The following is a 72089-nucleotide window of genomic DNA, read 5'->3' as shown; positions in this document are numbered from 1 at the left end:
CGGCTGCACTCCGTACGGACCTGAAAACTCAATTACCCTGTACAAGAATATCGAAAAAACCATACGGGTTGACGGATCTGCAACCCACTCACCACCCACCACCACTCCCTTCCACCCTCTCCATCCCCCCACTCTCCTCCCACCTCCCACCCTGTCAAATCATCTCACCTTGCCCCTCTCACCACGTGTGCGTCTCCCCCCCCCCACCCCTCCCTCCCTCCCCGTGCGTCTCCCAACAGATGGGATCCGAATCTCCGGATGACGCCTGAGCAGGCGCTGGCTCACAGCTGGCTACAAACCACCACCACCACCCGGGCCACCACCATCCGGGCCACCACCACCAGCAGGGCCACTCCCACCACCATCGGGCCACCACCACCATCCAGGCCACCACCACCATCCAGGCCACCACCACCATCCAGGCCACAACCATCAGCAAGGCCACCACCACCATCCAGGCCACAACCACCAGCAAGGCCACCACCACCATCCAGGCCACCACCACCATCCAGGCCACCACCACCATCCAGGCCACAACCACCATCCAGGCCACCACCACCATCCAGGCCACAACCACCATCCAGGCCACAACCACCAGCGAGGCCACCACCACCACCCCCACCATCACCAGCTGGGGCGACACCACCATCAGCAGCAGTGGAGGCACCACTCCTGTGCAGGGCTCTGCAGCTGCTGAGCCACGGTGAGTCTCTCTCTGTGTACCTCGCCTGGTACGCAGGAGGTCGTGGGTTCGATCCCGACCCTGATGAGACGTTAACTACCTCGCCTGGTACGCAGGAGGTCGTGGGTTCGATCCCGACCCTGATGTGATGTTAACTACCTCGCCTGGTACACAGGAGGTCGTGGGTTCGATCCCGACCCTGATGAGACGTTAACTACCTCGCCTGGTACGCAGGAGGTCGTGGGTTCGATCCCGACCCTGATGTGATGTTAACTACCTCGCCTGGTACGCAGGAGGTCGTGGGTTCGATCCCGACCCTGATGAGATGTTAACTACCTCGCCTGGTACACAGGAGGTCGTGGGTTCGATCCCGACCCTGATGTGATGTTAACTACCTCGCCTGGTACACAGGAGGTCGTGGGTTCGATCCCGACCCTGATGTGATGTTAACTACCTCGCCTGGTACACAGGAGGTCGTGGGTTCGATCCCGACCCTGATGAGAAGTTAACTACCTCGCCTGGTACACAGGAGGTCGTGGGTTCGATCCCGACCCTGATGAGACGTTAACTACCTCGCCTGGTACGCAGGAGGTCGTGGGTTCGATCCCGACCCTGATGAGATGTTGACTACCTCGCCTGGTACGCAGGAGGTCGTGGGTTCGATCCCGACCCTGATGTGATGTTAACTACCTCGCCTGGTACGCAGGAGGTCGTGGGTTCGATCCCGACCCTGATGAGATGTTAACTACCTCGCCTGGTACACAGGAGTTCGTGGGTTCGATCCCGACCCTGATGAGACGTTAACTACCTCGCCTGGTACGCAGGAGGTCGTGGGTTCGATCCCGACCCTGATGAGACGTTAACTACCTCGCCTGGTACGCAAGACGTCGTGGGTTCGATCCCGACCCTGATGAGACGTTAACTACCTCGCCTGGTACGCAGGAGGTCGTGGGTTCGATCCCGACCCTGATGAGATGTTGACTACCTCGCCTGGTACGCAGGAGGTCGTGGGTTCGATCCCGACCCTGATGAGACGTTAACTACCTCGCCTGGTACGCAGGAGGTCGTGGGTTCGATCCCGACCCTGATGAGATGTTAACTACCTCGCCTGGTACACAGGAGGTCGTGGGTTCGATCCCGACCCTGATGAGACGTTAACTACCTCGCCTGGTACGCAGGAGGTCATGGGTTTGATCCCGACCCTGATGTGATGTTAACTACCTCGCCTGGTACACAGGAGGTCGTGGGTTCGATCCCGACCCTGATGAGACGTTAACTACCTCGCCTGGTACGCAGGAGGTCGTGGGTTCGATCCCGACCCTGATGTGATGTTAACTACCTCGCCTGGTACACAGGAAGTCGTGGATTCGATCCCGACCCTGATGAGATGTTAACTAGCTCGCCTGGTACGCAGGAGGTCGTGGGTTCGATCCCGACCCTGATGAGACGTTAACTACCTCGCCTGGTACGCAGGAGGTCGTGGGTTCGATCCCGACCCTGATGTGATGTTAACTACCTCGCCTGGTACACAGGAGGTCGTGGGTTCGATCCCGACCCTGATGAGACGTTAACTACCTCGCCTGGTACGCAGGAGGTCGTGGGTTCGATCCCGACCCTGATGTGATGTTAACTACCTCGCCTGGTACACAGGAGGTCGTGGGTTTGATCCCGACCCTGATGAGACGTTAACTACCTCGCCTGGTACGCAGGAGGTCGTGGGTCTCTGTGGGTCTATGGGTCTCTGCGGGTCTATGGGTCTCTGTGCGTCTATGGGTCTCTGCGCGTCTATTGGTCTCTGCGGGTCTATGGGTCTCTGTGGGTCTATGGGTCTCTGTGGGTCTATGGGTCTCTGCGGGTCTATGGGTCTCTGCGGGTCTATGGGTCTCTGCGGGTCTATGGGTCTCTGTGGGTCTATGGGTCTCTGTGCGTCTATGGGTCTCTGTGGGTCTATGGGTCTCTGTGGGTCTATGGGTCTCTGTGGGTCTATGGGTCTCTGCGGGTCTATGGGTCTCTGTGGGTCTATGGGTCTCTGTGGGTCTATGGGTCTCTGTGGGTCTATGGGTCTCTGTGGGTCTATGGGTCTCTGTGGGTCTATGGGTCTCTGTGGGTCTATGGGTCTCTGCGGGTCTATGGGTCTCTGTGGGTCTATGGGTCTCTGTGGGTCTATGGGTCTCTGTGGGTCTATGGGTCTCTGTGGGTCTATGGGTCTCTGCGGGTCTATGGGTCTCTGTGGGTCTATGGGTCTCTGTGGGTCTATGGGTCTCTGTGGGTCTATGGGTCTCTGTGGGTCTGTGAGTCTCTGTGGGTCTATGGGTCTCTGTGGGTCTATGGGTCTCTGTGGGTCTATGGGTCTCTGTGGGTCTATGGGTCTCTGTGGGTCTATGGGTCTCTGTGGGTATATAGGTCTCTGTGGGTCTATGGGTCTCTGTGCGTCTATGGGTCTCTGTGGGTCTATGGGTCTCTGCGGGTCTATGGGTCTCTGCGGGTCTATGGGTCTCTGTGGGTCTATGGGTCTCTGTGGGTCTATGGGTCTCTGTGGGTCTATGGGTCTCTGCGGGTCTATGGGTCTCTGTGCGTCTATGGGTCTCTGCGGGTCTATGGGTCTCTGTGCGTCTATTTGTCTCTGTGCGTCTATGGGTCTCTGTGCGTCTATGGGTCTCTGCGGGTCTATGGGTCTCTGTGCGTCTATGGGTCTCTGTGGGTCTATGGGTCTCTGTGCGTCTATGGGTCTCTGTGGGTCTATGGGTCTCTGTGCGTCTATGGGTATCTGGGGGTCTATGGGTCTCTGCGGGTCTATGGGTCTCTGCGGGTCTATGGGTCTCTGTGGGTCTATGGGTCTCTGTGGGTCTATGGGTCTCTGTGGGTCTATGGGTCTCTGTGGGTCTATGGGTCTCTGCGGGTCTATGGGTCTCTGTGCGTCTATGGGTCTCTGCGCGTCTATTGGTCTCTGCGGGTCTATGGGTCTCTGTGGGTCTATGGGTCTCTGTGGGTCTATGGGTCTCTGCGGGTCTATGGGTCTCTGCGGGTCTATGGGTCTCTGCGGGTCTATGGGTCTCTGTGGGTCTATGGGTCTCTGTGCGTCTATGGGTCTCTGTGGGTCTATGGGTCTCTGTGGGTCTATGGGTCTCTGTGGGTCTATGGGTCTCTGCGGGTCTATGGGTCTCTGTGGGTCTATGGGTCTCTGTGGGTCTATGGGTCTCTGTGGGTCTATGGGTCTCTGTGGGTCTATGGGTCTCTGTGGGTCTATGGGTCTCTGTGGGTCTATGGGTCTCTGCGGGTCTATGGGTCTCTGTGGGTCTATGGGTCTCTGTGGGTCTATGGGTCTCTGTGGGTCTATGGGTCTCTGTGGGTCTATGGGTCTCTGCGGGTCTATGGGTCTCTGTGGGTCTATGGGTCTCTGCGGGTCTATGGGTCTCTGCGGGTCTATGGGTCTCTGCGGGTCTATGGGTCTCTGCGGGTCTATGGGTCTCTGCGGGTCTATGGGTCTCTGCGGGTCTTTGGGTCTCTGCGGGTCTTTGGGTCTCTGCGGGTCTATGGGTCTCTGCGGGTCTATGGGTCTCTGCGGGTCTATGGGTCTCTGTGGGTCTATGGGTCTCTGCGGGTCTATGGGTCTCTGTGGGTCTATGGGTCTCTGTGGGTCTATGGGTCTCTGTGGGTCTATTGCTCTCTGCGGGTCTATGGGTCTCTGTGCGTCTATGGGTCTCTGTGGGTCTATGGGTCTCTGCGGGTCTATGGGTCTCTGCGGGTCTATGGGTCTCTGCGGGTCTATGGGTCTCTATGGGTCTATGGGTCTCTGTGGGTCTATGGGTCTCTGCGGGTCTATGGGTCTCTATGGGTCTATGGGTCTCTGTGCGTCTATGGGTCTCTGTGGGTCCATGGGTCTCTGCGGGTCTATGGGTCTCTATGGGTCTATGGGTCTCTGTGCGTCTATGGGTCTCTGCGGGTCTATGGGTCTCTGCGGTTCTGTATGGGTCTCTATGAGTATGGGTCTCTGTGGGTCTGATTATGACGATAATGATGACAATGACGATGAGGATGACGACGACGATGACGACGACGATGATGACGATGACGACGATGACGACGATGATGACGATGATGATGACGATGACGACGATGACGACGATGACGACGATGATGATGACAATGACGATGATGACGACGATGACGACGATGATGACGACGATGACGACGATGATGACGATGATGACGATGATGATGACGATGATGACGACGATGATGACGATGATGACGATGATGACGACGATGACGACGATGATGACGATGGTGACGATGATGACGACGATGACGACGATGATGATGATGACGCGCTGCTGCCTCTCTCTCCACATAGCGGAGCCGGAGAAGAAGCTCCCATCGTCGTCATCATCGTCACCGCTCAGCCAGACCTTTGGAGAGACGACGGAGGTGGTGGAGACGCAGGAGAGGGAGCGAGGCGTCCTGGCGCGTGTGGGCAAGGCGCTACGCTCACTCCGCTCAGTCCGCTCGCTCCTCAGACGCCTGGTGCTCTTTGGTGGGCGGCCCACGGCAGAGTAGCGGAGTGGAGCCACACTCACCACCCACACTCACCACACTCACTACACTCACTCACTACACACACTCACCACTCACACTCACCACCCACACTCACTACACTCACACTCACTACACACACTCACCACCCACACTCACCACTCGCACTCACTACACTCACACTCACTACACACACACACCACACACACTCACCACCCACACTCACCACTCACACTCACTACACTCACTCACTACACACACTCACCACCCACACTCACCACCCACACTCACTACACTCACCACTCACACTCACTACACACACACACCACACACACTCACCACACACAACTCACCACTCACACTCACACACACACTCACCACACTCACCACACACACTCACTCACCACACACTCACCACACTCACACTCACCACCCACACTCACAACACACACACACCACACACACTCACCACACACACTCACCACACTCACCACCCACACTCACCACTCACACTCACCACACACACTCACCACACTCACCACACACACTCACTCACCACACACTCACCACACACACTCACCACCCACACTCACCACCCACACTCACTACACTCACCACTCACTACACACACACACCACACACACTCACCACCCACACTCACTACACTCACTCACCACACACACTCACCACCCACACTCACTACACTCACCACTCACACTCACCACACTCACTCACTACACACACACTACCACACACACTCACCACCCACACTCACCACTCACACTCACTACACTCACTCACTACACACACTCACCACCCACACTCACCACCCACACTCACTACACTCACCACTCACACTCACTACACACACACACCACACACACTCACCACACACACTCACCACTCACACTCACCACACACACTCACCACACTCACCACACACACTCACTCACCACACACTCACCACACTCACACTCACCACCCACACTCACTACACACACACACCACACACACTCACCACACACACTCACCACACTCACCACCCACACTCACCACTCACACTCACCACACACACTCACCACACTCACCACACACACTCACTCACCACACACTCACCACACACACTCACCACCCACACTCACCACCCACACTCACTACACTCACCACTCACTACACACACACACCACACACACTCACCACCCACACTCACTACACTCACTCACCACACACACTCACCACCCACACTCACTACACTCACCACTCACACTCACCACACTCACTCACTACACTCACTCACTAACACACACACCACACACACTCACCACCCACACTCACCACTCACACTCACCACCCACACTCACCACTCACACTCACTACACACACTCACCACTCACACTCACCACTCACACTCACCACACACACTCACCACACTCACCACACACACTCACTCACTCACCACACTCATCACCCACACTCACCACCCACACTCACCACCCACACTAACCACCCACACTCACCACCCACACTCACCACCCACACTCACCACCCACACTCACCACCCACACTCACCACCCACACTCACCACCCACACTCACCACACACACTCACCACTCACACTCACCACCCACACTCACCACGCACACTCACCACCCACACTCACCACCCACACTCACCACCCACACTCACCACCCACACTCACCACCCACACTCACCACACTCACCACCCACACTCACCACCCACACTCACCACACTCACTCACCACCCTCACTCACCCCACTCACCACCCACTCACCACCCACACTCACCACACTCACCACCCACACTCACCACCCACACTCACCACCCACACTCACCACACTCACCAGCCACACTCACCATCCACACTCACCACCCACACTCACCACCCACACTCACCATCCACACTCACCACCCACACTCACCACACTCACCACCCACTCACCACCCACACTCACCACACTCACCACCCACACTCACCACCCACACTCACCACCCACACTCACCAGCCACACTCACCACCCACACTCACCACCCACACTCACCACCCACACTCAACACACTCACTCACCACCCTCACTCACCACACTCACCACCCACTCACCACCCACTCACCACCCACACTCACCACACTCACCACCCACTCACCACCCACACTCACCACACTCACCACCCACACTCACCACCCACATTCACCACCCACACTCACCACACTCACCAGCCACACTCACCACCCACACTCACCACACTCACCACCCACTCACCACCCACACTCACCACACTCACCACCCACACTCACCACACTCACTCACCACCCACACTCACCACCCACACTCACCACACTCACCACCCACACTCACCACCCACACTCACCACACTCACTCACCACCCACACTCACTACACTCACTCACTACACTCACTCACTACACACACTCACCACCCACACTCACCACCCACACTCACCACACTCACTCACTACACACACTCACCACACACACTCACCACCCACACTCACCACTCACACTCACCACCCACACTCACCACCCACACTCACCACTCACACTCACCACTCACCACCCACAGTCACCACCCACACTCACCACCCACTCACCACACTCACCACCCACACTCACCTCCCACACTCATCATCCACTCACCACCCACACTCACCATCCACACTCACCATCCACACTCACCACTCACACTCACCACTCACCACCCACACTCACCACCCACTCACCATACTCACCACCCACACTCACCACCAACACTCACCACCCACACTCACCATCCACACTCACCACCCACACTCACCATCCACACTCACCACCCACACTCACCACCCACACTCACCACACTCACCACCCACACTCACCACCCACACTCACCACCCACACTCACCACCCACACTCACCACCCACACACACTCACCACCCACACTCACTACACTCACCACCCACACTCACCACCCACACTCACCACCGACACTCACCACCCACACTCACCACCCACACTCACCACCCACACTCACCACCCACACTCACCACACACACTCACCACCCACACTCACTACACTCACTCACCACCCACACTCACCAGCCACACTCACCACACTCACCACCCACTCACCACTCACACTCATCACACACACCACCCACACTCACCACACTCACCACACACACTCACCACCCACACTCACCACACTCACCACACTCACCACCCACACTCACCACCCACACTCACCACACTCACCACGCACACTAACCACACACATTCACCACTCACACTCACCACCCACACTCACCACACACACTCACCACACCACCCACATTCACCACACCACCCACACTCACCACACTCACCACACTCACCACTCACACTCACCACCCACACTCACCACACTCACTACACACACTCACCACACACACTCACACTCACCACACTCACCACCCACACTCACCACCCACACTCACCACACTCACCACACACGCTCACCACACACACTCACCACACTCACCACCCACACTCACCACCCACACCACCCACACTCACCACACTCACTACACACACTCACCACACACGCTCACCACACACACTCACACTCACCACTCACCACCCACACTCACCACCCACACCACCCACACTCACCACCCTCACCACCCACACTCACCACCCACACTCACCACCCACACTCACCACCCACACTCACTAGCCACACTCACCACCCACACTCACCACCCACACTCACCAGCCACACTCACCAGCCACACTCACCAGCCACACTCACCACCCACACTCACCACCCACACTCACCACTCACACTCACCACACACACTCACCACACTCACTCACCACCCACACTCACCACCCACACTCACCACACACACTCACCACTCACACTCACCACCCACACTCACCACCCACACTAACCACCCACACTCACCACACACACTCACCACTCACACTCACCACCCACACTCACCACTCACACTCACCACCTACACTCACCACACTCACTCACCACCCACACTCACCACCCACACTCACCACTCACACTTACCACACTCACTCACCACTCACACTCACTCACCACTCACACTCACCACACTCACTCACCACCCACACTCACCACCCACACTCACCACCAACACTCACCACCCACACTCACCACCCACACTCACCACACTCACCACCCACACTCACCACCCACACTCATCAGACACACTCACCACCCACACTCACCACCCACACTCACCACACTCACTCACCACACTCATTCACCACACTCACCACCCACTCTCACCACCCACACTCACCACACTCACTCACCACACTCACTCACCACACTCACCACCCACTCACCACCCACACTCACCACACTCACCAGCCACACTCACCACCCACACTCACCACACTCACCACCCACTCACCACCCACACTCACCACACTCACCACCCACACTCACCACCCACACTCACACTCACCACCCACACTCACCACACTCACCACCCACACTCACCACCTACACTCACCACCCACACTCACCACACTCACCACCCACACTCACCACACACACTCACCACCCACACTCACCACACACACTCACCACCCACACTCACCACCCACACTCACCACACTCACCACCCACACTCACCACCCACACTCACCACCCACACTCACCACCCACACTCACCACCCACACTCACCACCCACACTCCACACTCACCCACACCACCCACACTCACCACCCACACTCACCACCCACACTCACCACCCACACTCACCACCCACACTCACCACCGACACTCACTCACCCACACCACCCACACTCACCACCCACACTCACCACCCACACTCACCACACACTCACCACTCACACTCACCACCCACACTCACCACACACACCACCCACACTCACCACCCACACACTCACCACCCACACTCACCACCCACACTCACCACCCACACTCACCACACTCACTCACCACCCACACTCACCACACACTCACCACTCACACACCACCCACACTCACTCACCCACACCACCCACACTCACCACCCACACTCACCACCCACACTCACCACACACACTCACCACTCACACTCACCACCCACACTCACTCACCACACTCACTCACCACCCACACCACCCACACTCACCACCCACACTCACCACCCACACTCACTCACCACACTCACCATTCACACTCACCACCAACACTCACCACCCACACTCACCATCCACACTCACCATCCACACTCACCACCTACACTCACCACACTCACTCTCCACCCACACTCACCACCCACTCACCACCCACACTCACCAGCCACACTCACCACCCACACTCACCATTCACACTCACCACACTCACCACCCACACTCACCACCTACACTCACCACACTCACCACCCACACTCACCACCCACACTCACCACCTACACTCACCACACTCACCACCAACACTCACCACCCACACTCACCACCCACTCACCACCCACACTCACCAGCCACACTCACCACCCACACTCACCATTCACACTCACCACCCTCACCACACACACTCACCACCCACAATCACCACACTCACCACCCACACTCACCACACTCACCACCCACACTCACCACCCACACTCACCACCCACACTCACCACCCACACTCACCACCCACACTCACCACCCACACTAACCACCCACCCACACTCACCATTCACACTCACCACCAACACTCACCACCCACACTCACCACCCACTCACCACCCACACTCACCAGCCACACTCACCACCCACACTCACCATTCACACTCACCACCCTCACCACACACACTCACCACACTCACCACCCACACTCACCACACTCACCACCCACACTCACCACCCACACTCACCACCCACACTAACCACCCACCCACACTCACCACCCACACCCCCTACACTCACCCCACCACACCCACCACCCACACTCACCACACCACACTCACCACCCACACTCACCACACTCACTGACCACACACACTCACCACACCAAACTCACCACACTCACCACACCACCCCACCACACTCACCACACCACACTCACCACCCACACTCACGATACTCACTCACCACCCACACTCACGACACACACTCACCACCCACACTCACCAGCCACACTCACCAATCACACTCACCACCCACACTCACCACACCACACTCACCACACTCACCACACCACCCCACCACACTCACCACCCACACTCACCACCCACTCACCACCCACACTCACCACCCACACTCACCACCCACACTCACCATTCACACTCACCACCCTCACCACACACACTCACCACCCACTCACCACACCACACCACACTCACCACACCACACTCACCACACTCACCACACTCACCACCCAATGGACTAGAGCCTGCCTAGCCACGTGCCCGTGTGAAGAGTTAGGATCGAGATAAGATAAAGTTATAATGTAATAATGTGTACATATACATCTAGACCATTGTTTGTTTATCGATTGTTGTTGCTAATAAATAAGCGGACTCAACAGAACGTTGCAATTGTGTCCGTGACCTCCTCCTGCACCTAGCCTGGCACAGCAGTCAACCCATGGCACCTGCTGGGTCTGTCCCGTGACCTCCTCCTGCACCTAGCCTGGCACAGCAGTCAACCCATGGCACCTGTTGGGTCTGTCCCGTGACCTCCTCCTCCTGCACCTAGCCTGGCACAGCAGTCAACCCATGGCACCTGCTGGGTCTGTCACCTGACCTCCTCCTCCTGCACCTAGCCTGGCACAGCAGTCAACCCATGGCACCTGCTGGGTCTGTCACCTGACCTCCTCCTCCTGCACCTAGCCTGGCACAGCAGTCAACCCATGGCACCTGCTGGGTCTGTCACCTGACCTCCTCCTGCACCTAGCCTGGCACAGCAGTCAACCCGTGGCACCTGCTGGGTCTGTCACGTGGCCTCCTCCTGCACCTAGCCTGGCACAGCAGTCAACCCATGGCACCTGCTGGATCTGTCACGTGACCTCCTCCTCCTGCACCTAGCCTGGCACAGCAGTCAACCCATGGCACCTGCTGGGTCTGTCCCGTGACCTCCTCCTCCTGCACTTAGCCTGGCACAGCAGTCAACCCATGGCACCTGCTGGGTCTGTCACGTGACCTCCTCCACTTGCACCTAGCCTGGCACAGCAGTCAACCCATGGCACCTGCTGGGTCTGTCCCGTGACCTCCTCCTGCACCTAGCCTGGCACAGCAGTCAACCCATGGCACCTGCTGGGTCTGTCACGTGACCTCCTCCACTTGCACCTAGCCTGGCACAGCAGTCAACCCATGGCACCTGCTGGGTCTGTCCCGTGACCTCCTCCTGCACCTAGCCTAGTGATACATAGAGACCCTTAGCGACCCACAGAGACACAGAGACCCATAGAGACACACACACACAGATACATAGAGACCCACAGACACCCAGAGAGGCATACACAGAGACCCATAGAGATACATAGAGACCGATAGAAACACACAGAGATCCAGGGATACACAGAGACCCATAGAAACACACAGATACCCATAATGATACATAGAGACCCATAGAGATACATGGAGACCGATAGAGACACACAGATATCCAGGGAAACGCAGAGACCCATAGAGACCCAGAGTGTTACATAGAGACCCAAAAAGATATATAGAGACACAGAGACCCATAGTAATGCATAGAGACTCATAGAGATACATAGAAACCCATATAAATACACAGATAATCGTAAAGACAAAGACCCATAGAAATACATAGATACCCATAGAGACACACAGATCCATATATATACATAGAGACCCACAGACACCCAGAGAGACACACACAGAGAGCCACAAAGATACTAAACTAAATGATTTAAATGTTACCAGGTAAGGAGCTATGTAGCGCTGGCTATTACAGATGATAGAAGCTCAACTAAGTGGTTGATAACATCATCATCATCATCGTGTGGAAATGTAGAGACACCCACAGAGTCTCAGACTCACCACACAGAGACCCACACACTCACCACAGAGACTCACACACTCACCAAAGAAACCACACTCACCACACAGAGACCCACAGACCCATTACACAGAGATCCAAAAACTCACCTCACACAGAGACCCACAGACTCACCAGAGACCCACAGACTCACCACACAGAGACCCACAGACTCACCACACAGAGACCCACAGACTCACCACACAGACCCACACACTCACCTCACACAGAGACCCGCAGACTCACCACACAGACTCACCACACACAGACTCACCACACAGAGACCCACAGACTCACCACACATAGACCCACAGACTCACCACACAGACTCACCACCCACAGACTCGCCACACACAGACACCCACAGACTCACCACACAGAGACTCACCACACACAGACTCACCACACAGAGACCCACAGACTCACCTCACAGAGACCCACAGACTCACAATACAGACTCACCACACAGACTCACCACCCACAGACTCACCACACACAGACACCCACAGACTCACCACACAGAGACTCACCACACAGAGACCCACAGACTCACCTCACAGAGACCCACAGACTCACCACACAGACTCACCACCCACAGACTCACCAGACACCGACACCCACAGACTCACCACACAGAGACTCACCACACACAGACTCACCACACAGAGACCCACAGACTCACCACAGAGACCCACAGACTCACCACACAGAGACCCACAGACACACCACACAGACTCACCACACAGACTCACCACACAGACTCACCACACACAGACACCCACAGACTCACCACACAGAGACTCACCACACACAGACTCACTACACAGATACTCACCACACACAGACTCACCACACAGAGACACACAGACTCACCACACAGAGACCCACAGACTCACCACACAGAGACCCGTAGACTCACCACACAGAGACCCACAGACCCATCACACAGAGATCCACAAACTCACCACACACAGACACCGACAGACTCACCTCACAGAGACCCACAGACTCACCACACAGAGACCCAAAGACACCTCACACAGAGACCCACAGACTCACCACACAGAGACCCACAGACTCACCTCACACAGAGACCCACATACTCACCACACAGAGACCCACAGACTCACCACACAGAGACCCACAGATTCACCACACAGAGACCCACAGACTCACCACACAGAGACCCATAGACTCACACACAGAGACCAACAGACTCACCACACACAGACCCACAGACTCACCACACAGAGACCCACAGACTCACCACACAGAGACCCACAGACTCACCTCACACCGAGACCCACAGACTCACCACACAGAGACCCACAGACTCACCTCACACCGAGACCCACAAACTCACCTCACACAGAGACCCACAAACTCACCTCACACAGAGACCCACAAACTCACCTCACACAGACACCCACAGACTCACACAGAGACCCACAGACTCACCACACAGAGACCCACAGACTCACCACACCGAGACCCACAGACTCACACAGAGACACACAAACTCACCTCACACAGAGACCCACAGACTCACCACACACAGACACCCACAGACTCACCTCACACAGACTCACCACACACAGACACACACAGAGACCCACAGACTCACCTCACAGAGATCCACAAACTCACCTCACACACACACAGAGACCCACAGACTCACCACACAGACTCACCACTCAGACTCACCACACACAGACACCCACAGACTCAACTCACACAGACTCACCAGACATAGACACACACAGAGACCCACAGACTCACCACACACAGAGACCCACAAACTCACCTCACACAGAGACCCACAGACTCACCTCACACAGAGACCCACAGACTCACCACACAAAGACCCACAGACTCACCACACAGAGACCCACAGACTCACCACACAGAGACCCACAGACTCACCTCACACAGAGACCCACAGACTCACCACACAGAGACCCACAGACTCACCTCACACAGAGCCCCACAGACTCACCATAGAGACCCACAGACTCACCACACAGAGACCCACAGACTCACCACACCGACTCACCTCACACAGAGACCCACAGACTCTCAACACACTTAGACCCATAGACTCATCACACACAGAGACACACAGACTCACCACACAGAGACCAACAGACTCACCACACATAGACCCATAGACTCACCTCACACAGAGACCCACAAACTCACCACACAGACAAACTCACCTCACACAGACTCACCAAACAGAGACCCACAGACTCACCACACAGAGACCCACAGACTCACCACACAGAGACCCACAGACTCACCAAACAGAGACCCATAGACTCACACACAGAGACCCACAGACTCACCACAAACAGACCCACAGACTCACCACACAGAGACCAACAGACTCACCACACAGAGACCCACAGACTCACCACACACAGAGACCCACAAACTCACCTCACACAGAGACCCACAAACTCACCTCACACAAAGACCCACAGACTCACCAAACAGAGACCCACAGACTCACCACACCGAGACCAACAGACTCACACAGAGACACACAAACTCACCTCACACAGAGACCCACAGACTCACCTCACACAGACTCACCACACACAGACACACACAGATACCCACAGACTCACCACACAGACTCACCACTCAGACTCACCACACACAGACACCCACAGACTCACCTCACACAGACTCACCACACACAGACACACCACACACAGACACACACAGATACCCACAGACTCACCACACACAGAGACCCACAGACTCACCTCACACAGAGCCCCGTGGAGACATCTTCAGGCTGAGTCGACCTCGAGGAGGCCCAGACAGGCTTCAGATTTTTCCCGCCAACGCCGCCATTCGCCCCGACCGGAAGCGGAAGTAGAATCTGGGGGTGGAGGTGGGGGCCCAAAGAGGGGCGGGAGGCGACTTCCGGGGGGCGTGGTCACGCGCTTTGACGTCACTCGGAGGGGCGTGGCTAAAGGGGGCGTGGTCACGCCACTCGCACTGATACGTCACCGGTGACGTCGCAATCGCCACGTGCTTCCTCAGAGTTGTTGACGCGCGTGAAGGAGACGGCAGCTTCTGACACTTGCAGCTGCTGCAGCTTCGTCATCGTCGCCTTTCGAACGACTTCTGCTGAAGCCATCCGAGCGAAACGTTTGACGAGGTGAGTTTTGTGGGTTTGTGGTGAGTGTTGTGGGCTTGTGGTGAGTGTTGTGGGTTCGTGGTGAGTGTGTGGGTCCGTGTTGTGGGTTCGTGGTGAGTGTGTGGGTCCGTGTTGTGGGTTCGTGGTGAGTGTGTGGGTCCGTGTTGTGGGTTCGTGGTGAGTGTGTGGGTCTGTGTTGTGGGTTTTGTGGTGAGTGTTGTGGGCTTGTGGTGAGTGTTGTGGATTCGTGGTGAGTGTGTGGGTCCGTGTTGTGGGTTCGTGGTGAGTGTGTGGGTCTGTGTTGTGGGTTCGTGGTGAGTATGTGGTGAGTTTTGTGGGTTCGTGGTGAGTGTGTGGGTTTGTGGTGAGTGTGTGGTGAGTGTTGTGGGTTTGTGGTGAGTGTGTGGGTCCGTGTTGTGGGTGCATGGTGAGTTTTGTGGGTTCGTGGTGAGTGTGTGGTGAGTGTTGTGGGTTTGTGGTGAGTGTGTGGGTCTGTGTTGTGGGTGCATGGTGAGTTTTGTGCGTTCGTGGTGAGAATGTGGGTTCGTGGTGAGTGTGTGGTGAGTGTGTGGGTCCGTTTTGTGGGTTCGAGGTGAGTGTGTGGGTCCGTGTTGTGGGTGCGTGGTGAGTGTGTGGGTCCGTGTTGTGGGTTCGTGGTGAGTGTGTGGGTCCGTGTTGTGGGTGCGTGGTGAGTGTGTGGGTCCGTGTTGTGGGTGCGTGGTGAGTGTGTGGGTCCGTGTTGTGGGTTCGTGGTGAGTGTGTGGGTGCGTGTTGTGGGATCGTGGTGAGTGTGTGTGTCCGTGTTGTGGGTGCGTGGTGAGTGTGTGGTGAGTGTTGTGGGTGCGTGGTGAGTGTTTGGGTCCGTGTTGTGGGTGCGTGGTGAGTGTGTGGGTCCGTGTTGTGGGTTCGTGGTGAGATTGTGGGTCTGTGCTGTGGGTGCGTGGTGAGTGTGTGGGTCTGTGTTGTGGGTGCGTGGTGAGTGTGTGGGTCCGTGTTGTGGGTGCGTGGTGAGTGTGTGGGTCCGTGTTGTGGGTTCGTGATGAGTGTGTGGGTCCGTGTTGTGGGTTCGTGGTGAGTGTGTGGGTCCGTGTTGTGGGTGCGTGGTGAGTGTGTGGGTCCGTGTTGTGGGTTCGTGGTGAGTGTGTGGGTCCGTGTTGTGGGTTCGTGGTGAGTGTGTGGGTCCGTGTTGTGGGTTCGTGGTGAGTGTGTGGGTCCGTGTTGTGGGTTCGTGGTGAGTGTGTGGGTCCGTGTTGTGGGTGCGTGGTGAGTGTGTGGGTCCGTGTTGTGGGTGCGTGGTGAGTGTGTGGGTCCGTGTTGTGGGTCCGTGGTGAGTGTGTGGGTCCGTGTTGTGGGTGCGTGGTGAGTGTGTGGGTCCGTGTTGTGGGTGCGTAGTGAGTGTGTGGGTCCGTGTTGTGGGTGCGTGGTGAGTGTGTGGGTCCGTGTTGTGGGTGCGTGGTGAGTGTGTGGGTCCGTGTTGTGGGTTCGTGGTGAGTGTGTGGGTCTGTGGTGAGGATGTGGGTTCGTGGTGAGTGTGTGGGTCCGTGTTGTGGGTGCGTGGTGAGTGTGTGGGTCCGTGTTGTGAGCTCGTGGTGAGGATGGGGGTTCGTGTTGTGACTCTCTACACCATCTCCACCCCCCTTCCCCCCCTCCCACAGCTTTCCACACAGAGACCTTGGAGACTGCTACGTGAGAGAAGCCACTCTGAGCATCAACGCCATGGAGGTACGCATGGGCCCCTACTCTCGACTTACGAACACCACCCACACTCACAAACACCACCCACACTTACGAACACCACCATCCCGTATGAACACCACCAGCACTAAACTGGCCCTGGGCCTCCCCCAGGTCGACTCAGCCTTAAATGAGTACCTGGTGCGGTGTGTAAACATCGCCACTGGGGAGACAAAGGCGGTCGGGCGTGGTGCTGGCCACCCACCCCCTCGTGTGCCGTGCCGGCCTTCATAGGTGCTACTCGCTAACAGCACTTGCCCCTACAGTCTGTTAAGGCTACACGGGGGATCTTCATCTTTGTCTTTGTGCGTGCAGACGAGCCAAGCTGGAGCGAGGAGGAGGGAGGGAGTCTCTGGCAACACGTGGAGCGCGCTGTCCGCAGCCGGCACCGGCCCCATCCGTAGCAAATCGCCTCGAGGTGAGAACAGCAGTGAGAGCAAACGTGGCCACGGTGAATGGGGGGGGGGGGGGAAGTCACTACCGCCATGTTGCATGGGGGACTTCACGGCGGCCATGTTGCATGGGGTACATCACTACGGCCATGTTGCATGGGGGACGTCACTATGGCCATGTTACGTGGGGGATTTCACGGCGGCCATGATGCATGGGGGTCTTTAGGGCGGCCATGTTGCATGAGGGATGTCATGATAGCCATGTTGCATGGGGGATGTCACGGCAGCCATGTTGCATGGGGGACTTCATTGCGGCCATGTTGCAAGGAGGATTTTATTGCGGCCATGTTGCATGGGGGATGTCATTGCGGCCATGTTGCATGGGGGAATTCATGGTGGCCTTGTTGCATGGGGGATGTCATGATAGCCATGTTGCATGGGGGATGTCACGGCAGCCATGTTGCATGGGGGACTTCATTGCGGCCATGTTGCAAGGAGGATTTTATTGCGGCCATGTTGCATGGGGGATGTCACGGCAGCCATATTGCACGGGGGTTGTCATGGCGGCCATGTTGCATGGGGGATGTCACGGCAGCCATATTGCACGGGGGTTGTCATGGCGGCCATGTTGCATGGGGGATGTCATGGCGGCCATGTTGCATGGGTATTTGGCTGCTGCTATATATTTGCACGTGGTGAAGATGACGATTTCAGCCACTTGGGTGGAGCCTTACCTGCCAAGATAAATAAATATATAGTTTAATCTAGATTTGAAGTTTTCATGACTGCAGGGATCCATTCTTTCGGCAAAGCCATTCCTGTACCGAAATAACAAAAGAGTTTATATAGTTTAGTTTTAGTATGGGTCTCTGTGGGTCTTCATGGTTCGATATGAACATGGATCTCTGTGGGTCTCTATGGATCTATGAGTATAGGTCTCTATGGTTCTATATGGGTATGGGTCTCTATGGTTCTATATGAGTATGGGTCTCTATGGTTCTATATGAGTATGGGTCTCTATGGTTCTATATGAGTATGGGTCTCTATGGTTCTATATGAGTATGGGTCTCTATGGTTCTATATGAGTATGGGTCTCTATGGATCTATATGAGTATGGGTCTCTATGGTTCTATATGAGTATGGGTCTCTATGGTTCTATATGAGTATGGGTCTCTATGGTTCTATATGAGTATGGGTCTCTATGGTTCTATATGAGTATGGGTCTCTGTGGTTCTATATGAGTATGGGTCTCTGTGGTTCTATATGAGTATGGGTCTCTATGGTTCTATATGAGTATGGGTCTCTGTGGTTCTATATGAGTATGGGTCTCTATGGTTCTATATGAGTATGGGTCTCTGGTTCTATATGAGTATGGGTCTCTATGGTTCTATATGAGTATGATTCTCTATTGACCTATATGAGTATCGGTCTCTATGGTCCTATATGAGTTTGGGTTTCTGTGGGTCTCTGTGGGTCTGAGTGGAGTGATGAGTCTCCACGTGATGATGACGATGTAGCTCTAGCGGGGGCCTTACCTGGCATGTAAACAAAACAGAAATAGTTCAAAGTTTAAGTTGTTGTTGTTGTCACGTGTGCAGCGATCCTGGATCTCTTTGGGCCTCATCTGAGTCATCGCCAAAAGCTGGAGCTGGCGGCCATGGAACAAGTCTGGTTCTTCACTGTCGACGACAGCAACGACGATGGCTACGACGACGAAAACGACAACTACATGCATGTGAGTCTCACAGAGACACCCATAGAGGCCCACAGAGACCCACTCCCATTGAGACCCACAGAGACACCCACAGAGACCCACTCCCATTGAGACCCACAGAGACACCCTTAGAGACCCACAGAGACCCACAGAGACACCCATTGAGTCTCACAGAGACACCCACAGAGACCCACTCCCATTGAGACCCACAGAGACACCCATAGAGACCCACAGAGACCCACTCCCATTGAGACCCACAGAGACACCCTTAGAGACCCACAGAGACCCACAGAGACACCCACAGAGACCCACTCCCATTGAGACCCACAGAGACCCACTCCCATTGAGACCCACAGAGACACCCATAGAGACCCACAGAGACCCACTACCATTGAGACCCACAGAGACCCACTCCCATTGAGACCCACAGAGACACCCATAGAGACCCACAGAGACCCACAAAGACCCACTCCCATTGAGACCCACAGAGACACCCATAGAGACCCACAGAGACCCACTCCCATTGAGACCCACAGAGACACCCATAGAGACCCACAGAGACATCCATAGAGACCCACAGAGACCCACTCCCATTGAGACCCACAGAGACACCCTTAGAGACCCACAGAGACCCACAGAGACACCCACAGAGACACCCACAGAGACCCACAGAGACCCACTCCCATTGAGACCCACAGAGACACCCATAGAGACCCACAGAGACCCACTCCCATTGAGACCCACAGAGACACCCATAGAGACCCACAGAGACCCACAAAGACCCACTCCCATTGAGACCCACAGAGACACCCATAGAGACCCACAGAGACCCACTCCCATTGAGACCCACAGAGACACCCATAGAGACCCACAGAGACATCCATAGAGACCCACAGAGACCCACTCCCATTGAGACCCACAGAGACACCCTTAGAGACCCACAGAGACCCACAGAGACACCCACAGAGACCCACAGAGACCCACTCCCATTGAGACCCACAGAGACACCCATAGAGACCCACAGAGACCCACTCCCATTGAGACCCACAGAGACACCCATAGAGACCCACAGAGACCCACAAAGACCCACTCCCATTGAGACCCACAGAGACCCACAGAGACCCAAAGAGACACCCACAGAGACCCACAGAGACCCACTCCCATTGAGACCCACAGAGGCACCCAAAGAGACACCATTAGACACCCACAGAGGTTTTTATTGGGTTAGAAGGCATGATTATAAACGTGTAATCTCGATTTAAAGCTTTCATGACTGCATGGATTCATATTCTTGGTTCTTTCGGTAAAGTCACGTAGAAGGGAAATAATACAATTATAAAATTTATAAAAATAAAACATAATAGGACAAAATTCTCACTGAAAATGTTATCCTATTGTGTTTTCTTTTTATTATTTTATTATTTCCCTTCTACGTGACTTTACCGAAAGAACCAAGAATATAAATGTGTAATCATTAAACCGGCCACCACCACCAAACAAAGTCAGTTAAGGTTTTGTGTTGCGAGTTTCTGGGGTTCTCTGTGGGTGCCTAATGATCTGTGTGGGTCTTTATTGTTCTGGGTGTATGTGGGTCTCTGTGGATCTCTCAGGATCTGGGTCTCTGTGTATGTGTTAAAGTTATTTCGCACCATATGTAGCAAACTTTGGCTAATCCACTCACAACGACGTCAGCCACGGTGGCCAGGAGATGTTAACTCCCTCGCCTTGTATACAGGAGGTCGTGGGATTCGATACCGACCCTGACGCCTGCTGCTGTATATTTGGAGTTTGCGTCTCTATCTCTCTACCCGTGGTTGCATGGATTTTTCTCTGGCTCCTCCGTTTTTGATGGCCAGGTCGCTCTTGAAAAAGAAGAGCTACATAGTAGGTCAGTGGTGGGGCCTTTAACAGCGTAGCAATAGGCTGTAGCCGTTCTGGAAATACTACACCAGAGAGTCTACACCAGAGACAGCAGCCTTCTTTAGGGCCTAGTCTCAATATCTGTGTCTCGCCACCAGTGTCTCGCCACCAGTGTCTCGCCACCAGTGTCTCGCCACCAGTGTCTCGCCACCAGTGTCTCGCCACCAGTGTCTCGCCACCAGTGTCTCGCCACCAGTGTCTCGCCACCAGTGTCTCGCCACCAGTGTCTCGCCACCAGTGTCTCGCCACCAGTGTCTCGCCACCAGTGTCTCGCCACCAGTGTCTCGCCACCAGTGTCTCGCCACCAGTGTCTCGCCACCAGTGTCTCGCCACCAGTGTCTCGCCACCAGTGTCTCGCCACCAGGGTCTCGCCACCAGGGTCTCGCCACCAGGGTCTCGCCACCAGGGTCTCGCCACCAGGGTCTCGCCACCAGTGTCTCGCCACCAGTGTCTCGCCACCAGTGTCTCGCCACCAGTGTCTCGCCACCAGTGTCTCGCCACCAGTGTCTCGCCACCAGTGTCTCGCCACCAGTGTCTCGCCACCAGTGTCTCGCCACCAGTGTCTCGCCACCAGTGTCTCGCCACCAGTGTCTCGCCACCAGTGTCTCGCCACCAGTGTCTCGCCACCAGGGTCTCGCCACCAGGGTCTCGCCACCAGGGTCTCGCCACCAGGGTCTCGCCACCAGTGTCTCGCCACCAGTGTCTCGCCACCAGTGTCTCGCCACCAGTGTCTCGCCACCAGTGTCTCGCCACCAGTGTCTCGCCACCAGTGTCTCGCCACCAGTGTCTCGCCACCAGTGTCTCGCCACCAGTGTCTCGCCACCAGTGTCTCGCCACCAGTGTCTCGCCACCAGTGTCTCGCCACCAGTGTCTCGCCACCAGTGTCTCGCCACCAGTGTCTCGCCACCAGTGTCTCGCCACCAGTGTCTCGCCACCAGTGTCTCGCCACCAGTGTCTCGCCACCAGTGTCTCGCCACCAGTGTCTCGCCACCAGTGTCTCTCTACCCAGTCTTAGATGGATGAACGCAAAAAGGCGAACAACACCCCAAGTTTTAACGGCATTCGGTATTCTTGGGTCTTTCGGTAAAGTCACGTAGATAGGTTTAAAGAAAATAATAAAAAAAACAGTTAGACGACCGCTTGCGTTGCGATCGAAACGTCGTAGTTTTCTGTTATTTTTATTCTTTTCTTTGAACCTGTCTACGTGACTTTACCGAAAGACCCAGGAATATTAATTCCTGCAGTCATGAAAGCTTCGAGTGAAGCATTCGGTGAGTTTAACGAAACATTTAAACATTTCGATTTAAAGCTTTCGTGACTGCAGGGATTCATCTTCTTGGTTCTTTCGGTAAAGTCACGTAGAATGGAAATAATAAAATAATAAAAATAAAACATAATAAAATAATTCTCAAGACGTTTCGGCCACAACGCAAGTAGCCGTCCTCAGGTGGAGAACAGGTCCGTCATTCAGACTCTGTCTACTCGACAGACCTGTTCTCCACCTGAGGACGGCTACTTGCGTTGTGGCCGAAACGTCGTGAGAATTATTTCATTATGTTTTATTTTTATTATTTTATTATTTCCATTCTACGTGACTTTACCGAAAGAACCCAGAAGACTTTCTGTTATTTTTCATTATTTTCTTTGAACCAATCTACGTGACTTTACCGAAAGACCCAAAAATATTAATTCCTGCAGTCATCACGAAAGCTTCAAGTGAAGCATTCGGCGAGTTTAACGAAACATTTAAACATTCGCGCGATCTAACACCCAAGCGAAAAGAAACCTCCGTGGTGGAAAATGGCGGCCGTGGAAAATGGCGGCCGTGGAAAATGGCGGTTGTGGATAATGGCGGTCGTGGAAAATGGCGGCCGTGGAAGCCCCGACTGCCGCTGCTGCTGCCACCATTGAGCGTCAGGCGCTCCGATCGCGACGACTGACGACCGGTCCGTACCTCCTCCTCCGCCTCCCCAGGTCCGCAAGGAGCAGCTCCACTACCGCTACGAGGTGCAGAAGCTGATCGGCAAGGGAAGCCAGGGACTGGTGCTGCAGTGCCTCGACCACAAAACCAAAACGCTTGTGGCCGTCAAGATGATGTCGCTGCCCTTGTGGTGAGTCCGCGGTGGCCCCCGCTCTCGGACACTAATCATCAAACGATTGGAGGCACCGCCGTGAACACTGCCACTGACTATGGACTCGCTGACAAAATACTAACTGCCGTAAGACTTCTGCTAACTATAAATTAACAAAATCTTACTGCCATAAAACTGCTGCTGAATACGAACTAACAAAATACTAACTGCCGTACAACTTCTGCTAACTGTAAACTAACAAAATACGGACATAAACCTGCTGCTGAATACGAACTAACAAAATACTAACTGCCATAAAACTGCTGCTCACTACAAACTAACAAAATCTTACTGCCATAAACCTGCTGCTGAATATGAACTAACAAAATACTAACTGCCATAAAACTGCTGCTCACTACAAACTAACAAAATCTTACTGCCATGAAACTGCTGCTGAATATGAACTAACTAAATACTAACTGCCATAAAACTGCTGCTCACTACAAACTAACAAAATCTTACTGCCATAAACCTGCTCCTAACTATAAACTAACAGAATACTAGCTGCCATAAAACTACTGTTAAATATGAACTAACTAAAAAAATACTAACTGCCGTAAAACTGCTGCTAACTATGAACTAACAAATGTATAACTGCGGTAAAACGTACTGCTATGAACTAACTCACGAAATAATAACCTGCCGTAAGACTACTGCTATGAACTAAAGTTTACGAACAAAATAATAACTGCCGTACAACTATTGCTAACTATGAAATAAAAACTAACAGATCCTTCGAGACCCACAGAGACACCCACAGACACACCCACAGAGACACCCAGACACTTAGAGACCCACAGAGACCCCCAGACACTTAGAGACCCACAGAGACACCCACACACTTAGAGACCCACAGAGACACCCACAGAGACTCCCAGACGCTTAGAGACCCACAGAGACACCCACAGAGACACCCACAGAGACCCCCAGACACTTAGAGACCCACAGAGACACCCACAGAGACACCCACAGAGACCCCCAGACACTTAGAGACCCACAGAGACACCCACATAGACACCCAGACACTTAGAGACCCACAGAGACACCCACAGAGACTCCCAGACGCTTAGAGACCCACAGAGACACCCACAGAGACACCCACAGAGACCCCCAGACACTTAGAGACCCACAGAGACACCCACAGAGACACCCAGAGAGACCCCCAGACACTTAGAGACCCACAGAGACACCCACATAGACACCCAGACACTTAGAGACCCACAGAGACACCCACAGAGACACCCACAGAGACTCCCAGACGCTTAGAGACCCACAGAGACACCCACAGAGACCCCCAGACACTTAGAGACCCACAGAGACACCCAGACCCAAAGACCCGCAGAGTAACCCACAGAGACACCTAGACCCTTAGAGATCCACAGAGACACACACAGAGACACTCAGACGCTTAGAGACCCACAGAGACACCCACAGAGACCCCCAATCGCCCACAGATACCCCCACAGTCACCCAGAGACCCCCACAGAGACACCCACAGTCACCCACAGAGACACCCAGACCCTTATAGACCCAAGAAACACCCAGACTAATAGAGACCCTTAGAGACCCACAGAGACACTCACAGAGACACCCACAGAGACCCCCACAGACACCCACACACAATCACCCACACAGAGTCACCCACAGAGACACACACAGAGACACCCACACAGTCACCCCCACAGAGTCACCCACACAGAGTCACCCACACAGTCACCCACACAGAGTCACCCACACACAGTCACCCACACAGTCACCCACAGAGACACCCACACACAGAGTCACCCACACACAGTCACCCACACACAGTCACCCACACAGAGTCACCCACAGAGACCCCCACAGAGTCACACACAGAGACCCCCACAGAGTCACACACAGAGACCCCCACAGAGACACCCACACACACAGTCACCCACACAGAGTCACCCACAGAGTCACCGTTGATTCCGTGGCCTTCCCCCTCCCGCTGTTCAGCCCCTCGACAGCGTCCCGCCAGATGACGGAGCTGGAGGTGACCAAGGAGCTGCAGGGCAAGGCCAGCGATGATCTCTACGGAGTCATCCGGGTCCTGGACACGTTCCAATTCCGTGGACACAATTGCCTCGTCGTCGAGCTCTTGAAGTACGCGAACCTCCCCCCCTTCCCCACCCCCCCCCCTCACCCACCCACGTGCGTGTCCATTGCTCCGCTCGATAGTTGATTTATTTCGGAATTCTAGATTTGAAGCTTTCGTGACTGCAAGGATTCATATTGTTAGGTTTTTTTCGGTAAAGTCACGTGGGAATTTTTTTTAAATTAATAAAAGTAAAATAAAATAAAAATCACGACGTTTCGGAGGCAACACAAGCTTCCGTCTTCAGGTGGAACCGTCACAGCACGACAGCTGTATCAAGTGAAGACAAATTAAATGTCACTTGATACAGCAATCGTTCTGTGATGGTTTCACCTGAAGACGGAAGCTTGTGTTGCCTCCGAAACGTCGTGATTTTTATTTTATTTTGATTTTACTTTGATTAATTTTATTTTTTTACCTACGTGACTTTACCGAAAAAACCTAAGAATATGAATCCTTGCAGTCACGAAAGCTTCAAATCTAGAAGGTGTCAGTTTTGTTGCTAGATAGAAGGGTAAAACAAGTATAACCCGTAAAAACAAAGTTTGTCACTATAAATCCTTTATATGCGTGGCGGCTAGAGTCCTCTCGTCCTCTGGCTTGAGATGGCTGCCACCTATGGGTCAGATGATTGCATTGCACCATTAAGCAATTGGTAATTAAACATAATATTTTTGTCCTAAAAAGTGTTCACGAACATTAATTGTCATGCACAACGAGTCTGTGTGCAAAATGTCAGCTCGATTGGATCACGGGAAGTGGGTTAAAAAAACGACCGAAAGATTTGCACGGTCGTAAGCGCGCAAGCAAGCAAGCGAACTTAATATAAAGGATTTAAAACCAATTATCGTCGTCGTGGTTGTCGTCGTTGTCGTGCCAGGAAGAGCCTCTATGACGTGATGAGCAAAGGGAGCATCAGTCGAATCTGCGTGAGGCGCTTGAGGGAGTACACCAGGACCATCCTCCACTTCCTGCTGTACGCCAAGCGACGGGGCATCGTGCACGGAGACATCAAGCCGGTGAGCGGAGCGCGGGGGGGGGCGGTGATCGCACCCTCTCACCTGAGGACGGCTGCTTGCGTTGTGGCCGAAACGTCGTGAGAATTGTATTTTATTATGTTTTATTTTTATTATTTTATCATTTCCGACAGACCTGTTCTTCACCTGAGGACGGCTGCTTGCGTTGTGGCCGAAACGTCGTGAGAATTGTATTTGATTATTTTTTATTATTTTATTATTTCCCTTCTACGTGATGACTTTACCGAAAGAACCAAGAAGATGAATACCTGCAGTCACGAAAGCTTTACATCGAAACTACCATCACCTCTAGCAACAACTCCCCTTACATTAACTACCCCATATCTGCATTTCGCATAAATATGCTAAATTCCTCTTGATATGCAAATTTCTTTGTCAAGGCGCCCTTCCCCCTCCAACCCAGCTTAAAAATACGTTGCCAAGCGTGGTGGTGCTCATTTAGACGCTGTCTTTCCGACAGCCCTGTTCTTCACCTGAGGACGGCTGCTTGCGTTGTGGCCGAAACGTCGTGAGAATTGTATTTTATTATGTTTCATTTGTATTACTTTATTACTTCCCTTCTACGTGACTTTACCGAAAGAACCAAGAAGATGAATCCCTGCAGTCACGCAAGCTTTAAATCGAAACATTGGAAAGATGTTATTAACCATGTAAAAAAGACTTAACTTGCGCATAACTGTCCCATCTTATTTAACAGGTACTAGTTTATACTGGTAGGAACGAAGTGAACCACCCTACAATAGATTATATCGTCCGTCCGTCCGTCCGATTAGGTATAGCAACATCGCCCCCTACTGCAAACACTTGGCAGGACCCTACAAAAACCTTTAGACTTAGTGAGGCTTTCCTGGCTAAACAAGTGTAGCATTCCCTTGTAATTCCCTGAGATAGTTTTTAATTAAAACATTTAAATTAAAAATTAACTCACAGCGGCCTCAAGCCTACAGCTAGGCCTAAAGCCTAGAACTAGGCCTCAAACTCTCCCTTCGTATCGTACCCCCGCGTGTGTGAAAGGGAGTTAATGTTTAACAATGTTACATTCCCTGATGTTTTTAAATAGAAACATTTACATTTAAAGCTTTTACATTAATAATTAAAACATTTTAATTAAAAATTAACTCACAGCGGCCTAAAGCCTACAGCTAGGCCTAAAGCCTAAAACTAGGCCTCAAACTCTCCCTTCGTATCGTACCCCCGCCATTTCATTTTATTATCGCCATTCATGTGTTCGTTCCTACCAGCCCACCCCGCAGGGACCTGTTCTTATTGAGTCAATTGCATTCCCTGAGTTTAACATTGCTGTTGATTTGTATAGGGCGCCAACATCGGCTGTAAATACATTTGTAGCCGAGTCCAAGCAGCTTTTTAAATCCTTTATATTAAGTTAGCTTGCTTGCGCGCTTAGGACCGTGCAAATCTTTCGGTCGTTTTTTAACCCACTTCCCGTGATCCAATCGAGCTGACATTTTGCACACAGACTCGTTGTGCGTGACAATGCATTTTCGTGAAAATTTTTGTTCCAAAATTTGACACTGTTTAGGGAATTTTTTTTTCAATATTTAATTACCAATTGTTTAATGCTGCCAGACAATCATCTGACCCATAGGTGGCAGCCATCTCAAGCCAGAGGACGAGAGGACTGTAGCCGCCACGCATATAAAGGATTTATAGTGAAAAACTTTGTTTTTACGGGTTATACTTGTTTACCCCCCTGCGTGCCTCTATCTCTACCTCGCTGCCCGTGTGGGTGTCAATGCGTCATTTTACGCGATCGACCCGCTACCGGCTGGACACTCTCTTGCCGTAACCTCACAGCGTGGAACCCCTTCTCCGACTCTCCCCCTTTGTCCAGGACAACATTCTACTCACCGCAGACGGCAAAGTGAGGATCATCGACTTCGGCTGCAGCTGCTACCTGAAGTCTCACTGTGAGTGGCTTTGCGTGCGTGGAGCTTTCTTTAAAATCCTTTGTATTAAGTTCACTTGCTTGCTTGCGCGAGTACGACCGTGCAAATCTTTCGGTCGTTTTTTAACCCACTTCCCGTGATCCAATCGAGCTGACATTTTGCACACAGACTCGTTGTGCGTGACAATTTATTTTCGTGAAAAATCTTTTTTTCTCCAAAATTTTCCACTTTTTAGGAAAAAAAAAAAATTCGTATTTAATTTAAAATACCCACGTGATAAAAATGAAACTCTTACTCAAGAAAAACAGAAATGAATAATAAAATAAAACCGATGCCACGCATATAAAGGATTTATAGTGAAAAACTTTGTTTTTACGGGTTAATTTTTTCAGGGTGAGCTCGCGTCAATGTCAACGTTGCGTCGTCAAACCCGCCATTATCCGACGCAGCCAATCAGTGAAGTTCAGCGTCACGTGAACAGGACGCTCCAATTCGCCACTTGCACAGCGCCAACCGGTGTGATGCAGAGCTCGCAAACGGGTTTTGATTCCTTACCCCTCGTACCCTACCCGATACCCGGCCGGGTACGGGTAGGGTACGGGTACAGCCGGGTACGGGTACCCGTTTGCGACCCTGGTATGGCTTGTACGGGTAGCCGGGTAGGCCGTGAGTCACCGTTTGTCACTCATTTCGGGTAGAGTACGGGTACGGGTAGGGAACGGGAACCCGTACCCTACCCAATACACGGCTACCCGTACCCGGCCGGGTACGGGTTCCCGTTCCCTACCCGTACCCTACCCGAAATGAGTGACAAACGGTGACTCACAAGTGACTCACGGCCTACCCGTACCCGGCCGCACCAGGGTCGCAAACGGCTACCCGTACCCGGCCGGGATACGGGTAGCCGGGTATCGGGTAGGGTACGAGTATCGGGTACCCGATTGCGACCTCTGGGATGAAGCCATGTTGCAGGCGCGGGTGGGTTGATTCTAGGAACTTGAATTGTGAGAAGAGACAAGACGTTGGGAAATGAGTGACAAACGGTGACTCACCAGTGACTCACGGTCTACCCGTACCCGGCCGCACCAGGGTCGCAAACGGTTACCTGTACCTGGCCGGGTACGGGTATCGGGTACCCGGTTGCGACCCTGGTTGCGGCTGGGTACGGGTAAGGAATAAAAACCCGTTTGCGACCTCTGGGTGGTAGTGGTGGTGGTAGTGGTGGTAGTGGTGGTAGTGGTGGTGGTAGTGGTGGTGGTGGTGGTGGTAGTGGTGGTGGTAGTGGTGGGGTCACGGTACCTCCGGTGAAGACAATCCGGGACGACCTCTGCTTCATATTCATCGTCGTCGTCGTTGTTGTTGTTGTTGTCGTTGTTGTTGTGCAGCCCAAACCGTGGGTGGGACGTTGCCCTACATGTCCCCGGAGTTGCCGCTGGGCTACCAGGTCACGTGCGCCGTGGACATGTGGGCGCTGGGCTGCACCGTGGCCGAGATGGCCACCGGCAAGGATCTCTTTGACTCGAGCACCTACGGAGAGCACCTGCCCTGCTGCGTCGAGGTACGGGCTGTGGGTGGGTACGGTCGGTGCGGTGGGTGGGTATGGTGGGTGGGTATAGTGGGTGGGTATGGGGAGATGAGGCTAATACGAGGACGGGAGGGATTGTTGTCTATGTACACAGTGCTGGCCTTCATAGGTGCTGCTTGTGATTAAGCAGCACCTGCCCCAGCAATGAGATGAGGCAAATACGGGGAGGGGAGGGATTGTTGTCTTTCTATAGAGTGCTCGTCTCAACAGACGCTGTCTCCGCCACGACTCACCGCTGACAGACAGCACTTGCCCCAATGGGCCCGACTAGGCTACACCGGCTCTAACCCCCCCTCCCCCTCCTCCTCCCCCTCCTCCCCCTCCTCCTCCTCCCCCTCCTCCTCCCCCCTCCTCCTCCTCCCCCCTCCTCCTCCTACTCCTCCGTTTGCCTTCGTCTGAAACCACGTGCAGATCCTGGGCATGCCCCCGACAAAGATGGTGGACGAAGCCCCGAACGGGTCGCTTTACTTTGGTGAGTCGAAGGCTCGGGCAGGCTGGTGTGTGAGTGGGCGGGTGGGTGGGTAGGTGAGTGGGTGGGTGAGTGCGTGGCTAGGTGAGTGGGTGGGTGAGTGGGTGGGTGAGTGGGTGGGTAGGTGAGTGGGTGGGTAGGTGAGTGGGTGGCTAGGTGAGTGGGTGGGTGAGTGGGTGGGTGAGTGGGTGGGTGAGTGGGTGGGTAGGTGAGTGGGTGGGTGAGTGGGTAGGTGAGTGGGTGGGTGGGTGAGTGGGTGGGTGAGTGGGTGGGTGGGTGAGTGCGTGGCTAGGTGAGTGGGTGGGTGAGTGGGTGGGTGAGTGGGTGGGTGAGTGGGTGGGTAGGTGAGTGGGTGGGTAGGTGAGTGGGTGGGTGGCTAGGTGAGTGGGTGGGTGAGTGGGTGGGTGAGTGGGTGAGTGGGTGGGTAGGTGAGTGGGTGGGTGAGTGGGTGGGTGAGTGGGTGGGTGAGTGGGTGGGTGAGTGGGTGGGTAGGTGAGTGGGTGGGTAGGTGAGTGGGTGGGTGGCTAGGTGAGTGGGTGGGTGAGTGGGTGGGTGAGTGGGTGGGTGAGTGGGTGGGTAGGTGAGTGGGTGGGTGAGTGGGTAGGTGAGTGGGTGGCTAGGTGAGTGGGTGGGTGGCTAGGTGAGTGGGTGGGTGGCTAGGTGAGTGGGTGGGTAGGTGAGTGGGTGGATGAGTGGGTGGGTGAGTGGGTGGGTAGGTGAGTGGGTAGGTGAGTGGGTGGGTGAGTTGTTGGGTAGGTGAGTAGGTAGGTGAGTGGGTGGGTAGGTGAGTAGGTAGGTGAGTGAGTGGGTGAGTAGGTGGGTGTGTGAGTTGGTATGTAGGTGTATATGAAGGTGGGTAGTCAAGTGGTTGAGTGGGTATGTGGGCGACGTGCTGGCGGGTGACTCTGCGTGTGTCTCTCTGTCTCTCTGCAGACCCTGAGGGTCTCCCCTACAACCTGTCCCAGCAGCGTCCACCAGGCAGCCTGTCCCTGCAGCGCGCACTGCAGGGACACCACCCTCAGCTGGTGGACTTTGTCAGCCGCTGCCTGCAGTACGAGCCACGCTCACCCCCTCGCTCACCCTCGCTCACCCCCACTCGCTCACTCACCCCCACTCGCTCACTCACCCCCACTCGTCCCCACTCGCTCGTCCCCACTCGCTCATCCCCACACTCACTCCTCGCCCCCACTAACTCACTCACTCATCCCCACTCACTCACTCACTCACCCCCACTCACTTACTCATCCCCACTCACTCATCCCCACTCACTCACTCACTCGTCCCCACTCACTCACTCACTCACTCACTCACCAACCCCCACTCACTCACTCACTCATCCCCACTCACTCACTCATCCCCACTCACTCACTCATTCTCACTCACTCACTCACCCCCACTCACTCACTCACTCACTCGTCCCCACTCACTCACTCGTCCCCACTCACTCACCCACCCCCACTCACTCACTCATCCCCACTCACTCACTCACTCACTCACTCACCCCCACTCACTCACCCACCCCCACTCACTCACTCACTCACTCATCCCCACTCACTCACTCACTCACCCCCACTCACTCATCCCCACTCACACTCACTGATCCCCACTCACTGATCCCCACTCACTCACTCCCACTCACTCACTCACTCGCCCCCACTCACTCACTCACTCGCCCCCACTCACTCACTCACTCACCCCCACTCACTCACTCATCCCCACTCACTCACTCGCCCCCACTCACTCACTCACTCATCCCCACTCACTCACTCATCCCCACTCACTCATCCCCACTCACTGACTCACTCGTCCCCACTCACTCACTCACTCACCCCCACTCACTCACTCATCCCCACTCACTCACTCATCCCCACTCACTCACTCACTCACTCACCCCCACTCACTCACTCACTCGTCCCCACTCACTCACTCGTCCCCACTCACTCACTCACCCACTCCCACTCACTCACTCACTCATCCCCACTCACTCACTCACTCAGCCCCACTCACTCACTTACTCATCCCCACTCACTCACTCACTGATCCCCACTCACTCACTCACTCATCCCCACTCACTCACTCACTCACCCCCACCCACTCACTCACTCATCCCCACTCACTCACTCATCCCCACTCACTCACTCACTCACCCCCACTCGCTCACCCCCACTCATTCACCCTCACTCACTCATCCCCACTAACTCACTCACTCACCCCCACTCACTCACTCACTCACTCACCCCCACTCACTCACTCACTCACTGATCCCCACTCACTCACTCACTCATCCCCACTCACTCACTCACTCATCCCCACTCACTCACTCACTCATCCCCACTCACTCACCCCCACCCACTCACTCACTCATCCCCACTCACTCACTCACTCACCCCCACTCACTCACTCATCCCCACTCACTCACTCACTCATCCCCACTCACTCACTCATCCCCACTCACTCACTCATCCCCACTCACTCACTCACTCACCCCCACTCACTCACTCATCCCCACTCACTCACTCACTCACTGACTCACTCACTCACTCACCCCCACTCACTCACTCACTCGTCCCCACTCACTCACTCATCCCCACTCACTCACTCACTCGTCCCCACTCACTCACTCGTCCCCACTCACTCACTCACCCACCCCCACTCACTCACTCATCCCCACTCACTCACTCATCCTCACTCACTCACTCACCCCCACTCACTCACTCACTCACCCCCACTCACTCACCCCCACTCACTCACCCCCACTCACTCACCCCCACTCACTCATCCCCACTCACTCACTCACCCCCACTCACTCACCCCCACTCACTCATCCCCACTCACTCATCACCACACCTGTCAACACCTTATCAGTGCCCTACCTTACTACAGACCCAACTCAGACCTTTATTGATCACTCAGTGACCCTTACACATCTGAACGTACATCCTGCAAAGTCCCATCACAAGGAACAAACAAAAAGACGCAACTTAGTTTTATTACCCAGCATTGAAACGGCTGCTCTCCGTACGGACCTGACAACTCAATCTCTCTGCACAATAACACGGAATAAACCGTGCAGATTGACAGCCCTGCCACCCACCCACTCACTACCCACCACCACTCACTCCCCCCCCTCTCCATCTCTACCCCCCCACCCTCACTCACCACACTCACTCACTCACTACACACACTCACCACACTCACCACCCACACTCACCACCATCTCCCTCCCCCCCTCTCCATCTCTACCCCCCCCCACCAACGCCACCATCTCCCTCCCCCCCTCTCCATCTCTACCCCCCCACCCTCACTCACCACACTCACTCACCACCCCCACTCACCACACTCACTCACCACCCCCACTCACCATCCTCACCACCCACACTCACCACCCACACTCCCTCACCACCCACACTCACCACCCACACTCACTCACTACACACACTCACCACACTCACAACCCACACTCACCACCATCTCCCTCCCCCCCTCTCCACCTCTACCCCCCCCCCCCCCACCAACGCCACCATCTCCCTCCCCCCCTCTCCATCTCTACCCCCCCCCCTCTCCATCTCTACCCCCCCCACCCTCACTCACCACACTCACTCACCACCCCCACTCACCACACTCACTCACCACCCACACTCACCATCCTCACCACCCACACTCACCACCCACACTCACTCACTACACACACTCACCACACTCACAACCCACACTCACCACCATCTCCCTCCCCCCCTCTCCATCTCTACCCCCCCACCCTCACTCACCACCCCCACTCACCACACTCACTCACCACCCACACTCACCATCCTCACCACCCACACTCACCACCCACACTCACTCACTACACACACTCACCACACTCACCACCCACACTCACCACCATCTCCCTCCCCCCCTCTCCATCTCTACCCCCCCCCCCACCACCAACACCACCATCTCCCTCCCCCCCTCTCCATCTCTACCCCCCCCACCCTCACTCACCACACTCCCTCACCACCCACACTCACCACCCACACTCACTCACTACACACACTCACCACACTCACCACCCACACTCACCACCCACACTCACCACCCACACTCACTCACTACACACACTCACCACACTCACCACCCACACTCACCACCATCTCCCTCCCCCCCTCTCCATCTCTACCCCCCCCCACCCACACCACCATCTCCCTCCCCCCTCTCCATCTCTACCCCCCCACCCTCACTCACCACACTCACTCACCACCCCCACTCACCACACTCACTCACCACCCACACTCACCATCCTCACCACCCACACTCACCACCCACACTCACTCACTACACACACTCACCACACTCACCACCCACACTCACCACCATCTCCCTCCCCCCCTCTCCATCTCTACCCCCCCACCCACCCACGCCACCATCTCCCCACTCTCCCCCCACCTCCCACACTGTCACTGATCTTCTCACCTCGCCCCTGTCCACCACGTGGTGTGCGTCTCCCACCAGATGGGATCCCAATCTCCGCATGACGCCTGAACAGGCGCTGGCTCACAGCTGGCTACAAACCACCACCACCACCAGGGCCACCACCACCACCACCATTAGGGCTATGCCCACCACCACCACCACCCGAGCCACCACCACCATCAGGGCCACCACCACCATCAGGGCCACCCCCACCACCATCAGGGCCACCACCCGAGCCACCACCACCATCAGGGCCACCCCCACCACCATCAGGGCCACCACCCGAGCCACCACCATCAGGGCCACCCCCACCACCACTAGCAGGGCTACCCCCACCACCACCAGCAGGGCTATGCCCACCACCACCACCCGGGCCACCACCACCATCAGGGCCACCCCCACCACCACCATCAGGGCTACCCCCACCACCACCACCACCCGGGCCACCACCACCATCAGGGCCACCCCCACCACCATCAGGGCCACCCCCACCACCACCAGGGCCACCAGAACCACCATCAGGGCTACACCCACCACCATCAGAGCCACCCCCACCACCATCAGGGCTACCCCCACCACCATCAGGGCTACACCCACCACTATCAGGGCTACCCCCACCACCACCACCACCACCCAGGCCACCACAACCACCATCAGGGCTACACCCACCACCATCAGGGCCACCCCCACCACCACCCAGGCCACCACAACCACCATCAGGGCTACACCCACCACCATCAGGGCCACCCCCCACCACCATCAAGGCCACCCCCACCACCATCAAGGCCACCCCCACCACCACCACCACCATCAGGGCTACCCCAACCACCATCAGGGCTACACCCACCACCATCAGGGCCACCCCCACCACCACCAGGGCCACCCCCACCACCACCAGGGCCACCACAACCACCATCAGGGCTACACCCACCACCATCAGGGCCACCCCCACCACCATCAGGGCCACCCCCACCACCATCAAGGCCACCCCCACCACCACCACCACCATCAGGGCCACCCCCACCACCATCAGGGCCACCCCCACCACCACCACCACCATCAGGGCCACCCCCACCACCACCATCAGGGCCACCACCACCATCAGGGCTATCCCCACCACCATCAGGGCCACCCCCACCACCATCAGGGCCACCCCCACCACCATCAGGGCCACCACCACCCCCACCACCATCAGGGCCACCCCCACCACCATCAGGGCCACCACCATCAGGGCCACCCCCACCAACACCACCACCATCAGGGCCACCACCACCACCAGGGCCACCCCCACCACCACCACCACCATCAGGGCCACCCCCACCACCACCACCATCAGGGCCACCCCCACCACCACCATCAGGGCCACCACCACCATCAGGGCTATCCCCACCACCATCAGGGCCACCCCCACCACCATCAGGGCCACCCCCACCACCATCAGGGCCACCACCACCCCCACCACCATCAGGGCCACCCCCACCACCATCAGGGCCACCACCATCAGGGCCACCCCAACCACCACCACCACCATCAGGGCCACCCCCACCACCACCACCAGGGCCACCCCCACCACCACCACCACCATCAGGGCCACCCCCACCACCACCACCAGGGCCACCCCCACCACCACCACCACCATCAGGGCCACCCCCACCACCACCATCAGGGCCACCCCCACCACCACCACCACCATCAGGGCCACCCCCACCACCATCAGGGCCACCACCACCACCACCATCAGGGCCACCCCCACCACCACCACCACCACCACCATCAGGGCCACCCCCACCACCACCACCACCACCAGGGCCACCCCCACCACCATCAGGGCTACCTCCACCACCATCAGGGCTACCTCCACCACCACCACCACCCGGGCCACCACCACCAGCTGGGCCGACACCACCAACTGGGCCACCACCACAACCAGCACCACTCCTGTGCAGGGCTCTGCAGTTGCTGAGCCACGGTGAGTCTCTCTCTGTGTGTACCTCGCCTGGTACGCAGGAGGTCGTGGGTTCGATCCAGACCCTGATGAGACGTTAACCAACTCGCCTGGTACGCAGGAGGTCGTGGGTTCGATCCCGACCCTGATGAGATGTTAACTACATCGCCTGGTGTACAGGAGGTCGTGGGTTCGATCCCGACCCAGATGAGATGTTAACTACCTCGCCTGGTAGGCAGGAGGTCGTGGGTTCGATCCCGACCCTGATGAGATGTTAACTACCTCGCCTGGTACGCAGGAGGTCGTGGGTTCGATCCCGACCCTGATGAGACGTTAACCAACTCGCCTGGTACGCAGGAGGTCGTGGGTTCGATTCCGACCCTGATGAGATGTTAACTACCTCGCCTGGTACGCAGGAGATCGTGGGCTCGATCCCGACCCTGATGAGATGTTAACTACCTCGCCTGGTACGCAGGAGGTCGTGGGTTCGATCCCGACCCTGATGAGACGTTAACCAACTCGCCTGGTACACAGGAGGTCGTGGGTTCGATCCAGACCCTGATGAGATGTTAACTACCTCGCCTGGTACGCAGGAGGTCGTGGGTTCGATCCAGACCCTGATGTGATGTTAACTACCTCGCCTGGTACGCAGGAGGTCGTGGGCTCGATCCCGACCCTGATGAGATGTTAACTACCTCGCCTGGTACGCAGGAGGTCGTGGGTTCGAACCAGACCCTGATGTGATGTTAACTACCTCGCCTGGTACGCAGGAGGTCGTGGGTTCGATCCGGACCCAGATGAGATGTTAACTACCTCGCCTGGTACGCAGGAGGTCGTGGGTTCGATCCCGACCCAGATGAGATGTTAACTACCTCGCCTGGTACGCAGGAGGTCGTGGGTTCGATCCGGACCCAGATGAGATGTTAACTACCTCGCCTGGTACGCAGGAGGTCGTGGGTTCGATCCCGACCCAGATGAGATGTTAACTACCTCGCCTGGTCTACAGGAGGTCGTGGGTTCGATCCCGACCCAGATGAGATGTTAACTACCTCGCCTGGTACGCAGGAGGTCGTGGGTTCGATCCCGACCCTGATGAGACGTTAACTACATCGCCTGGTACGCAGGAGGTCGTGGGTTCGATCCCGACCCTGATGAGATGTTAACTACATCGCCTGGTACGCAGGAGGTCGTGGGTTCGATCCCGACCCTGATGAGATGTTAACTACCTCGCCTGGTACGCAGGAGGTCGTGGGTTCGATCCCGACCCTGATGAGATGTTAACTACATCGCCTGGTACGCAGGAGGTCGTGGGTTCGATCCCGACCCTGATGAGATGTTAACTACATCGCCTGGTACGCAGGAGGTCGTGGGTTCGATCCCGACCCTGATGAGATGTTAACTACCTCGCCTGGTACGCAGGAGGTCGTGGGTTCGATCCCGACCCTGATGAGATGTTAACTACCTCGCCTGGTACGCAGGAGGTCGTGGGTTCGATCCCGACCCAGATGAGATGTTAACTACATCGCCTGGTCTACAGGAGGTCGTGGGTTCGATCCCGACCCAGATGAGATGTTAACTACCTCGCCTGGTACGCAGGAGGTCGTGGGTTCGATCCCGACCCTGATGAGACGTTAACCAACTCGCCTGGTACGCAGGAGGTCGTGGGTTCGATCCCGACCCTGATGAGATGTTAACTACCTCGCCTGGTACGCAGGAGGTCGTGGGTTCGATCCAGACCCTGATGAGATGTTAACTACCTCGCCTGGTACGCAGGAGGTCGTGGGTTCGATCCCGACCCTGATGAGACGTTAACCAACTCGCCTGGTACGCAGGAGGTCGTGGGTTCGATTCCGACCCTGATGAGATGTTAACTACCTCGCCTGGTACGCAGGAGGTCGTGGGTTCGATCCCGACCCTGATGAGATGTTAACTACCTCGCCTGGTACGCAGGAGGTCGTGGGTTCGATCCAGACCCTGATGAGACGTTAACCAACTAGCCTGGTACGCAGGAGGTCGTGGGTTCAATTCCGACCCTGATGAGACGTTAACCAACTCGCCTGGTACGCAGGAGGTCGTGGGTTCGATCCAGACCCTGATGAGATGTTAACTACATCGCCTGGTACGCAGGAGGTCGTGGGTTCGATCCCGACCCTGATGAGATGTTAACTACATCGCCTGGTACGCAGGAGGTCGTGGGTTCGATCCCGACCCTGATGAGATGTTAACTACCTCGCCTGGTACGCAGGAGGTCGTGGGTTCGATCCCGACCCTGATGAGATGTTAACTACATCGCCTGGTACGCAGGAGGTCGTGGGTTCGATCCCGACCCTGATGAGATGTTAACTACATCGCCTGGTACGCAGGAGGTCGTGGGTTCGATCCCGACCCAGATGAGATGTTAACTACATCGCCTGGTCTACAGGAGGTCGTGGGTTCGATCCCGACCCAGATGAGATGTTAACTACCTCGCCTGGTACGCAGGAGGTCGTGGGTTCGATCCCGACCCTGATGAGACGTTAACCAACTCGCCTGGTACGCAGGAGGTCGTGGGTTCGATCCCGACCCTGATGAGATGTTAACTACCTCGCTTGGTACGCAGGAGGTCGTGGGTTCGATCCCGACCCTGATGAGATGTTAACTACCTCGCCTGGTACGCAGGAGGTCGTGGGTTCGATCCCGACCCTGATGAGACGTTAACCAACTCGCCTGGTACGCAGGAGGTCGTGGGTTCGATTCCGACCCTGATGAGATGTTAACTACCTCGCCTGGTACGCAGGAGGTCGTGGGTTCGATCCCGACCCTGATGAGATGTTAACTACCTCGCCTGGTACGCAGGAGGTCGTGGGTTCCATCCCGACCCTGATGAGACGTTAACCAACTAGCCTGGTACGCAGGAGGTCGTGGGTTCAATTCCGACCCTGATGAGACGTTAACCAACTCGCCTGGTACGCAGGAGGTCGTGGGTTCGATCCAGACCCTGATGAGATGTTAACTACCTCGCCTGGTACACAGGAGGTCGTGGGTTCGATCCCGACCCAGATGAGATGTTGACTACCTCGCCTGGTACGCAGGAGGTCGTGGGTTCGATCCAGACCCTGATGAGATGTTAACTACCTCGCCTGGTACGCAGGAGATCGTGGGTTCGATCCAGACCCTGATGAGACGTTAACCAACTCGCCTGGTACACAGGAGGTTGTGGGTTCGATCCCGACCCTGATGAGATGTTAACTACCTCGCCTGGTCTACAGAAGGTCGTGGGTTCGATCCCAACCCTGATGAGATGTTAACTACCTCGCCTGGTCTACAGGAGGTTCGTGGGTTCGATCCCAACCCTGATGAGATGTTAACTACCTCGCCTGGTGTACAGGAGGTCGTGGGCTCGATCCCGACCCTGACGATGCCTGCTGCTGCTGTATATCTGCAGTCTGCGTTTCTGTCCCCGTGGTGGTCACTGCGTGGATTCTTCTCAGGGTCCTCCAGATTTCCCCCTCCACGTTGAGTAATTGACTGCCGCTATGAATGTCCACGCGATGGAGATGATGATGATGATGATGTTATCAGCCCACGTGATTCGGCTATCAGCTGAGATGGCCAAGTCACTTCTGGTCTACGTGGGTCTCTATGGGTCTATGGGTCTCGGTGGGTCTGTATGGGTCTCTATGAGTATGGGTCTCTGAGTATGGGTCTCGGTGGGTCTGTATGGGCTCTATTAGTGTAGGGGTGTTAGAGAGAGAGCCCGTTATGCATGGCAGCCTATGGTAAACAAACACAGTAGGCGGGGCTACATGTGTGCACAAGCAGGTGCCCTCTGCGACGTCCGCGCCAGACACCCTGGGGGGTCGATTCGGTCGTTATGATCCCCCGGGGCCCCACCCCTCAGGGAGGGGTTGGGTATAAAAGGGGATTGTATCGAAGGGCTCGGGAGTGATGTTTAGCTAAAGAAGAGGAGGCGGAAGACGTCTGAGATAGAGCCCTGGACTCCCCCTGGTACGCCGTCCTTATCAGGACCGCGCAGGCTCGAGCCAGTGGCGTGGTACCAGAGCCAGAGCCAGTGCTGGTCTGGACTCTGGGTACCGGGCCCGACTGACCAGTGTCGGGCCAAGATAGCCTCCCCTAGCCCATTAGTGGAGGACTCAGAGGCAGGCTAGGGTTAGCTAGAGAGGTGTGTCCTCAGATAGACGGGTGAGGGGGCCGATACCCCCTCAAATGTGTATGTCACAACGTTGGTGTTAAATAAACAAGTGTGCCTCCAACTCCGGTGTGAACGAGTCGTGAGCGTTACTACATCTGGCGTCAGAAGTGAAACAAAGTACGAACATGGATACACGCCGGACGACTCGAGTCGGAGTACCAGGGGCGGAGGACACCGCTGCAGTCGGAGGGCCCGAGATGGCTGAAGATGCCATCGAGCAGCCGGGGCTGGGTGCATCCACGCCACAGCAGCTGGAGGAAGGGGAGCCGTCGACGGAGGGGCTGAGGCAGGCGCACGCGAAGCTGGCCGAGCTGCTGTACGCCGCAGCCGCCATGCTCGACAACATCACGCGGCTGGGGGCTGCGGGACCGCCACGAGGCGACAGCAGCCAACGACCACAGCGCCTTCCCGCCATTTCAACGGAGCAACATTTTGAAACTCCCGCCATCGCCGCAGCTGCTGTTGAGGGCGTGGCTGCTCTAAGCATCGCGTCCAACGGCGGGAGTACAGTGCCTGCCGCGTCACCACGGGTGCGACCGGCGATGCCATCGCTGGTTCGTGCCGACGCTGAGTTGAGTGAGGCGGACGAGGGAGTGCGTTCTTCCTCTGCAGCCGCTGCCTTACATCAGCGGCTACCTCCACTCAAGGAATTTGTGGCCGAGGATGGCGACTGGGGCGGCTTCCAGCGGCGCTTCCTCGCTCACCAGGAGATGGCACAGTGGACAGACGCCGAGGCTCTCCGCGCGCTGCCAGCACTTCTCGACAGCGACGCCCTCGCCACTCTAACATCGGCTTCAAAGGAGAGGCGCTCCACGCTGCGGAAGGCGATGCAGGTGCTGTCGGCGGTATATGGTCCACCATCGGACTGTCGCCAACTCTTTTACGATCGCCAGCGGGGGACGAAGGAGTCGCCCCTGGCGTACCGCACAAGCCTCCTGGCACTGGCGAAGGAGGCCTTTCCACGAATGGATGACGAGGGTGTCGACGCCATGGTGACAGAGAAGATACTTTTGCTGGCGGACGACTTAGACATCGTCATTGTCGCACAGGACGATGCAGAGATGTGCTCCCTCCAAGCGGCCCGTCTCCTCCACGCAAACCTGTCCTCTCAACGACGGAAGGCCAGCAAGGCGGCGAGCGGGCGCGCCGTCGCTGCGGCCACCCTCCCGGCGGAAGAGGTTTGCGCCATCAACCATCAACGGCAGCACGGAGCGGGAGCGCGGGAGGACCGGGCCGGTTCAAGCCGTCTACAACGTCCATCGTCGCCACCAGCGCTTCCACGCTGTTATAACTGCGGCATCCGGGGCCACGTCGCCTCGGGGTGCCGCTCTCCTCGGCAGCGCGGAACGACACCTCAACGGGACGCCGGCCCTCGTCACAAGCTCCACCATCATAATCCGGCGAGTCGCGGCACCCCTCATGTTTGGCCCACGCACACGCCCGTCACACACTCGAACACCGCAGCGAAGGGGGGGCAAATATCGCGTACCATGGCACCAACACGCACCGCTCTGGGTACTCACATTGAACCCAGCCAGTGGTCCGTGTTGGCCCATCGGGTTGTAGCCGCGTCATCGGGGTCGTCGGCCGTTGTGGGTCACATCGATGGGGTCGAGGTGCGCATCCTGGTCGATACAGGAGCATCGGCGACCATTATTTCGGAGTTGATTTATAACATTCTCCCTGCCCAGAGCCGTCCTTTGATGCCTGTTAATGTGCCATTCTTTGCTGCTAACGGGGGTTCACTTGGCATCATCGGACAAATTCGAGCCCAAATTTGTGTCGGGGATATTAAATTATCTGGGCCGATTTTTGTTTCCTCCTCGCTGGCGGTTCCGTGCCTGCTGGGGACGGATTTCCTGGCCAAAATGCCGATTAGGATATTAATCGACCAGGGATGCATTGAGCTCCCATCGGGCCGACGCATGGCGTTTTTGCCATCCCCCGCTACGAGCCGGACGGCGTTCGCGACGGTGCCGGCGTTCGTAGATAGAACGGTGCGCGTTCCTCCGGGGGCGCAAATGTTAATTCCTTTGAGACTTCGGCGGCCCTTCGCTAAGGGCATTGGGGCTCAAGGGGTTTTGCTGGGACCGTCTAGGGCCGGGGTCAGTGGACCTAATTTACTCCCGGCCCAGACCATAGTGAGAGGGGATGGAGAACCCTTCATCGCGGTCCTCAATGTGGGCTCGCAGACGGTGGTGGTCCCACAGGGGACCGTGCTTGCTCACGCAACGCCGGTGCCCTGTGAGGAACCCGTCGCGAGTCATGTCGGCGCTGCCCCTGCACCGCGACCACATTCAGACAGCGATGAAGGGTGGCTCGAGGCGCTTTGCGCGGGATCGACGGACCTGTCAAATTTAGAGCGCCAACGTCTTAAGACACTACTGAGGGAATTTTCCGACGTTTTCAGTCGGGATAAATACGATTTGGGCTGCACTCATCTGCTGCGTCACCATATTGATACGGGTGACAGCGCGCCAATACGCCAAAATCCTTTTCGGTTGAGTCCCGCCGAAAAGGACCATGTCAAATCGGCTGTTGATGACATGCTAGCCGCCGACATAATTTCTCCCTCCAACAGCCCTTGGGGAGCGCCGATCGTCCTGGTTAAGAAGCAGGACGGTTCGTTGCGGTTTTGCGTTGACTTTCGGCGCCTTAATAAAATTACGGTTGCCGACGCATACCCGCTCCCACGGATGGACGAATCGCTTGACGCCTTGGCGGTAGCGCGATTCTTCTCCACATTGGACTTACTTTCGGGATTCTGGCAGCTTCCTCTGGACGATGATTCAAAGCCTAAAACTGCTTTCCGTACTCCGCACGGCCTGTTTCAATTCAACCGGTTGCCGATGGGCTTACACTCAGCGCCGGCAACTTTCCAGCGGTTGATGGAATTGGTTTTGGCTGGATTGCAATGGGAGTCGTGCCTGATTTATTTGGATGACGTCATTGTCTTTGGCAAAACTTTTGAGGAACATCTCCAGAGGTTGCGGGCGGTTTTCCTAAAGATGCGGGCTGCTAATTTGAAATTTAAGCCCCAAAAATGCCATTTGTTACGCGAGTCGGTGCGTTATTTGGGGCACATCGTGGGGCGCTCAGGTATTTCTACCGATCCCGCCAAAACGCAGTGTGTAAGCTCCTGGCCGACTCCCACCTCAGTGGGAGAGGTTAGGAGTTTTATTGGGTTTGCGTCGTATTATAGACGCTTCGTCGCTAATTTTGCGACTATCGCCAAACCCCTACATGCTTTAACATCTAAAGGGGTTCGGTTTTGCTGGGGTCAGGAGGATTTTGCTGGGGTCAGGAGGAGGAGGCTGCTTTTTGCTCCCTTCGGGATGCTTTGGTAAACGCTCCTCCCCTGATTTACCCTGATTTTTCAAAACCGTTCTTGCTCGACACCGATGCGAGCAACACGGGTATTGGGGGCGTGCTCTCCCAGGTGGTTGACGGCGTGGAACATGTGGTTGCGTACGGCAGTCGGGTGTTGTCTCCAGCGGAGCAACGGTATTGTGTCACCCGTAGGGAACTGTTGGCAATTGTCCATTTCGTCCAACAGTATCGCCCATATCTGTACGGTCGGCAGTTCACCGTCCGCACAGATCATGCGGCACTGCAGTACGCCCTGAGGGTTCAACAGCCATCGGGACAATTGTCCCGATGGTTGGAGGTCCTCCAGGATTACGATTTCCAAACCACATACCGTAAGGGCGTTCGCCACACCAACGCGGACGCTCTGTCACGCTTGCCAACCACCTCCGAGTGTGCATGCCTCCTGGGGTCTGGACGTTGCAGGCCTCCAGGGGACACATCGGTACCTGTCTTGGCGGCCGCCAACGACGACGATGCAATGGTTCCTAATTCGATCGAACAGCAGGGCAAAGATTCCCTGTTGGGGTTGCCCGTCATTGAATGGGGGCGCCTCCAGATGGAGGATGTCTCCCTCCTCGGGTGGCGACGTCGCGTTGGCGGTGCGGCGGGGGGAAAAAGTGGTGGTTCCGACGCATGGGAAATGTGCCAAGGTCTGCTAATGCATTGGGACGGGAAGTCACGTCGACATCGGCTGGTTGTCCCTACTGGGTTGCGGGGTAGGGTGGTATGGGCCGCTCATGAGCGCCTCCTACACCTGGGGACCCAAAAGACTCTCGCCTTGCTGCAACTTGATTTTTACTGGCCTGGCATGACGAGGGATGTGGGGGATTTGTTGGGATCGTGCCCTCAATGTGCACAACGCAAACCGCCGGCACGGGAGTCTAACCCGCCCTTGCAATCGATCAAAGTGTCCAGGATAAACGAGCTGGTCGCTCTGGACATTTTGGGACCATTCCCCGCCACCCCCAGAGGGAATAGATATTTGTTGACGGGTGTTGAGTATTTTACACGTTGGCCTATGGCCTGGCCTTTGGCCAACCAGTCGGCAGCAGCCATCGTGGAGGCCTTTGTTCAGGGTTATGTCCTGGACAAAGGTGCTCCGGAGAGGCTGCTGACCGACCAGGGCAGAAATTTTTCCGGTAAACTACTCAGACAAGTCTGCGATCTCCTGGGCACAAAGAAAATTCGGACCTCCCCATATCACCCACAAACTGACGGGATGGTCGAACGTTTGCATCGCACCATCTCGTCCATGTTATCACAACAAGTTTCGGACTCGCAAACGGATTGGGACCTACAAATTCAGGGGGTCTTGGCGGCGTACCGGATGGCACCCCATGCGGCTACGGGGTTTTCTCCCTTTTACCTTATGTACGGCCGAGAACCAGACCCGCCTGTTCGTGCCCAGTTGCGGATCCCCGTGCCGCAGGGAAAAACTAATCTGGCTGACCACGTTAAATTTAATCTGGACAAATTGACCGAGGCACGGGATGCTGCAATGCAAAACTCTGACCTCCGTCAGAAGGCAAATGAGCGCCTCAGATTGAGTCGAGCGCACATGCTGCAGTGGAAGCCGGGGGACAAGGCATGGTTGCACTGCCCCCAGGTGCCACTGGCAACCTCCTCTAAACTTGTGCGGCCGTGGCGGGGCCCTGTGGAAGTGGTGGAGGTGTTACGTCCGCAGTGCGTGCGCATCAAGTGGGGGAAGCGGCGATGGTTCGTGCACCCCTCCAGATTAAAACCCTTCGCTGCGGTTCACAACCCCACTTCACACGCGCGTGGCCAAACATGTGGGGGGTCGGCCGACTTGCTGGGTCCGTCTCCGTCGCTCTCACCTAATGCCTTGCCGGCTGTGCCACCTTCAGGAGCATCAGGAGTGACGGGCTCACGCCCGATCACCCCTCCTGCGGATGCCGAGGGTCACGCGGAGTCAGAGGAATGCTCACCTCAAGACGGACAGTCGCCACCTGATTGTCCGCCACGCGGGGTTACCCCGTGTGAGGGGCCCGCTGCAAGGACGCGCGCTAAAATGCGCAAACTGTTGTGAGGCCGGAAAATGTGTACATAGCTGTTGTGTTTATTGGGTGTTGTGTGGATGGTGTGTTTCCCGCTCCTCGGATGTACATATGCTGGGTTCACCGTTTGTTGTGTGTGCGGGGTGGGTTCCCTGCTGGTTGTATATAAGCTGTTTTTTTTACGGACTTCGTATTTATTCGGGGGGGTGCGTCGGGTTGTTTCTCATCTTGTTGTTGCGTTCTTGTTCTGGTTCCTGTTATTGTTCAAAAAATAGTGAGGCACACGCGCGGTCAGGGGGTGAAGGCACCTTTATTGTCAAATTTTTGTATGTTGGCAGCCGGGACGGCTGCATGCTATGCGGGGGGGAGTGATGTAGGGGTGTTAGAGAGAGAGCCCGTTATGCATGGCAGCCTATGGTAAACAAACACAGTAGGCGGGGCTACATGTGTGCACAAGCAGGTGCCCTCTGCGACGTCCGCGCCAGACACCCTGGGGGGTCGATTCGGTCGTTATGATCCCCCGGGGCCCCACCCCTCAGGGAGGGGTTGGGTATAAAAGGGGATTGTATCGAAGGGCTCGGGAGTGATGTTTAGCTAAAGAAGAGGAGGCGGAAGACGTCTGAGATAGAGCCCTGGACTCCCCCTGGTACGCCGTCCTTATCAGGACCGCGCAGGCTCGAGCCAGTGGCGTGGTACCAGAGCCAGAGCCAGTGCTGGTCTGGACTCTGGGTACCGGGCCCGACTGACCAGTGTCGGGCCAAGATAGCCTCCCCTAGCCCATTAGTGGAGGACTCAGAGGCAGGCTAGGGTTAGCTAGAGAGGTGTGTCCTCAGATAGACGGGTGAGGGGGCCGATACCCCCTCAAATGTGTATGTCACAACGTTGGTGTTAAATAAACAAGTGTGCCTCCAACTCCGGTGTGAACGAGTCGTGAGCGTTACTACATTAGTATGGGTCTCTGTGGGTCTCTGAATATGGGTCTGTATGAGTATGGGTCTCTGTGGGTCTGATGACGACGATGATGATGACGATGTTGACGATGATGACGATGTTGACGATGATGACGATGTTGACGATGATGTTGACGATGATGATGACGATGATGATGACGATGATGACGATGATGACGATGATGACGATGTTGACGATGATGATGACGATGATGATGACGATGATGACGATGATGATGATGATGACGATGTTGACGATGATGATGATGATGACGATGATGACGATGATGACGATGATGACGATGATGATGATGACGACGATGATGACGATGATGACGATGATGACGATGTTGACGATGATGATGACGACGATGATGACGATGATGACGATGATGACGATGATGACGACGATGACGTGCTGCTGCGGTTCTGCTGCCTCTCTCTCCACAGAGCGGAGCCGGAGGAGAAGCTCCCATTGTCGTCATCATCGTCATCATCATCATCATCACCGCTCACCCAGACCTTTGGAGAGAGGACCGAGGTGGTGGAGGTGGTGGAGGTGGTGGTGGAGGAGGTGGTGGAGACGCAGGAGGAGGATGACGACAACGACCAGGAGGATGAAGAGGAGGAGAGGGAGGAGGAGGAGGAGAGGGAGCGAGGGGTCATGGCGCGTGTGGGCAAGGCGCTACGCTCAGTCCGCTCGCTCCTCAAACGCCTGGTGCTCTGTGGTGGGCAGCCCACGGCAGAGGTAGCGGAGTGGAGCCACACTCTCACTCACTCTCACACCTCACAACTCTCTCACTCTCCAACCACACTCACCTCAACTCCTCACCACCCACACTCAGCTCGCACTCAATCCACTCACGCACACACTCACCACCCACACTCACCTCCCACACTCACCTAGCCACTCACTACAGCTCAGCCACTCACTACGATCACTATCTCACTCTACTAACACACTCCACACCACCTCACACTCACAACTCACCACCCACACTCACCTACACCTCACTCACCACCCACCACTCACCACCACCATTCACCGCACTCAATCACCACCCACACTCACCACCCACACTCCCTACACACACACTCACCACTCACACTCACTCACCCACACTCACTAACCCACACTCACCACCCTCACTCACCCACTCAATCACCACCACACTCACCACCCACACTCACCACCCACACTCACCACCCACAACTCACCATCCCACACTCACCGCACTCAATCACCACCCACACTCACCACCCACACTCCCTACACACACACTCACCACACACACTCACCACCCACACTCACCACCCACACTCACCACACCCACACTCACCGCACTCAATCACCACCCACACTCACCACCCACACTCACCACCCACACTCACCACCCACACTCACCACCCACACTCACCGCACTCAATCACCACCCACACTCACCACACTCACCACTCACACTCACCACCCACACTCACCACCCACACTCACCACCCATCACCAGCACTCTCACAGCCACACTCAACCACCCACACTCACCACTCACCACCCACACTCACCACACCTCACACAGCACCTCACACCCTCTCACCACCCACACTCACCACCCACACTCACCACTCACCACCCACACTCACCACCGCACACTCACCACCACTCACACCACCTCACACTCCTCCACTCTCACCACACTCACCACCCTCACCACTCCACACTCACCCACACTCACCACCACACTCACAACCCACACACACCAGCCACACTCACCACCCACACTCACCACCCACACTCACCACTCACCACCCACACTCACCACCCACTCACCACACTCAGCACCCACACTCACCAACCCACACTCACCACCCACACTCACCACCCACACTCACCACTCACCACCCACACTCACCACCCCACTCACCACACTCACCACCCACACTCACCACCCACACTCACCACACTCACCACCCACACTCACCACCCACACTCACCACTCACACTCACAACCCACACACACCACCCACACTCACCAGCCACACTCACCACCCACACTCACCACCCACACTCACCACCCACACTCACCACTCACCACCCACACTCACCACCCACTCCACACTCACCACCACACTCACCACCCACACTCACCACACTCACCACCCACACTCACCACCCACACTCACCACTCACACTCACAACCCACACACACCACCCACACTCACCAGCCCACACTCACCACCCACACTCACAACCCACACTCACCACTCACCACCCACACTCACAACCCACAACTCACCACCCACACTCACCAGCCACACTCACCACCCACACTCACCACCCACACTCACCACCCACACTCACCACACACACACACCACACACACACACCACCCCACACTCACCACCCACACTCACCACCCACACTCACCACTCACACTCACCACACTCACTCACCACACCACCCACACTCACAACCCACACTCACACACCCACACTCACCAGCCACACTCACCAGCCACACTCACCACCCACACTCACTACACTCACTCACCACCCACACTCACCACCCACACTCACCACCCCACACTCACCACTCACCACCTCACACTCACCACTCACCACCCACACTCACCACCCACACTCACTACACTCACTCACACTCACCCACACTCACCACCCACACTCACCACTCACCACCCACACTCACCACACACACTCACCACACACACCACTCACACTCACCACACTCACTCACCCACCCACACTCACACCCACACTCACCACCCACACTCACCGCACTCAATCACCACCCACACTCACCACACTCACCACTCACACTCACCACCGCTCACCACCACCCTCACACCCACACTCACCACCCACACTCACCACCCACACTCACCAGCCACACTCACCACCCACACTCACCAGCCCACTCACCTCCACACTCACCACCCACACTCACCACCCACCACCACACTCACCACCCACACTCACACACCTCACTCACCCACACCACACTCACCCACTCACCAACACACACTCACCAACTCACACCCACACTCCACCACACACTCACCACCCACACTCACCACCCACAATCACCACCCACACTCACCACCCACACTCACCACTCACCACCCACACTCACCACCCACTCACCACACTCACCACCCACACTCACCACCCACACTCACCACACTCACCACCCACACTCACCACCCACACTCACAACCCACACACACCACTCACCACCCACACTCACCACCCACTCACCACACTCACCACCCACACTCACCACCCACACTCACCACACTCACCACCCACACTCACCACCCACACTCACCACCCACACTCACCACTCACCACCCACACTCACCACCCACTCACCACACTCACCACCCACACTCACCACCCACACTCACCACACTCACCACCCACACTCACCACCCCACACTCACAACCCACACACACCACCCACACTCACCAGCCACACTCACCACCCACACTCACCACCCACACTCACAACCCACACTCACCACTCACCACCCACACTCACCACCCACACTCACCACCCACACTCACCACCCACACTCACCACCCACACTCACCGCACTCAATCACCACCCACACTCACCACCCACACTCACCGCACTCAATCACCACCCACACTCACCACCCACACTCACCACACTCACCACTCACACTCACCACCCACACTCACCACCCACACTCACCACCCACACTCACCACCCACACTCACCACCCACACTCACCACCCACACTCACAACCCACACACACCACCCACACTCACCAGCCCACACTCACCACCCACACTCACCACTCACTCACCACCCACACTCACTCCACCCACACTCACCACCCACACTCACCTCACCACCCACCTCACCACTCCACCCACACTCACCACCCACACTCACTACACTCACTCACCCCACACTCCCACCCACACTCACCACCACACCACCACCACACTCACCACACACACCACTCACACTCACCACACTCACTCACCACCCACACTCACCACCCACACTCACCACCCACACTCACCACCCACACTCACCGCACTCAATCACCACCCACAATCACCACACTCACCACTCACACTCACCACACACACTCACCACCCACACTCACCACACTCACTCACCACCCACACTCACCACCCACACTCACCACCCACACTCACCACCCACTCACCACTCACCACCCACACTCACCACCCACTCACCACACTCACCACCCACACTCACCACACTCACCCACACTCACCCACACTCACCACCCACACTCACCACCCACACCTCACCACCCACACTCACCACCCACACTCACAACCCACACACACCAGCCACACTCACCACCCACACTCACCACCCACACTCACCACCCACACTCACCACTCACCACCCACACTCACCACCCACTCACCACACTCACCACCCACACTCACCACCCACACTCACCACACTCACCACCCACACTCACCCCACCACACTCCCACCCACACTCACCACTCACCACCCACACTCACCACCCACTCACCACACTCACCCACCCACACTCACCACCCACACTCACCACACTCACCACCCACACTCACCACCCACCCACACTCACCACCCACACTCACAACCCACACACACCACCCACACTCACCAGCCCACACTCACCACCCACACTCACCACCCACACTCACAACCCACACTCACCACTCACCACCCACACTCACCACCCACACTCACCACCCACACTCACCACCCACACTCACCAGCCACACTCACACCACCCACACTCACCACCCACACTCACCACACACACACACCACCCACACTCACCACCCACACTCACCACCCACACTCACCACCCACACTCACCACACACACTCACCACTCAAACTCACCACACTCACTCACCCACACCACCCACACTCCACAACCCACACACACCACCCACACTCACCAGCCACACTCACCACCCACACTCACTACACTCACTCACCACCCACACTCACCACCCACACTCACCACCCACACTCACCACTCACCACCCACACTCACCACCCACACTCACTACACTCACTCACCACCCACACTCACCACCCACACTTACCACTCACCACCCACTCACCACACACACTCACCACACACACCACTCACACTCACCACACTCACTCACCACCCACACTCACCACCCACACTCACCACCCACACTCACCACCCACACTCACCACACTCACCACTCACACTCACCACCCACACTCACCACCCACACTCACCACACTCACTCACCACACACACTCACCACACACACTCACCACTCACACTCACCACCCACACTCACCACCCACACTCACCACACTCACCACCCACACTCACCACACACACTCACCACCCACACTCACCACCCACACTCACCACACACACTCACTACACTCACTCACTACACACACTCACCACACACACTCACCACCCACACTCACCACACTCACCACCCACACTCACCACACACACCACCCACACTCACCACACACACTCACTACACACACTCACCACCCACACTCACCACCCGCACTCACCACCCGCACTCACCACACTCACCACCCACACTCACCACACTCACCACCCGCACTCACCACTCACACTCACCACCCACACTCACCACCCACACTCACTCACCACTCACACTCACCACACGCACTCACCACCCGCACTCACCACCCACACTCACCACCCACACTCACCACACTCACACTCACCACCCACACTCACCACACACACTCACAACACCACACTCACCACCCACACTCACTCACCACTCACACTCACCATACCGCACTCACCACCCGCACTCACACCCGCACTCACCACACACACTCACCACCCCACACTCACCACTCACACTCACCACACACACTCACAACACCACACTCACCACCCACATTCACTCACCACTCACACTCACCACACGCACTCACCACCCGCACTCACCACCCACACTCACCACCCACACTCACCACCCACACTCACCACACACACTCACCACCCACACTCACCACACTCACCACTCACACTCACCACCCACACTCACCACCCACACTCACCACCCACACTCACCACCCACACTCACCACCCACACACACTCACCACCCACACTCACCACCCACACTCACAACACCACACTCACCCCCTACACTCACCACACCACCCCACCACACCACACTCAACACCCACACTCACCACACCACACCACACTCACCACACCACACTCACCACACTCACCACACTCACCACCCAATGGACTAGAGCCTGCCTAGCCACGTGTTCGTGTGAAGAGTTAGGATCGAGATAAGATAAAGTTATAATGTAATAATGTGTACATATACATCTAGACCATTGTTTGTTTATCGATTGTTGTTGCTAATAAATAAGCGGACTCAACAGAACGTTGCAATTGTGTCCGTGACCTCCTCCTGCACCTAGCCTGGCACAGCAGTCAACCCGTGGCACCTGCTGGGTCTGTCCCGTGACCTCCTCCTGCACCTAGCCTGGCACAGCAGTCAACCCATGGCACCTGCTGGGTCTGTCACCTGACCTCCTCCTCCTGCACCTAGCCTGGCACAGCAGTCAACCCATGGCACCTGCTGGGTCTGTCCCGTGACCTCCTCCTGCACCTAGCCTGGCACAGCAGTCAACCCATGGCACCTGCTGGGTCTGTCACGTGACCTCCTCCTCCTGCACCTAGCCTGGCACAGCAGTCAACCCATGGCACCTGCTGGGTCTGTCCCGTGACCTCCTCCTGCACCTAGCCTGGCACAGCAGTCAACCCATGGCACCTGCTGGGTCTGTCCCGTGACCTCCTCCTGCACCTAGCCTGGCACAGCAGTCAACCCATGGCACCTGCTGGGTCTGTCCCGTGACCTCCTCCTGCACCTAGCCTAGTGATACATAGAGACCCTTAGCGACCCATAGAGATACATAAAGGCCCATAGTGATACATAGAGACACAGAGACCCATAGAGATACATAGAGACCAATAGAGACACACAGAGATCCAGGGATACACAGAGACCCATAGAAACACACAGATACCCATAATGATACACAGAGACCCATAGAGATACATAGAGACCGATAGAGACACACAGATATCCAGGGAAACGCAGAGACCCATAGAGACCCAGAGTGTTACATAGAGACCCATATAAATACACAGATAATCGTAAAGACAAAGACCCATAGAAATACATAGATACCCATAGAGACACACAGATCCATATATATACATAGAGACCCACAGACACCCAGAGAGACACACACAGAGAGCCACAAAGATACTAAACTAAATAATTTAAATGTTACCAGGTAAGGAGCTATGTAGCGCTGGCTATTACAAATGATAGAAGCTCAACTAAGTGGTTGATAACATCATCATCATCATCGTGTGGAAATGTAGAGACACCCACAGAGTCTCAGACTCACCACACAGAGACCCACACACTCACCACACAGAGACCCACAGACTCACCACACAGAGACCCACAGACTCACCACACAGAGACCCACAGACTCACCACACAGAGACCCACAGACTCACCACACAGAGACCCACAGACTCACCACACAGAGACCCACAGACTCACCACACAGAGACCCACAGACTCACCACACAGATACCCACAGACTCACCACACAGAGACCCACAGACTCACCACACAGAGACCCACAGACTCACCACACAGATACCCACAGACTCACCACACACAGAGACCCACAGACTCACCACACAGATACCCACAGACTCATCACACAGATACCCACAGACTCACCACACAGAGACCCACAGACTCACCACACAGATACCCACAGACTCATCACACAGAGACCCACAGACTCACCTCACACAGAGACCCACAGACTCACCACACAGAGACCCACAGACTCATCACACAGAGACCCACAGACTCACCACACAGATACCCACAGACTCACCACACAGAGACCCACAGACTCACCACACAGATACGCACAGACTCACCACACAGAGACCCACAGACTCACCACACAGATACCCACAGACTCACCACACAGATACCCACAGACTCACCACACAGAGACCCACAGACTCACCACACAGATACGCACAGACTCACCACACAGAGACCCACAGACTCACCACACAGAGACCCACAGACTCACCACACAGAGACCCACAGACTCACCACACAGAGACCCACAGACTCACCTCACACAGAGACCCACAGACTCACCACACAGATACGCACAGACTCACCACACAGAGACCCACAGACTCACCACACAGAGACCCACAGACTCACCACACAGATACGCACAGACTCACCACACAGAGACCCACAGACTCACCACACAGAGACCCACAGACTCACCACACAGAGACCCACAGACTCACCACACAGATACGCACAGACTCACCACACAGAGATCCACAGACTCACCTCACACAGAGACCCACAGACTCACCACACAGAGACCCACAGACTCACCTCACACAGAGCCCCGTGGAGACATCTTCAGGCTGAGTAGACCTCGAGGAGGCCCACGCAGGCTTCAGATTTTTCCCGCCATTCGCCCCGACCGGAAGCGGAAGTAGAAGCTGGGGATGGAGGTGGGGGGGGGGCGCCCAAAAAGGAGGGGCGGGAGGTGACTTCCGGGGGCGTGGTCGCGCGCTGTTACGTCACTCGGAGGGGCGTGTCTAAAGGGGGCGTGGTCACGCCCCTCGCACTGATACGTCACCGGTGACGTCGCAATCGCCACGTGCTTCCTCAGAGTTGTTGACGCGCGTGAAGGAGACGGCAGCTTCTGACACTTGCAGCTGCTGCAGCTTCGTCATCGTCGCCTTTCGAACGACTTCTGCTGAAGCCATCCGAGCGAAACGTTTGACGAGGTGAGTTTTGTGGGTTCGTGGTGAGTGTGTGGTGAGTGTTGTGGGTTTTGTGGTGAGTGTTGTGGGCTTGTGGTGAGTGTTGTGGGTTCGTGGTGAGTGTGTGGGTCTGTGGTGAGGATGTGGGTGCGTAGTGAGTGTGTGGGTGCGTGTTGTGGGTGCGTGGTGAGTGTGTGGGTGCGTGTTGTGGGTGCGTGGTGAGTGTGTGGGTCCGTGTTGTGGGTGCGTGGTGAGTGTGTGGGTCCGTGTTGTGGGTGCGTGGTGTGTGGGTCCGTGTTGTGGGTTCGTGGTGAGTGTGTGGGTCCCTGTTGTGGGTTCGTGGTGAGTGTGTGGGTTCGTGGTGAGCATGTGGGTTCGTGTTATGAATTCGTGGTGAGTGTGTGGTTGCCTGTTGTGGGTTCGTGGTGAGTTTTGTGGTTTCGTGGTGAGGGTGTGGGTGCATAGTGAGTGTGTGGGTCCCTGTTTGGGGTTCGTGGTGAGTGTGTGGGTCCGTGTTGTGGGTTCGAGGTGAGTGTGTGGGTCCGTTTTGTGGGTTCGAGGTGAGTGTGTGGGTCCGTGTTGTGGGTTCGTGGTGAGTTTGTGGGTCCGCGTTGTGGATGCGTGGTGAGTTTGTGGGTCCGTGTTGTGGGTTCGTGGTGAGTGTGTGGGTCCGTGTTGTGGGTTCGTGGTGAGTGTGTGGGTCCCTGTTGTGGGTTCGTGGTGAGTGTGTGGGTCCGTGTTGTGGGTTCGTGGTGAGTGTGTGGGTCCGTGTTGTGGGTTCGTGGTGAGTTTGTGGGTCCGTGTTCTGGGTTCGTGGTGAGTTTGTGGGTCCGTGTTGTGGGTTCGTGGTGAGTGTGTGGGTCCGTGTTGTGGGTTCGTGGTGAGTGTGTGGGTCCGTGTTGTGGGTTCGTGGTGAGTGTGTGGGTCCGTGTTGTGGGTTCGTGGTGAGTGTGTGGGTCCCTGTTGTGGGTTCGTGGTGAGTGTGTGGGTCCGTGTTGTGGGTTCGTGGTGAGTTTGTGGGTCCGTGTTGTGAGTTTGCGGTGAGTGTGTGGGTCCGTGTTGTGGGTTCGTGGTGCGTGTTGTGGGTTCGTGGTGAGTGTGTGGGTCCGTGTTGTGGGTTCGTGGTGCGTGTTGTGGGTTCGTGGTGAGTGTGTAGGTCCATGTTGTGGGTTCGTGGTGCGTGTTGTGGGTTTGTGGTGCGTGTTGTGGGTTCGTGGTGAGTGTGTGGGTCCGTGTTGTGGGTTCGTGGTGAGTGTGTAGGTCCGTGTTGTGGGTTATTGGAGAGGCTGGGTCCATGGTGCGGATGTGAGTCCATGTGAGTTCGTGGTGAGGATAGCGGTTCGTGGTGAGTGTGTGGTTGCCTGTTGTGGGTTATTGGTGAGGCTGGGTCCGTGGTGAGGATGTGAGTTCATGTTGTGACTCTCTCCACCATCTCCACCCCCTTCCCCCCTCCCACAGCTTTCCACACAGAGACCTTGGAGACTGCTGCGTGAGAGAAGCCACTCTGAGCATCAACACCATGGAGGTACGCATGGGCCCCTACTCTCGACTTACCAACACCACCAGCACTTACGAACACCACCCTCACTTACAAACACCACCTTCACTTACAAACACCACCCACACTGATTATTTTTTTTTTACCTTTCTATCTGGCAACAAAACTGACACCTTTTTTACGAGGAGAAATGTTTACATAGACCACAATACCTGCAGTCATAATGCAAACAAAAAAACATAACTCTGATAATGTATGCACTGTCCTTGAAGTTGATTGGTCCACACCCGAGACAGCTTTCCTTAGAGCCTAGTCTCACATGGTGTTGGACCAGATGACGCCAAAAGGCGCACAACTCAAAGACAACCCACACTTCCGAACACCACCAGCACTGATGAACACCACCCACACTTACAAACACCACCCTCACTTACGAACGAGCTTCTATGAAATATATATTTGTTCAACGTCGACTTACAACTCGCACTTGCGAACCGAACCGCGCAACGATCCTCCGCGAGATGTAGTGAGTGTTTGTGATGCCTGTACACGACTGTGTGGCACCACGGTGGCTAGGAGATGTTAACAATCTCACTTGGTATACAGGACGTCGTGGGTTCGACCCCGACCCTGACGCCTACTGTTTATTTGAATCTAGATTTGAAGCTTTCGTGACTGCAAGGATTCATATTCTTAGGTTTTTTCGGTAAAGTCACGTAGGTAAAATATTTAAATTAATAAAAGTAAAATAAAAATAAAATAAAAATCACGACGTTTCGGAGGCAACACAAGCTCCTCTCACTTGATACAGCTATCGTGCTGTGACGGTTCCACCTTAAGACGGAAGCTTGTGTTGCCTCCGAAACGTCGTGATTTTTATTTTATTTTACTTTTATTAATTTTAATTTTTTTACCTACGTGACTTTACCGAAAACACCTAAGAATATGTTTATTTGAAGTCCGTGTGTGTAGAGGAGCATGCTCCAATATTGTCTGTGTGTGTATGTGCGTGCAGACGAGCCAAGCTGGAGCGAGGAGGAGGGAGGGAGTCTCTGTCAACACGTGGAGCGCGCTGTCCGCAGCCGGCACCGGCCCCATCCGCAGCAAATCGCCTCGAGGTGAGAACAGCAGTGAGAGCAAACGTGGCCACGGTGAATGGGGGGGGGGGGAAGTCACTACCGCCATTTTGCATGGGGGACTTCACGGCGGCCATGTTGCTTAGGGGACTTTGTGGCAGCCATTTTGCATGGGGGACTTCATTGTGGCCATTTTGCATGGGGGCTGTCACGGCAGCCATGTTGCATGGGGTACATCACTACGGCCATGTTGCATGGGGGACGTCACTATGGCCATGTTACGTGGGGGATGTCACGGCGGCCATGTTGCATGGGGGTCTTTAGGGCGGCCATGTTGCATGAGGAATGTCATGATTGCCATGTTGCACAGGGGATGTTATGGCAGCCATGTTGCATGGGTATACAGTATTTGGCTGCCACTATGTATTTCCATGTGATGAAGATAATATCAGCCACTTCAGTGGGGCCTTACCTGCCAAAATAAAAAATATATAGTTTAATTTTAGTATGGGTCTCTTATCAGCATGGATCTCTGTGGGTCTCTATGGATCTCTATGAGTATGGGTCTCTCTGGATCTTTATGAGTATGGGTCTCTATGGATCTATGTATGGGTCTCTATGGATCTCTATGAGTATGGGTCTCTATGGATCTTAATGAGTATGGGTCTCTATGGATCTATGTATGGGTCTCTATGGATCTATATGAGTATGGGTCTCTATGGATCTATATGAGTATGGGTCTCTATTGATCTATGTGAGTATGGGTCTCAAAGGGTATCTGTGTTTCTCTATGGTTCGATACGAAAATTGATTTTTGTGGGTCTTTGTAGGTCTGAGTGGAGTTTCCACGTGATGATGACGACGATGTAGCTCTAGCGGGGGCCTTACCTGGCATGTAAACAAAACAGAAATAGTTCAAAGTTGTTGTTGTTGTTGTCACGTGTGCAGCGATCCTGAATTTCTTTGGGCCTCAGTTGAGTCATCGCCAAAAGCTGGAGCTGGCGGCCATGGAACAAGTCTGGTTCTTCACTGTCGACGAGGTCGACAAACCCCGGGGCGGCAACAACAACGACGGCTACGACGACGATAACAACAACTACATCCCTGTGAGGCTCACAGAGAGACAGATACACCCATAGAGACCCACAGAGACACCCATAGAGACCCACAGAGACACACACAGAGACCCACAGAGACACAGAGACACCCATAGAGACCCACAGACACACACAGAGACCCATAGAGACCCACAGAGACACCCATAAAGACCCAAAGAGACACACACAGAGAACCAGAGACACCCATAGAGACGCACAGAGACACCCATAGAGACCCACAGAGACACCCATAGAGACCCATAGAGACACACACAGAGACCCACAGAGACACAGAGACACCCATAGAGACCCAAAGAGACACACACAGAGAACCAGAGACACCCATAGAGACCCACAGAGACCCATCCCCATTGAGACCCACAGAGGCATCCAAAGAGACACCATTAGACACCCAGAGGTTTTTGTTGGGTTAGAAGGCATGAGTATAAATGTGTAATTGTTAAATCTGCCACCACCACCAAACACAGACAGTCAGTTAAGATTTTGTTACGGGTTATCTGGGGTCTCTGTGGGTGTCGAAGGATCTGTGTGGGTCTTTATTGGTCTGGGTGTCTGTGGGTCTCTCAGGATCTGGGTCTCTGTGTATGTGTTAAAGTTATTTCGCACCATATGAAGCAAACTTTCGCTAATCCACTCACAACGACGTCGGCCGCGGTGGCCAGGAGATGTGAACTCCCTTGCTTGGTATACAGGAGGTCGTGGGTTCGATACCGACCCTGACGCCTGCTGCATATTTGGAGTTTGCGTCTCTATCTCTCTGCCCGTGGTTGCGTGGATTTTTCCGGGTCCTCCGTTTTAAAATCCTTTATATTAAGTTAGCTTGCGCGCTTACGACCGTGCAAATCTTTCGGTCGTTTTTTAACCCACTTCCCGTGATCCAATCTAGCTGACATTTTGCACACAGACTCGTTGTGCGTGACAATTAATGTTCTTGAAAATGTTACACTTTTTAGGACAAAAATATTATATTTAATTACCAATTGCTTAATGGTGCAATGCAATCATCTGACCCATAGGTGGCAGCCATCTCAAGCCAGAGGACGAGAGGACTCTAGCCGCCACGCATATAAAGGATTTATAGTGAAAAACATTGTTTTTACGGGTTATACTTGTTTCTTCTTCCACATTTAGAAACAACGTCACCACACATTTAGAGCAATTGGCTTCCGCTACACATTTCCACACGGTGGTAATGAGAAGGCCCCACTTCGTTGAGCAATGATTCGTGATGGCCAGGTCACTCTTGAAAAAGAAGAGCTACATAGCAGGTCAGTGGTGGGGCCTTTAACAGCGTAACGATAGGCTGTAGCCTTTCTGGAAATGAAACACATACTTGCGGTGAACATGCAGACAAAAACATGCTCTGATAATATGTGGCATTGCCTTTGATACTGATTGGTCTACACCAGGGGTCGGCAACCTACGGCTCCGGAGCCGCATGCGGCTCTTTACGGGCTGCTTCTTGACAATATGTACGTATGTACAGTATGTACTCAGATGCATTGCGGCTCTTGAAATACTGAATTTTGTACCGAATTGGAAAGAAATGGCTCTTCTTGTTATTTTGGTTGCCGACCCCTGGTCTACACCAAAGAAAGCAGCCTTTGTTAGGGCCTAGTCTCAATACCAGTGTCTCACCACCAGTGTCTCACCACCAGTGTCTCACCGCCAGTGTCTCACTACCCAGTGTCTTACTACTGAGGGTTAGATGGATAAACGCAAAAAGGCGAACAATCCCCCCGAGTTTTAACGGCATTCGGTATTCTTGGGTCTTTCGGTAAAGTCACGTAGGTAGGTTCAAAGACAATAATAAAAATAACAGTTAGACGACCGCTTGCGTTGCGATCGAAACGTCATAGTTTTCTGCTATTTTTATTATTTTCTTTGAACCAACCTACGTGACTTTACCGAAAGACCCAAATATATTAATTCCTGCAGTCACGAAAGCTTCAAGTCAATCATTCGGCGAGTTTAACGAAACATTTAAACATCTCCGCAATCTAACACCCAAGCAAATAAAAACCTCCATGGTGGAAAATGGCGGCCGTGGAAAATGGCGGCCGTGGAAAATGGCGGCCGTGGAAGCCCCGACTGCCGCTGCTGCCACCACCATTGAGCGTCGGGCACTCCGATCGCGACGACTCTGACTACCGGTCCCTGCCTCCTCCTCCGCCTCCCCAGGTCCGCAAGGAACAGCTCCACTACCGCTACGAGGTGCAGAAGCTGATCGGCAAGGGAGGCCAGGGACTGGTGCTGCAGTGCCTCGACCACAAAACCAAAACGCACGTGGCCGTCAAGATGATGTCGCTGCCCTTGTGGTGAGTCCGCGGTGGCCCGCGCTCTCGGACAATAATCATCAAACGATTGGAGGCACCGCCGTGAAACTTTCACTATGGACTCGTTGACAAAATACTAACTGCCGTAAAACTTCTGCTAACTATAAATTAACAAAATACGGACATAAACCTGCTGCTGAATATGAACTAACAAAATACTAACTGCCATGAAACTGCTGCTCACTAGAAACTAACAAAACCTTATTGCCATAAAACTGCTGCTAACTATAAACTAACAGAATACTAACTGCCTTAAAACTTCTGCTAACTATAAATTAACAAAATACGGACATAAACCTGCTGCTAAATATGAACTAACAAAATACTAACTGCCATGAAACTGCTGCTCACTACAAACTAACAAAATCTTACTGCCATAAAACTGCTGCTAACTATAAACTAACAGAATACTAACTGCCTTAAAACTTCTGCTAACTATAAATTAACAAAATACGGACATAAACCTGCTGCTAAATATGAACTAACAAAATACTAACTGCCATAAAACTGTTGCTCACTACAAACTAACAAAATCTTACTGCCATAAAACTGCTGCTAACTATAAACTAACAGAATACTAACTGCCATAACACTAACTGCCATAAAACTACTGTTAAATATGAACTAACTAAAAAAACTAACTGCTATAAAACTACCGTTAAATATTAATTAACTAAAAAATACTGCCGTAAAACTGCTGCTAACTATGAACTAACACATGTATAACTGCCGTAGAACTTACTACTATGAACTAACTCACTAAATAATAACCTGCCGTCAGACTACTGCTATGAACTAAAGTTTACTAACAAAATAATAACTGCCTTACAACTATTACTAAGTATAAACTAAAAACTAGCAGACCCATAGAGACCCACAGAGACACCCAGGCCCTTAGAGACCCACAGAGACACCCACAGAGACACCCAGACCCTTAGAGACCCACAAACACACCCACAGAGATACCCAGACCCTTAGAGACCCATATAGACACCCAAACCCTTAGAGACCCAAGAGACACCCAGACCCTTAGAGACCCAGAGAGGCCCACAGAAACACCCAGACCCAGAGACCCAGAGTAACCAACAGAGACACCCACAGAGTTACCCAGAGACACCCACAGAGACCCCCACAGAGTCACCCACACAGAGTCACCGTCGATTTCGTGGCCTTCCCCCTCCCGCTGTTCAGCCCCTCGACAGCGTCCCGCCAGATGACGGAGCTGGAGGTGGCCAAGGAGCTGCAGGGCAAGGCTAGCGATGATCTCTACGGAGTCATCCGGGTCCTGGACACGTTCAAATTCCGCGGACACAATTGCCTCGTCGTCGAGCTCTTGAAGTACGCGAACCTCCCCCCCCCACCACCCAAGCAACTAGATTTATCGATTCATCACATTTATTGAGTTTTACACGCAGGGCTTTCGCGACCAATATAGAGGTATTTTTGGGTTAGATTACGTTATATATAAATGTTGTGTCGTTAAACCCGCCACCATCCGACACAGCCAACTAGTAAGGGTTGTCACGCAAACAGAACGTACCAATTCGTTACTAGTACAGCACTAGTGTGTAGTGTATAGTGTAGTATAATGGTACAGCACAACGTTGTGTTCGAGAGCCAAGCCACAACATTTACAATCTCCGAGTACGGCGTTTCGCCAGTAATTACAACCAGCTTCATCAGGCGACAGCCAGATTTTGTGGAGAATTTCACCTGTTTCGTTCCTTATATAGAGGCACAGATGTGGTGACCACATTTCTGTGCTCTTGCGCAAAGTGTGGGGTGGCGGGGGGATGATTAATTTTCTAATTTGTTTCCCAATAGCTTTATTTAATAACTTTCAAAATTAACTTCTTTTGCAGTTTATTTAATGAGTTTAAAGATAGTTAACAATTCATCAAAAGATGTCTCGCCTCGTTAAATCAATTAAATGTAGTAGTTGTGTTGTGGTCAGTGTCAGTTTTGTACCAGTTAAAAGGGTAAAAACCTACTATCATATTTTGCCACTGGTAAAAGAGATCTCATAGTGTAAATGCTAACCCCGAGCTCTCAATACTCTGATATTGCACTGTGTTTGAGTTGAACACCTTCTGGTGTCATCTGGTCCAACACCAATGGGGACTAGGCTCTAAGGAAAGCTGTCTCGGGTGTGGACCAATCAACTTCAAGGACAGTGCATATATTATCATTATCAGAGTTGCTTCTTTTTGTTTGCTTTTTTGACTACTTGTGTTGTGGTCATTGCAAGCATGATGCCTTGAATAAAGGTGTCAGTTTTGTACCAGTTAAAAGGGTAAAAACCTACAATTAAATCAATTAATTTAAATGTTTTGTGCGCGTTAGTTCCCTCGGCGCAAGTAGTGCGGCGCGGCAAGGCCGCGGATGAACACGTCGGAGCGACGAGGCGTTTCACGACCCCCCCCCCCCCAAAACTAACCAAGTGGCACAGTCGGTTTGGGGTCTGGGTCGTGGGTCACCCTGCGGACGTCATCTGAACGGGAAAGGGGTTTTAACGTAGTCGTCGGTGTCGTTGTCGTCCAACACCATGTGAGACTAGGCTCTAAAGAAAGCCGTCTCGGGTGTGGACCAATCAACTTCAAGGACAGTGCATACATTTTCAGAGTTATGTTATTTGTTTGCATTATGGCTGCAGGTATTGTGGTCTATGTAAACATGACTCCTTGTAAAAAAAAAAAAAGGCGTCAGTTTTGTTGCCAGATAGAAGGGTAAAAAAACAATTATCGTCGTCATGGTTGTCGTCGTCGTCGTGCCAGGAAGAGCCTCAACGACGTGATGAGCAAAGGGAGCGTCGGGCGAATCTGCGTGATGCGCTTGAGGGAGTACACCAAGGCCATCCTCCACTTCCTGTTGTACGCCAAGCGACGGGGCATCGTCCACGGGGACATCAAGCCGGTGAGCGGAGCGGGGGCGGTGATCGCGCCCTCTCACCTGAGGACGACTGCTTGCGTTGTAGGCCGAAACGTCGTGAGAATTATTTTATTGTGTTTTATTTTTATTATTTTATTACTTCCCTTCCACGTGGTGACTTTACCGAAAGAACCAAGAAGATGAATCCCTGCTGCAGTCACGAAAGCTTCAAATCGAGTCCAAGTAGCTTTTTTACCCCCCTGCGTGCCTCTATCTCTACCTCTCGCTGCCCGTGAGGGTGTCAATGCGTCACTTTGCGTGATAGGCCCGCTGCCGGCTGGACACTCTCTTGCCGTAACCTCACAGCGTGGAATTCCTTCTCTGTCCCTCCCCCTTTGTCCAGGACAACATTCTGCTCACCGCGGCCGGCAAAGTGAGGGTCACCGACTTCGGCTGCAGCTTCTACCTGAAGCATGAAGGCGAGTGGCTTTGCGAACGTGGAGATTTTTTTGTTGTTCAGGGTTAACTCGCGTCAATGTCAACGTTGCGTCGTCGAACCCGCCACCACCCGACGCAGCCACTCGGTGAGGTTCAGCGTCACGTAAACAGGACGCGCCCATTTGCCACTTGCACAGCGCTAACCGGTGTGTGCTGGAGATGTAAACCCACTACGACGTTTACAATTCGAGCGCTTACAGCCGAGCGTCATCATCAGGCGGGCAAGCCAGAGTACGCGGTCCAACCCAAAAACTCACCTTCACCGTGACATATCGGTCGCAGAAGCCGACTACGCGTTTAACCGACCGAAAAATAAACCTGTTCAACCCACGTCGCTGTTGACGGAGGGACTACTTCATATCAGAGGTCGCAATCGGGTACCCGATACCCGTACCCTACCCGATACCCGGCCGGCTACAGGTACCCGTTTGCGACCCTGGTGCGGCCGGGTACGGGTAAGGAATCAAAACCCGTTTGCGACCTCTGCTTCATATTCGTTGTCGTTGTTGTCGTTGTTGTTGTCGTTGTTGTTGCTGTGCAGCCCAAACCGTGGGCGGGACGTTGCCCTACGTGGCCCCGGAGCTGCTGCTGGGCTACCAGGTCACCTGCGCTGTGGACATGTGGGCCCTGGGCTGCACCGTGGCCGAGATGGCCACCGGCAAGGATCTCTTTGATCCACGGACCTACGAAGAACACCTGCCCTGCTGCGTCGAGGTACGGGCTGTGGGTGGGTACGGTGGGTATAGTGGGTGGGTGGGTGGGTATGGTGGGTGGGTACGGTGGGTATGGTGGGTGGGCCGGCAGGTCTCTATGGGTATGGGTCTGTTGGTCTGCACAGAGACTCATAGAGACCATACAGACCCACAGAGACCCATACTCATGGAGTTGGATTCTCTCTCACGGCCACAAACGCCAAAGGTGGCCGGGCGTGGCGCTGGGCACCCACCCCCTCATGTGCCGTTCCGGCCTTCAAAGGTGCTTCTCGCTGCTACCAGCACTTGCCCCAGCAGTCAAATACGGCTAATACGGGGAGGAGGGGATTGTTGTCTATGTGCACAATGTTGCTGGCCTTCATAGATGCAGCTTACTCCTAACAGCACTTGGCCCAGCAATGAGATGAGGCTAATAAGGAGAGGGGCGGATTGTTGTCTATGTACACAGTGCTGGCCTTCGTAGGTGCTGCTCACTCCTAACAGCACTTGGCCCAGCAATGAGATGAGGCTAATAAGGAGAGGGGCGGATTGTTGTCTATGTACACAGTGCTGGCCTTCGTAGGTGCTGCTCACTCCTAACAGCACTTGGCCCAGCAATGAGATGAGGCTAATAAGGAGAGGGGCGGATTGTTGTCTATGTACACAGTGCTGGCCTTCGTAGGTGCTGCTTGTGATTAACCAGCACTTGCCCCAGCAATCAGATAAGGCTAAGACAAGTTCAAGTTCAAGTTAATTTATTATGTATAGCCCTGTGAGCCATTCGGCTCTTGAATCGGGTGCAACCGCAACAAACAAACAACATGAACAAAAAACATCTTAAAGTGAATATGTGACTGAGTGCAAACAGAAAATCCAAGAAAAGACAGCAAAATATTGCAGAAAAAAACACCGTACACCAACGCTGTGTGCAAAAATCCCAGTGGGATGCAAGTCAAACAACAACAACAATAAGACAACTTAGATTAAGGCCATCAGTCTAACTCTGTACTACAACAAACAAACATGGCTAAACCAATACACTTTTCGAAATCACCAAAATAAAGCCATGAAAGCTATGAAAAAGCAATCAAGACGAGGGGAAGGGGGGATTGTTGTCTTTGTACGCAGTTCCGGCCTCAAATAGGCGCTGCCTCCGCCACTACTCACCGCTGACAGATGGCACTTGCCCCAATGGGCCCGCTGAGGCTACACCGGCTGTAACCGCCCCCCACCCCTCCTTTTGCCTTCGTCTGAAACCGTGCGCAGATCCTGGACATGCCCCCAAAAAAGATGGTGGACGAAGCCCCAAACAAGACACTTTACTTTGGTGAGTCGAAGGCTCGGGCAGGCTGGTGTGTGAGTGAGCGGGTGGGTGGGTAGGTGAGTGGGTGGGTGGGTGAGTGAGTGGGTGGGTGGGTAGGTGAGCGGGTGGGTAGGTGAGCGGGTGGGTGGGTGAGTGAGTGGGTGTGTGGGTGTGTGAGTGAGCGGGTGGGTGGGTAGGTGAGCGGGTGGGTGGGTGGGTGAGTGGGTGGGTGGGTGTGAGTGAGCGGGTGGGTGGGTAGGTGAGCGGGTGGGTGGGTGGGTGTGTGGGTGTGTGAGTGAGCGGGTGGGTGGGTAGGTGAGTGGGTGGGTGAGTGAGTGAGTGAGTGGGTGGGTGAGTGAGTGGGTGAGTGAGTGGGTGGGTGGGTTAGAGAGTTGTTGGGTAGGTGAGTAGGTAGGTGAGTGAGTGGGATAGTGTGTGGGTAGGTGAGTGGGTGAGTTGGTTCGGGCAGGCTGACGCCAGCGACATAACCCATTCCGTCTTGTTAGCTGGGGGGTGGCAGTGAGGCTCTTATAGGATTCTTTTGTGGGGGGGGGACTGGGGGGGGGGGGGTCTCTGAATATCCCGGAGGTGGGGCTCTCTGTAGAAGTCGCTAGGAAGCATAGGTGGGTTTGTGAGTGAGTGAGCGGGCGGGTGGGTAGGTGAGTGGGTGGGTGGGTAGGTGAGTGGGTGGGTGGGTGAGTGAGTGGGTGGGTGGGTGAGTGAGTGGGTGAGTAGGTGGGTGAGTGGTTGGGAAGGTGAGTAGGTAGGTGAGTCAGTGGGTGGCTGAGTGAGTGAGTGGGTGAGTGGGTGGGTGGGGAGGTGAGTGTGTGGTTGGGTAGGTGAGTGGGTGGGTGAGATAGTGGGTGGGTAGGTGAGTGGGTGAGTGGGTGAGTTGGTATGTAGGTGTATATGAAGGTGGGTAGGTAAGTGGCTGAGTGGGTATGTGGGCGACGTGTTGGCGGGTGACTCTGCGTGTGTCTCTCTGTCTCTCTGCAGACTCTGAGGGTCTCCCCTACAACCTGTCCCAGCAGCGTCCACCAGGAAGCCTGTCCCTGCACCGCGCACTGCAGGGACACCACCCTCAGCTGGTGGACTTTGTCAGCCGCTGCCTGCAGTACGAACCACGCTCACCCCTCGCTCACCACCACTCATCCCCACACCACTCACGCCCACTCACCACCCCAGACCTGTCAACACCTTATCAGTGCCCTACCTCACTACAGACCCAATTCAGACCTTTATTGGTCACTCACTGACCCTGATACATATCAACGTACATCCTGCAAAGTCCCATCACAAGGAACAAACACAAACAAATAGACACAAATTGTTTTTATCACCCAGAATTGAAACGGCTGCACTCCGTACGGACCTGAAAACTCAATTACCCTGTACAAGAATATCGAAAAAACCATACGGGTTGACGGATCTGCAACCCACTCACCACCCACCACCACTCCCTTCCACCCTCTCCATCCCCCCACTCTCCTCCCACCTCCCACCCTGTCAAATCATCTCACCTTGCCCCTCTCACCACGTGTGCGTCTCCCCCCCCCCACCCCTCCCTCCCTCCCCGTGCGTCTCCCAACAGATGGGATCCGAATCTCCGGATGACGCCTGAGCAGGCGCTGGCTCACAGCTGGCTACAAACCACCACCACCACCCGGGCCACCACCATCCGGGCCACCACCACCAGCAGGGCCACTCCCACCACCATCGGGCCACCACCACCATCCAGGCCACCACCACCATCCAGGCCACCACCACCATCCAGGCCACAACCATCAGCAAGGCCACCACCACCATCCAGGCCACAACCACCAGCAAGGCCACCACCACCATCCAGGCCACCACCACCATCCAGGCCACCACCACCATCCAGGCCACAACCACCATCCAGGCCACCACCACCATCCAGGCCACAACCACCATCCAGGCCACAACCACCAGCGAGGCCACCACCACCACCCCCACCATCACCAGCTGGGGCGACACCACCATCAGCAGCAGTGGAGGCACCACTCCTGTGCAGGGCTCTGCAGCTGCTGAGCCACGGTGAGTCTCTCTCTGTGTACCTCGCCTGGTACGCAGGAGGTCGTGGGTTCGATCCCGACCCTGATGAGACGTTAACTACCTCGCCTGGTACGCAGGAGGTCGTGGGTTCGATCCCGACCCTGATGTGATGTTAACTACCTCGCCTGGTACACAGGAGGTCGTGGGTTCGATCCCGACCCTGATGAGACGTTAACTACCTCGCCTGGTACGCAGGAGGTCGTGGGTTCGATCCCGACCCTGATGTGATGTTAACTACCTCGCCTGGTACGCAGGAGGTCGTGGGTTCGATCCCGACCCTGATGAGATGTTAACTACCTCGCCTGGTACACAGGAGGTCGTGGGTTCGATCCCGACCCTGATGTGATGTTAACTACCTCGCCTGGTACACAGGAGGTCGTGGGTTCGATCCCGACCCTGATGTGATGTTAACTACCTCGCCTGGTACACAGGAGGTCGTGGGTTCGATCCCGACCCTGATGAGAAGTTAACTACCTCGCCTGGTACACAGGAGGTCGTGGGTTCGATCCCGACCCTGATGAGACGTTAACTACCTCGCCTGGTACGCAGGAGGTCGTGGGTTCGATCCCGACCCTGATGTGATGTTAACTACCTCGCCTGGTACACAGGAGGTCGTGGGTTCGATCCCGACCCTGATGAGATGTTGACTACCTCGCCTGGTACGCAGGAGGTCGTGGGTTCGATCCCGACCCTGATGTGATGTTAACTACCTCGCCTGGTACGCAGGAGGTCGTGGGTTCGATCCCGACCCTGATGAGATGTTAACTACCTCGCCTGGTACACAGGAGTTCGTGGGTTCGATCCCGACCCTGATGAGACGTTAACTACCTCGCCTGGTACGCAGGAGGTCGTGGGTTCGATCCCGACCCTGATGAGACGTTAACTACCTCGCCTGGTACGCAAGACGTCGTGGGTTCGATCCCGACCCTGATGAGACGTTAACTACCTCGCCTGGTACGCAGGAGGTCGTGGGTTCGATCCCGACCCTGATGAGATGTTGACTACCTCGCCTGGTACGCAGGAGGTCGTGGGTTCGATCCCGACCCTGATGAGACGTTAACTACCTCGCCTGGTACGCAGGAGGTCGTGGGTTCGATCCCGACCCTGATGAGATGTTAACTACCTCGCCTGGTACACAGGAGGTCGTGGGTTCGATCCCGACCCTGATGAGACGTTAACTACCTCGCCTGGTACGCAGGAGGTCATGGGTTTGATCCCGACCCTGATGTGATGTTAACTACCTCGCCTGGTACACAGGAGGTCGTGGGTTCGATCCCGACCCTGATGAGACGTTAACTACCTCGCCTGGTACGCAGGAGGTCGTGGGTTCGATCCCGACCCTGATGTGATGTTAACTACCTCGCCTGGTACACAGGAG

General features: G+C 55.1%; 1 protein-coding gene and 3 long non-coding RNA genes across 4 annotated transcripts in view; all 4 read left to right on the top strand.

Annotated features, from left to right (window-relative positions):
- The window catches only part of LOC144740454 (uncharacterized), a 2092-nt gene extending 1390 nt beyond the window's left edge, over positions 1–702 (top strand). The window contains exon 3 of the long non-coding RNA XR_013589643.1: positions 240–702. This is a non-coding gene — a long non-coding RNA (uncharacterized LOC144740454). The remainder of the gene's footprint in view (positions 1–239) is intronic.
- A 15575-nt stretch (positions 703–16277) lies between these two features.
- Positions 16278–49081, top strand: LOC144740457 (dual specificity tyrosine-phosphorylation-regulated kinase 4-like). The gene is made up of 12 exons (XM_078623303.1): positions 16278–16421; positions 18056–18122; positions 18450–18552; positions 20125–20261; positions 24135–24271; positions 26270–26416; positions 27289–27427; positions 29298–29373; positions 30738–30910; positions 31349–31409; positions 32340–32457; positions 49066–49081. Exons 2-12 carry the CDS (start codon positions 18117–18119, stop codon positions 49079–49081), a joined length of 1113 nt encoding a protein of 370 aa, XP_078479429.1. The 5' UTR covers positions 16278–16421; positions 18056–18116.
- Positions 49082–57053: 7972 nt separating this feature from the next.
- LOC144740455 (uncharacterized) lies at positions 57054–59851 on the top strand. Its single transcript, XR_013589644.1, has 3 exons — positions 57054–57273; positions 58708–58774; positions 59763–59851. It is a non-coding gene; the product is annotated as an uncharacterized LOC144740455 (long non-coding RNA).
- An 8746-nt stretch (positions 59852–68597) lies between these two features.
- LOC144740453 (uncharacterized) lies at positions 68598–70692 on the top strand. Its single transcript, XR_013589642.1, has 3 exons — positions 68598–68662; positions 69635–69752; positions 70230–70692. It is a non-coding gene; the product is annotated as an uncharacterized LOC144740453 (long non-coding RNA).
- Positions 70693–72089: the final 1397 nt, after the last annotated feature.

This window comes from Lampetra planeri, unplaced genomic scaffold (assembly GCF_965212315.1).
Source record: "Lampetra planeri unplaced genomic scaffold, kcLamPlan1.2.h2 scaffold_217, whole genome shotgun sequence".
Taxonomy (NCBI): Eukaryota; Metazoa; Chordata; class Hyperoartia; order Petromyzontiformes; family Petromyzontidae; genus Lampetra; species Lampetra planeri.
The sequence above is the reverse complement of the archived record's forward strand: the minus strand, read 5'-3'. Positions and strand labels throughout refer to the sequence as shown.

What these genes read in the sequence shown, in the direction of transcription:
- LOC144740457 (XM_078623303.1), top strand. An exon ending in ATGATGTCGCTGCCCTTGTG is followed by an intron (nt 24,272 to 26,269) that starts GTGAGTCCGCGG and finishes CCCGCTGTTCAG; the next exon opens with CCCCTCGACAGCGTCCCGCC. An exon ending in CTCGTCGTCGAGCTCTTGAA is followed by an intron (nt 26,417 to 27,288) that starts GTACGCGAACCT and finishes TTGTCGTGCCAG; the next exon opens with GAAGAGCCTCTATGACGTGA.